Raw genomic sequence first — 72,089 nt, 5'->3', positions numbered from 1 at the left:
GAGCGTCCCGGTTGTGCAACGGCTGCCCCAGTCGGTGCGCGTGGTTCTCTTTGGTTCTCTTTGCGATTTTGGTAATTTTTTTTGTTCGTTTCTTTCCCTGACGCTTCGGAGGCCTGAGAGTAAATGTAGGGGCACCTGAAGATCTCCTGTGCAGCTTTCCCCGAGTAGCTTGTGGGCACATGCTAAGACTCGAGGATGGTACATTAAAATTAATTATTTTCGGTGTCAATCCCCTGCGCTTTGTGATGTCAATGCGGAGGTCTGCTTTTCGCAATGTTCTACGCTGTAATTCCAATTTTTGTGTCATCGCTTCCTTTCACTTCTGCACCTCTTATATTCCTGTGGAGTAGCAAGCCAAGCTCGCTGCCAGGCTGACTTCTCCTCATCATTAAACGCATTCCTCCCCTTCTATGAACACGCAAACATAAACAAAATGAAATTGAACTGAAATATAAGGCGCCCAATAAATGTAAATATTATTTGAAGACTCAAACAGAGAATTCCCAAGTCAGCGCCATATGGCGCAGGTACTGCTGCGCGTTCAAGTCGTAGGCACAAGACTCGCGTCACAAGAACGTCAATCTTACTCGGCAACATGTTGTTGAAGCCATAGTACGAACTGATAACTGAATGGGGTTTTGTGTTTTTCCGGTTCCTGTACGGCGCAACTCCCAGAAGCAGTACTCTACAAAGCGGGATTTTTGAGGGGAAGCAAAACTAACAGGGATAATCTCGTACGTGGAGGTGGGGAAATGTTTTCACCTCCTAAGTGCCTGCAAGAAAGAATCTATAAAAGCACAAACGACGGTTGCGACAGATATGTAACTCCTCCACCACCACCACTGCCTCATAGACTCGATGTGCTCCTTTGAAAGTCACTGCGCATTATAATGCTCGTGCAGTCTTTATTGGCAGCACCATTTCACTGAAACAAATACCCCTAGCATAATGCCCAGTTGACTGGAGCATTGTGTAAATTGGGGTTGTGTCTGGGGGCCGAAACCCTACGAAGATTTACCCTAAGGATTTCACAAAATTTTGTCTCCTGTGCTGATTGCAAGGCGACCAACGAAGGCATTCTGAGAGTGGACCCGGTAACTATTACTTTCCCCTCAAGTGAATGAAAGCCTAAACAACCCTGTCGACGTTCTGCGAAGTTCCAAACCAGAAACATTCCTTTAAACTGTTCTGACGTACAGACGCACACAAGCTGTAAAAACGAAGTAAGCTAGGATGCTGCAATTGGAACACTCATAGTTTTCTATCCCGACCGGTAACAGCACGTATACTAAAAGTGCAGGTTTATATAGCAACGTGTTTTAAAATATTAGGTGGCGCTAACATTGAATTTTTATGCTAGTTGCGAGGCTGTCTTTGATACTTTTTTTAATGATGTCCTTTTGGGCTTAGCGTACCTTCCGTGATTGATTGACCCAGTGGCTCAGTGGCTAAGGCGTGTCGCTGCTGAGAACGAGGACGCCGGTTTGATTTGGCCGTGGCAGCCACCTTTCTAATGGAGGCGAAAAGCAAAAACGCCTGTGTACGAAATTTCGGAGCACGGTAAAGGTCCCCAGGTGTTCAAAATTAATCCGGAGTCCTCCACTATGGCGCGCCTCATCGCCTGCTTTGCGTCCGTGCGTTAAACCTACAATCAATCAGTTATTGATTGGAAAATGCGAACAGGTGTTCTAAAACAAAAAAATTATAGGGTTTTATCCCACCGAAGCTACACCCGGGGTACGAGCGAGGCGCAGTGGAGAGCTCCGTACAAATATCGACCACCCGGAGATCCTCGAGGTGCACCGAAATCTCGGCACACGGGTGTTTGCGCTTTTCGCCCGCATCATAAGAGCAGCAGCCGCGGCCGAGATGAACCCCGCGCTCTTTGGCTCAGCAGTATACCGCCCTAGCTACTGAACCACCGCAGAGGGTTTACATTTTAAGTTAAGCTACAATTTGCCAGTGAATCCTGGTCTTAGTAGGACAAGGACATCAAATCTGGTTAGCAGGAGGTCCGCAGGAGGCGAGGGGCTGGATGTGTGGCGGGGCTAGAATTCTGAATGCCAGTAACTGACGTGCAGACTACTTGTTAGGGCATGGCATAAAGGGCAACTTGACGTGGATATAATCCAAAAACAGGCTGGATACAAGTACGTCACAGCCCCAGACTAAGTCACCAGTTCAACGCCAAATATAATGAGATGATCCGACTGGGGATTTATAACAAGCGCCGAGAGGCGAATGGTTTGCTGCGCGGCGAAGACATTCATTTGCAATCGCGAGGTACATATCCGCTAAAGAAGGCGCAAAAGCGGTGGCGTATTCTACACGTATGGGGAGTACACCGGCTTCTGAAGCCCGCATACCACAAAAGCGGTGGCTATGCACCATGTCACGTAAGCTTAGCAGGAAACAGTGTTTAGTATGCCCAGACTTTGACAGAACGCGAAATACATGTGAATCTCTGTCGGAAATTTTGGTTAGCTGCAGATGAAGAGGTGCGGATTGGCACTCAATAGTAGCTGCAGAAGAACAATTGTTTGCAGAAGCAGATCGCGGACCTCACGGAGCTCTGCTTGTGCATATAAACGTCTATTTGTCGCTATGCTCGTGCACGCAAGTGAGTCTGTCGCTATACTCCAAGATCACTGAAGGGTGCAGAGAGCGTTCGTTGCGCTGAATCCGGAGAAGACCCGCATAAACGCACTGCCTGATTGGTACAGCTGAATAGGGATTGCTGAAGCGAACTTTCGTAAATGGATACAAGTAACAGTAACCTGAGGGCTCTGAATTATGTGTTACCTGGCTGGAACAGTCACGGTGCCGCGGTGGTGTATTGGATAGATGGGGGGGGGGGGGGGTTGCTAATTCATTCAGGATGCACGCTGCAAGATTGATGACATCTGGATCTAGGGCTTATTTAGGGAGGCAGTATGGACGCCGGTGATGAACTAAGCATCCACAAGTTTTCAGATGTGACTCCTACTGAAGGATATAGGATGAGAGTGAGTTTGGGGTTGTGCTTTTAGTGTACTGAGGCACGTGGTGATTTAGGTTAAGGAGTGCTTACTCTACCTTCTGGAGAATGCAATTATTAACCAACCTTAATAAATTATTTGCGGGAAAAGAATTACCTAAACAAGGGTGCGGCTCATATTGGACGGCAAACAACCGGCTTTCAGAATATCATACAGGGGGCAATAAAGCAGTTGCATTGTAAAAACATCTGCCAATTTAAATTGGAAACGTGATTTCTTTCTCTGATTGTTAAAAATGTAAAATTCTTGTTCAATTCATTCATCATGGTGTACCATACCCCGGGATATATTACATTGCCTGAAATGAAAGGCACTGCTGCGGAGCAGCACGTCGGAATAGAATTATTTTCCGACGTTAAAAATGTACCCCTGCCACTCGGCGCCACGAAATATATGTTTAACTGAGCAACTTGGTCACTTACGGTTTATTTAGGTTAATTGTTTATTTTGAACATAGACACCAGAGTGGTTTTACTTATACGTAGCCCTCCACTACGGCACGCCTTCTTGCCACGCGCAGCTTCCAACATAAAACTCAAATTTGCTTTTGTTTTACAGCGATCAACTCGGCGGAAAAAAGAAGCTACTTCAGATTTATAACTGCGGGGTCTAACCTCGAGCTAAGTTCGAACACTCCCCTGTAAATAAAGATGTTCAATATAAACTAGCAGTCCAGACAATCGCAGAATGATTTGATGTAGGTATTTTAGGCTCTCTAACAAAAGGCTACAAATAAACCGAATACGTTCTATAACAAAATGGAAGATGTTTCCTTCTATACCTATTGCAATTGTGTACGCACAATGACGGATTTCCAAGTACGGTTTTTTACATAACACGGATTGGACGATTGACACAACAATCTATAAAACTGTATATTGAACCGTTCCAAAAAGTTTCCCTCTTGATGTAACAATGTGAGTGACACAACTGGTTGACACGACAGGTTTTTTAACGAAACATAATTTTCAATGCATGTTTTTTATTTCGATCGCAAAGTCAAGCAGCCATTTATTTTAGGGGCGAAGCTCCTCTTGCTCGGGGCCTGTCTCGTCCCTCCTTGCTGCTGTATCCGGCACATTAATGATGATTGTGGCAGGATCCGCCTAGGGATTGGCCAACCAAAGATTGGCCGAACAGGCCAAAACGTTCAATGCGTTCGTTGCTACCCAACAAGGAGGAGAGGAAGAAGAAGAGGTTGTCATTCGTCGCCTGCGAGCTCAAGACACATACCGGTGGTACGCGACACAAGACGGCCTGCAGAAGGCGACGGCCAAGGTGGCTAAAATGTCACACACTGAATTCACCAACTTACCCATGGAGATTCTCATCGTCCCAAATAAGCCCTACATAATCACCACAAACATCGACGTCGTCGACGGGCTTGTCAACGGAGCGGTGGTAAGCTTGACGTGTCGTGTCTTTATATGATGTGCGGGCGGATGTTTCACGGTTTTACCGATAAGCATTTTAGCGCCGCCCCTCTCATCATCATTCACTTCGTTGAGATGGCGGGATTTTTTAAATTAAACAACACTGCAGCTACCACATATGCATTGATATTTTGGCTCCAATATGACTAACCTTTTCTTTTTGCTGAACAATGTTGACGAATACGAACACTTTTTCCATATTTAGTGTTGGTTAAGGGTAATTTAATCATTTATTCAGAGTACCCCATAAGGCCCTCTAGGCGAAGGTATTACATAGGGGTGAAGGGGGCAAGACAACATCATACAACAATACGGACAAAAATACAAGACGCATTATAACCAGTAATTAGCTGTAACTAAGGGAAGAAACCATAAATACAACCTACAGCCATGCCGCGTTGAACGATCGTTAAACAATCAGATAAATTGTGAACATAGTGTGCAAGAACTCAAGAATTTGCTTGACACTTTTTCGACCATAATATTGGCTGAAAAAGAAAACAGTATAACGTAAAAACAAATAAAAGATAACATAACAAGTGGCAGCGTATCCACAAATGGCCAGCAGCAAGATCAAGAACAACGTATGCAAGCTACTAGTACAATTTATGCAGTAGGAAAAAGGAGAGGAAAAAAAATCTACTTAGTGACAGTAGTGTGCAAGAGCTGCAAAAATTTATTGGGATCTTTTTCGGTGGCAACATGTGCTGGCAAGTCATTCCACTCAACAACGGTGTCTTGAATGATTGTGCGAAAAGACGGGAATGATATTGTGGGCGCTGAACTTTGTTGAGGTGATCCCGCCGTGGAAGGAGAGCAGATAGGCTTTCAAAAAAACTTTCACGCAGTCATGGGTGATTATGAAGCTTCTGAAAAAGCGATAAACGCGCATGTTTCCGGCGAAGGGCCAAATCCACTAGTTGAGCACGGTTTTTCAAGTTAGTGACAGTGGAAAAGGAAGAATAATCAGAGCAAATAAACCGAGCAGCACAGTTTTGCACGGATTCAATATTTGATATGATGTAGGCTTGATGAGGGTTCAAAAAGCCGCTAGCATACTCTAATTTAGGGCGAATTAAAGTGAATAAAATAATCTTTCTCACTGTGATTGAGCGTGTTTTAAATTACGTTTTAGCAACCCAAGCGAACGGTGTGCCTATGCTCACTCCTCCTTTAAGTATTATGTTAGGCTTTTGGCCGGTGGCTATGCCGAGGAAACACAAACTGAGAGATTTTGGGGTGTTTGGGTTTCCCAAAAAGGCTACGGCCTTTAAGAACAATTAGTTTCCACTTTACAGCTGCTATAAATTTTACTCTAACTTTACTTAGCACCGCGCATTGGTAAGACATTGGCACCATGAGCTGAGAAAGAAAAGGTACTACAGCGTCTGTAGGATTCCACCAATAGATAAACAAAATAGAAGCTGATATCTATAGGCATAAATAGAACTGCCCGGCTTACTGACTGGCTCACTGACTGATTGACACATCAACGCCCAGCCAAAACTGCTAGACCTACAGTTTTGAAATTGCGGGAGTACATTGGTGTCATAGCGTAGAGGCTCACTAGAGCGCGATTTGTCAACATTGGGGAGGGGGCCGAGCCGTTCGAGCGTGTCTCACATGGGCTCTTTTAATTTTCTATGATCGTGGCGAAAAAAGCACAGACCCGTCCTGAACGGCTATTGCAACCAGTGTCGGAAGGTCATCGCCCTCCGTGGACACCAAACTTTCAGCAAGTAGACCATTACTTGGACTTTTACGATGGCCTCTTACCCGTCGTGCCGGCGAACCGGCTAACCCTAACTTTGCGTGTCAGAGAGCGCTGTCACGTGCGGCGCGAGCCCCCGCTCGGCCACTGAAAGCCCGCTTTGAAATATGAGTCGAAGTATGGACGTCGTAGAAGACGAGGGGGAGACGATCTCCCCGGAAGAATACTATGGGCCGGGGTGGATGGCAACCCACGAACGTCGAAGCAGGGTGACGCAGTGCCCTAGCCACTGCGAACGAGCCCAGTACCCAGGAGACGGGCGGAACCCGAAGACGCAAAGAGATGCAAGCCTACGGCGTATGCGATGGCCACCGAGACCGCGGCAGCCGCGGCTGCCGGAGGAAGACTACAAGGTCGTTCTCCCCCCGCGAGGCGGGCTCGACATGGCGCAGTTGCACGGCGCGTATATCAAGGACGGCGTTCTACGAGCCGGAACAGTAACAAAGGAAGAGGCAGAAGAAGATATCCTTTGACTAAACCAAAGACAGAATACCATGGTCACGAGCACCTAAAAAAGGAGAATGCCTTGCGCTACAGCCAGGTACAGGCGATTCAGCTTGTATCCCAGACCTACGGCACAGCCGCCTACATAACGGTGCTGGAAGACACCTCCAAAGGGGTCATTCACGGAATACCGGACTATGACACGTCCCAAGACATGGAAAAGAGCCTGGTGAATAGGCATAGGCAAAACCCAACGATCCTTCACGCAAGACGTATGGACCGGACTGACTCGGTGGTCATCGTGTTTGAAGGAAAGAAAGTGCCCCACTACGTCTTCTATCGGGGCGCCGAAAATCGCTGCCTCCTTCATCGTAAGAAATAGGAGACGTGCAACACCTGCGGACGCCTGGGTCATCACAGCGACGTCTGCCCCACACCGAACGACAGGAAGTGCCGCGGGTGCGGGATTCAAAACCCACCCGAAGATCATCCGTGCGAACCCAAGGGTTCCTTGTGCGGTAAGGGGCACCTCACGGGGGGACAAAAAGTGCCGCGAACGCTTCAAGACCCCGTACATCATAAAACAACGTCAGTGGGAACGCCAACAACAGGAAGAACGAAGAAGCGAGCGACAGGAAGATGGGCAGCAATCTACAGATTCAATTCAGAGAATCGACTGGGAAGACTAAAAGAAAGACGAGGGCTATCAAAACCCAATGACGAAGACATCCGGAGCCATTCCAACTCCTTTCCAAGACTCCCTTCAAGCGGAGAAGAACCAAGACACCGATCGAGATCCAAATCCAAGTCTCGACTGGACTCCAAGTCAAGATTGCAGACATGAAAGTCGCGATCCCGGTACAGATCTCGTTCGGGCTCAAGGAGAAGGAACGTAACCACCCACAGCCAGCAGAAGGGCCTGGTCAGAGACGAAGACAACAGATCAAAGGTGAGCTGGGCAGACGCGGTCTCCAGCACTGCTACATCGAGCATACACGGGTCCGCCCTAGAACAGGAGTTATCCAAGATTAGGCAACTTTTAGAGCAAGCTACTCGTGAAAGTACTAGGCAAAAAGAGGAAAATAAGAAACTCAAAGAAGAAATCCTAAAACCTAAACAGGCTGGGTCGCAGTCACCTCAGCAAGGTCTCTCTACAATTCCTCCTACAGGTAAGCAGGAAACGCGGCGCCACCTCAGAAAAGAAAAGCCGGTGAAACACCGGACATAGGAAGCGTAATCTCGGTGCAAATAGATAAAAAAAGTCGAAGGAATGTTCGCAGAACTGACTCAAACTATGCACCAACAATTCGCTAGCATACAGGCACAGCTAGCGGATATGAACACTAGAGTAACAATACTAGAGAATTCTCAAAGGGACACGAGAAGTTCTGGAATCGGTCCAATCAAAACGACAGCCAAACCGTACGACAGACCAGTAATGACGGAAATTAACAAAGTGCAGGAGAGCCAAATCACCAAACATGGCTCCACGTAACGAGTACAAAATTTGGCAATGAAATTGCCGAGGGTACCGCCGGAAACGGGGAAACCTACAGCAACTCGTAGACACCAAGGAGGCTCCAGACGTCATTGCCCTGCAGAAAATGGGGGGACCTGCTAAATTATCGTGATACAAATCTTGCTGTAATGCCTCTGACGATAAAACGCACGTCGTAACGCTTGTCAAAAGAAATCTAGCCGTGATCGAGCAGAACACTGTCGTAAAGAACGTCGATCACGTCCTAATCGAAATCGTTCCAACCAGAAAAAACGAAGGCAGCATATATATTCTTAACGTATACAATAGCCCCAAACAAAAATCTGGTTTCGGACCGCTCTTTCGCAAAACGTTAAGCATTGCCAACAAACAGGCGCTTATCGTGGTCGGGGACTTTAATGCGCCGCATCCCGCTTGGAGTTACAACAAGAAAACCATCAAAGGACGAAATCAATGGTTAAGCGCACAACAGGAAGGGCTGACCCTTGTGACGGACCCCGCATCTCCCACCAGATTGGGCAACAGTGTGTGTAATGACACCACACCCGACCTCACTTTCGCTAAAAATATTCCCGATCATACCTGGTCCAACACTCTAACAAATTTGGGCAGCCATCATTATATTGTAGCTGCGACTATCCGCACGGGTCTTTCCAAAAAGAAGGGCAGGGAAATCAGGATAGTAGACTGGGACTCCTTTCGCTAAATCAGAGAGCAAGACACACACGAAGAGATAGACGACATAGAATCGTGGGCCCCAAAACTTCACCAAAGCGTAGAAAAGGCCACAAAAACCATCCCAGAAGAAGCGGAACTCAAAATAGCGCAGAGCAGGCTCCTGCACATGTGGGAAGCAAAATCCAGTATACAGAAACGCCTTAGTTGGCGAAAACACAACCGAAATTTGCGGAGAAGACTAACCTTGCTCAATAGGGAAATAGGTGATTGCGCAAATAGGCTAACTAGACCAAACTGGGAAAATACGTGCAACTGCATGGAGATACAGATAGGGTCAGGTAAAACATGGAACCTCTTAAGATACCTACTCGATCCGGAAAGCAGTAAAACCATCCAAAGGCACAACCTGAGCAAAATCATTCATACCTATCCGGGTACCGGAAAAGACCTTCTCCGAGAAATACAAGAAATATATGTAGGCAACACCTCACCCAACGAGCATTTACATCCATATGCTGTGGAGGATAACCAATACTTAGATATGCCCATAACCGTTGCGGATGTACGAGCGGCGGTAGACAAGCTCCGCACTAAATCTGCACCCGGTCCAGATGGCATCACTAATAAAATCTTAAGAAATCCCGATGACAAATCCATAGAGGCTCTCACCATATACTTAAACGTATATTGGGAGAGGGGCAGCATTACACAACAGCGGAACACTGCACAAGTCGTAATGATACCGAAACCGGGTAAAAAGTTGCAATTGGAAAATCTAACACCAATCTCACTAACGTCGTGCGTGGGTAAGCTCATGGAGCATGTAGTCCTAACACGACTAAGAAACTTCATGGACGATAAAGGGTTATTCCCTCACACAATGATAGGGTTTAGACCTAAATTATCCACCCAGGACGTAAATTTAAAATTAAAGCATCAAGTAATTGACAAAGAATCCCAATCGACAGATATAAAAGCCATACTTGGCCTAGATCTCAAACAAGCTTTCGATAGCATCACGCACAAAGCCGTATTGGACAATTTACAAAATCAGGAGCCGGAAAACGAACGTATACATACATCAAAGACTTCCTCTCCGGCCGTTCATCGCAGATAACTATAGGCGGAGTCAAATCAGACACTATCAACCCCGGGAGCAGATGCACACCGCAAGGCTCAGTCGTCTCTCCATTCCTTTTCAATGTTGCAGTGATAGGATTACCCGCAGAACTCAACAAGCTAGATGGGCTGTGTCACAGTTTATACGCAGACGACGAAACTCTGTTGGTTACGGAAGGCAGCGATGGCCTAATTGAAGAAACGCTACAGACAGCCATTAATACAGTCGTACACTACATATCCGCCAGAGGTCTCAAATCTTCGCCACAAAAATCGGAACTGCTGCTCTATCAACCAACACGTAGAGGACGGAAATGCCCCACCGAAACCCCAAACATTAAATTAGTTGCGGACGGGAATCCGATTCCCGTAGCTAAAAGCATCAGAATCATCGGGCTCTGACTGCAGTCGAACGGGCACAATGGGGAAGTCATCAAGTTACTAGAGCAGAACGCCCATCAAACGATGAGACTCATCTCGAGGATCGCCAACCGGAATTACAGATTGAAGGAGGCAAACCTTATAAGATTAGTGCAGGCTTTCGTCTTCAGTCGGATAGTATACATTACTCCGTACCTCAACTTGCAAGTTGTCGAAAAGGCTAAAATCGAGCGTATCATTACAGGGGCATACAAGCAAGCCCTCGGGTTACCTACCTGTACGGCTGAGGAACGATTACTAGCTCTAGGAATTCCCAATACGCTGGAAGAGCTTATAGAAGCCCACACACTGGCACAATACGAAAGCCTTAAACACAGCCCAACTGGAAGACACAAACTCGACTCCCTCGGAATGAACTACGTGGAAACACAAGGCACCAAGTTATACATTTCTCAGAAAATACGCGAGCGTGCCAAAATACTTCCGTTGCCAATAAACATGCACCCGAAACACAACGAGGGAAGGCGGCAAGAGCGAGCCAAAGCCATTAAGAAAAGGTTTCAAAATTGCAGGGACGTGATCTACGTCGATGCGGCAGAATATGCCACGTGAGATGCCATGTCAATCACAGCAGTAGACGGCGAAGGTAAATTAACCTCTTGCGGAACGGTCGTAACCGCAAAATCCGAGACAGCCGAGGAATGCGTCATCGTACTTGCGTTAGCCTCCACGACAGCTAAATACATAATCAGTGACTCGAAAACGGCAGTTCGAAATTTTATTCAAGGGCGCATATCGCCGGAGTCACGACGCATTCTGCTAAATTTCCGAGTGGAAAGAAAAGTCCAAATTTTATGGGCACCTGCACACTCTTCCCTTCCAGGCAACGAGGCAGCTCACAACACGGCTCGAGGACTCGCATGCCGAGCCACCGAGCAGCCTCCGCTGAGGTCGGGAAGAGGCCGCATGGTCTCATACAGAGAAATTGCTAATCATTACAGATTCGAACGGGCCCGTTATCCTCCCGCTCATCCATCCCTGAACAAAAGGCTTTCGGTGGTATGGCGTCTGTTTCAAACGAATACGTATCCAAATCCCGTGGCATACAGTCCTTACTACCCTGGCCAATGTTCAGGCATGTGCGCGCCATGTAAGGACCGGGCGGACCTATCACATATACTATGGGCTTGTCCTCAGGCGACCCAAGAACGCCGTAAAATCGCGAATGACGAGCAGTGGGAGACCGTGCTGCTCAGCTCTGACCCAAAAGACCAACTCTTGGCCATCCAGTTGGCTGAAAACGGCGCGGGGGCCAAGGGCTGCTGGCCGCCGTTTAGGAAGGAGGACTCCTTACAAACAACTGGACAAAAATAAAGCTCTCTCTCTCTCTCTCTCTCTCTCTCTCTCTCTCTCTCTCTCTCTCTCTCTCTCTCTCTCTCTCTCTCTCTCTCTCTCTCTCTCAAAATTGGGCTCTTAACCGAGCGAAAGGCGGAAGTTGCGCTTTTGTGTATCCCTGATTATCTCGCTCACTCCTTCCCATACCGAAGCCCTTTTTGCTGATATATGTAGCCCTTAACACTATCGAAAAACTAGTTTTAAGATATGGCCCTAAACAACACTACTTCGCGATTCTGATTTCGCGATGAAATCGGTGTTTCTAAAGATCCCGCAATAAATATTTTACTGATGGTTTTTGCTAGTAAGATGTACTAATCAAATGCAGAAAACTAATTTTAAAGATTTCGTCCTGCGACGCCGGAAAAAAGGCGAAAAACGTTTTTTAAATGACACGTATGAGGACCCGCAAGGCCTTACAGGTGACGTCAACGCCTACACACTTCTGGTTAAAACAGCTTCAAAATGCATGAGCACATTTATATTAGGGTTTATGAGCATGAAATTACTGAAAAATAAATTACAGCACGGAGAGAGTGAAAAGCGGTGAAATATTTTTTCAGACATTCATTATTTTATTGGAGGGCGTTTTAGATATTCACCTGGTATTTATTGTTATCTGTAACGTACTCAAATATCTAAACACTGTTCTACAACATCTTTTAATAACACCCATGTAATAGGGACAATCAGGATTTAGGGGAAACTGATTGGCATGGCGGGGATGATTCAGTGATTTTGTTCCCGCTGTGAAGCCTCCACCTGGCGCGTCGTTTTTCCAGTGCGCAATGTTCGTTTTTTGTTGTTCTTCTCATCCCTGCTAGCCTTAATTATGCAGCCGATTGATGCATCCAATTTGTTTTTGCTTGCAAATGCTGCCCACACAGTTGTCGAAAAACCAATTTAAGGATTTTGTCTTAACACGGGTATAATGGGGCCAAAGGGAGTTTTTATATTACACCTTTCTGGACGTAGAATACAGTTATATTTCCCGATTTCGCATAGGGCTTGCCAGCTGTTGGGACTTTCTGCAACCATGTGCCTCCCGTAAGAGCCCGTGTTATTTCAGAAAACCATGACTCCCGAGTGTCGTTCATACATACTGAGATAACACTTCCCATGGGTAAGTACTCGTTTCATACAATTTGTTCTTGGTACAATTTGTTTCGGGAGGGTAACAATAAAGCACCAGATCCACGTGTTGCCCATTACCACGCGCCTCCTGTAAGAGGTTATGTATTGACAGCAGGCGATACTTCCCAATAGTGGGCAACTTCACGCGGACTGCCTAACTATGAAAAGTAAGAAATAACTGAAGAAGTTATACCTATTTGTGTCACATTTATAGTGAAACAAACGGCGATCGCCGGATAATACCGCTACAATCGAATAAATGCAATTTGTAGCTCACCAGTGCCAGGTGCTCTTCATATTTTCCACAGCTGTCGGTGAAGAAGGTAGCGAAGTCAATGTCCGGAATTATGGTGTCCTCGATGCAGGACTTCACAATGCAGTTTTGGACCACAACGGACATTGTGCTGTGACTAACCGAACCTTAACAAATTAGGAGCAACACCGCTGTTTTTAAAACACAAAACGACCGCAAACCCACTTGCTTGAACAAACAACCAGGTGTTTGTTTCTTGTACATCTATGAATCATCCCAGGGGAGAAAAAATATTGCCTTTCCTAATGACTTCACGAATGCTTTTGAAAGAGCTGCAGCGATGTTGGAAAACCGTCTGCCATCTTTCTTTCTAATGTGACCACGTGAGTTTACGGAAATGCGAATGAAAGGTAAATAGAAAGACTTGCGGCTAAATGTAGAGCAACTATTTTCTGCATTTTCCTACTCATCTCGGCTCCATCCAGTTGGCCTTCAAAGTATACATTTGCGCGATTTTCTACGGTGCTTGAAATCTGCCGCCGTGGACAGGAACGCTTGATCATGCTAGCAGCCATGAGAAGAACAAGCAAAAACGTAATATTGCGTCCTGGAAAAAAAGGAAGAGCCACCTGGAGGGTTCACAGCGGGAACGAAATCACTGAACCATCCCTGTCATGACAAATCACCTGCCCGTGTGAGGGGTATGTAGCCGCAGAGAAATATTTCCTATGTAGGTTGGCGCGCTTGTATTGGGGCAGGTGAACAAATTCATCTTCTGGCTAGACCACCTGGTGTTCAGCGGTGCTGCGCAGTTTTGAAAAAAGCAGCTGTGCATAGACGGGCTGCCGCTGTGAGCCCCATTCTCTCAAAAGTGTAATTTTCTGCAAAAATATCTACCGCCTAATTACGAATCAACCTTCGTGAATGTGTGACCAACGTACAGAATTTTCTCACTCCTACTAACCTTGACCAGCAGTGTCTATTCGCAGAAATACCTACAGAATTTTCCGAAAATAGTGAGTGACGTAACAGCACCGCTGTACGAAAATGGATATAAGACGTGTCGGGTGCTACCGCCCGCAATTTAGTATACAATGCGGAATTGAGAAGAGAGCACTTCTACGGCTACTTCGAGGAAGAGCCTCAGAACTGGATTCTTGAACCCAGGCGCAATCACAATGAGGCCACGCTAAGGACAAAGGCTTTGTTGACATTTTTTTATTCAAGATGGTTTAAGGCGGAGGAGTAGGAGCAATAAAAAATTTATTGTTGACAAAATTTTAATGAAGTTTTGAGGTGGTGGAGTCTTCAGTCCGGGATACCAGATGACCTGCAATAGTCCACTCGACCAAGCGAAGCATGGCTGTGGGGCATGAGCTGTACAGGGCGCGCCTCCAAAGCTTTGGAGAGTTGTAGAGATTCGGTGTGCAGAGGTGGTGTGCTACCCCTCCCCACGCCTATGTGGGAGGGGTAGCAAGGCAGAAGGGGTAGCTAAGGGAGGTTATTCGTGCGGCGTGGTGGCAGACCCTTCCAGGGTGGGGAATGGTGTTCGTTTGCAAGGCACGACAGTAGTGTGATGTGCCTGCGAGACAAGTGCGTGTCGGTGGGGTAAGGGATGGGGGTATCCGCAACATATGATCCGGAAAAAATGGTCTCTCACACTTTGGTCCCGGGCAATATGGTCCCCAGTTGAAACCCGGAAAATATTTTGCCAAGGGGAAACCCAGACGAAATCGTCCCAAGTCAGTTTGAAGTGTGCAAGGCGTTTCGCGGATGTTATAGCGGGTAATAAGTTCGCCCATGTTAGTTGACAACGCTTGCGGGAACGCTTGCGAGCTCTTCCCACAGTTCACCGATGTAGCTGTCTTGGTCCGGACTCGCGGAATGGGCGTGTTCCATCGTGACTCCCGCGCGTAGGAAACAGTTACAGAAAGTGTCGGGCATCACGCCGCTCCCTGCGAGGCGCAATGTCTCAGTCGCGGCTCTTGCTCGGTGGTCGCGGACATTCCACATCTCAATCGCCGCTTCGAGACCATGCATTTCGGCAGCCATTCTAGGCGCGCAGAGTTCGATATATCTGATGTGAACTTCGTTATAAGGAATATTTTCCCCATGTATTTCTGTACCTGAAATATTTTTGTTCTATATATAGCATAATTCGCTCTATCCGGGTTTGTTATAGCCGGGTTTGACTGTACTCTATTTCTATCGCCCACCTTATAAGTAATCGCAAAAGATATCGACGACTTTTTACGGAATCGAAGGATTGACTTGGGACGATTTTGTCCGGATGTCCAGTTCAGACGATATTGCATAGCACCTTTTTGTCCGTCACCATATCATCCAGCACCAAATTTTGCGTAACTATTTTGTGCGGGACCATATTTTCTGACACACGGGGGAAGGGTGCATCGGACCAGACGAAGATGTTGGGTGATTTCTGCACGTGTGAACAGAGCAGTAATTTTGCCCGGGGCGATGTTTTGTTTGCTCCTGATGTGGCGCGCCATTTCTCTCACGAGGCATTTCTGCCGTCTCGTTGAAGTACCTGCATGCGTTTGGCTGTCAGTCACTACGGTAGTAGCCGGGGTAGAGGACATGGCAGGGGCGATTGCCGCTTCTTCAACTTCAACTGGTGACATTGTTTTGACAGAGGCAGTGATAGCCTGTCCTTTGGTGTTGGCTTCTTTCGCTGCAAAAGATGTTCTCCCAAGAGATGTGCTCACTGGTGAAGCTATCCGAGTATTCCTCTTGTCCTGAAATTGGTAATAAAAGAAATAAACTATTTTTATGAGGAGCTTTTCACTGCTCAAGCATGCCTCACTCATTATTTCCCTGAAGTTGCCGCATCATGCCGTGTTAGATTCGCATGATTCGCGGCCATAAAATAAGGCTGATTGGCATGATTCGTGGCGATATAATAATAAGGCACTCCTAGTGCGGTGCACATTTCTGTTGCTGTTTCCCAGTTCTGCACGAATTGTCTATGTAACGTATCATATATGTGGATTTCCTTACCGATATGGCACCGTTACTAACCCCAGAAAGTCACTGGTCAAGTTCTTCACATAGAGAGCTGCTAAAAACGAAGCACCACGCACCGTAACACCCAACGTAGGCAACCAGCACCTAACACTTTTACCACTTTTACCCCGAGCCAGAAGGTTTGTCTCAGTATGGTGTGAGCGCCACGCCCCGTGAGAGATTGCCAAAGTCAAGGTGTCTTTGTTACTCTAGGGACACATTTACTTAACTGGAGGGATTCTTGAGCTCCGCAATCGCCGTTTTGATCGTGAACTCCAGTAATGCACATAAGGCTGAGGGGAAAAAACTGATGTCGCCCAATTGACGAAGCGTGTAACTTACTGAACAAAAATTTGCTTTGCTTGGGAGGCAGACGAATTGTCATACCTCAGCTCTTGCAACCTCTCTAGCCGTTTCCCACTCAGCCACAAAGGCCCTAACCAGAGAGCACGAGCACCGACTGCAGAGCGTGATCTATTCTTTCGGGGCAATATTTGAAGTACCATCAAAGGCCAGACGGGCAGAAGTCACTAATTACGTAATGTTTTTAATGAAGGCGAAACTAATTTGTCGTATTTCATACAGCAATTTGCCGCGAACCATGTATGTGTTTGTTTGTTAATAATTGTTTGTTTTTTCTGCCCCGCCACGGCCGGTTCTGTTATGTGTGTAAAGCGAAGCGCGTCTTGCATTCTTTATTTTTATGCCGCGCAGGCTATCTCGTTCAGATAAGCAGACTGTTTCGTCTTAACGTCACTAGCCCAGAATAATCTTCTCTGATCTACAATGATCTGGATGTAAATCCACTGTTCCAGAAACACTCGCGCCGAAAGATATAAGCCTGCAGAGCAGACGCCACGGCATTCCGATCGTCGACGCTCACCCGCACACGTCACTTTGTTGACTGCTGCTTCGCCGCCTGTGTATTTTTTGAGTTGTTAGGGTAGCACAAGCTCGCTCTAATAAACGTGTTTTCCTTCAAGACAACTGCGTCGTCTCTGGCGTCGTGACAATATCACCGAAAAACCCAGATGTAATTCGTTGCCACGTGAAAAAAATGGTGCACGAAGTTTGACAAGGCGGTAAGTGTATCCAGCTGAATTAGTTGCAAACAAACCACACTCTGTCTTTCCCGTCTTGTATTACTGAAAACTAAACAAAATCGCGAAGAAAGTTGTGTGTCTTTTGCCTAGAAGTAACGACTCATTGGATAGTTTTCATCCTGCCTCGTGCGTAGTCTCACGCAGCGGGTATTGGCAGATCGAAGTGGCTGAACCCGATCGGGAGAGAAAGCAAACGTTTTATTGCGCAAGGAATGTGGGAGGCGTCCGTAGTTCAGAAGGCCGACTATTTTGCGGGTATCAGGCGTCGGTGGTCCTCCTGGTGTATGCTGGTCGCTGATGTTCTATGTTATAGTCGTATTTCTCTACGTATGTGGTTTTAATGGCCCTGCTCTGAAGAGTTGCAACCGCATGTAGGGCCGTGTCTGTGGCATTATATACAGCAATATTGAAGAACTTTAAGAAATACACTTATATACCGCACTCACACTTGCACAAGAATCATGCCTGCACTTTCAATATATTTAAAGCATCGCAGCAAACCTGGGATCACAGCACTGAGCGACAAACAGTGTGCTAATTGCCCGAACCACTATGTCACTACATCGTCAAAATGACCCTCCGGGAGAATCATATATGAAAAAACACTTTCAGGACACCATTTTCCTTACGATGTTTGACTGTGTGCATTATGTTAGGATGCTTTATGTGGATTAGAGCTATTAGCTTGTAACCAAGCATAGCTTTTAACAACGCGTGTCTTTTAATGGGTTGTGTACTCCCAAATTTTCAAGAGCGACACATTTACAAAACTCTTGTGTGGATGTGTTCGGAAAGGGTTTATTTTCGAAGGTATGCTGGTGTTTTAAAATCACAACGTGGTATTTAAAGTAAGAACTCCTATCAGGACGGGAGAGTCATTTCTTAGGTGCCCCGAGCCTTTGCAGGTAAGCCTCCCTCACCACGCGGTGGAGTATTTTCCCGGTGCCAGTTTCCGGGATGCTATCGACGAACTCTACACCACCATGCAAGTGCTTGTGGAACGATAGCTTGCCTGAAAGAAAAGAGGAGGCAGAAAATGCCGAATATCACAAAGTATACTTGTTTAAAAAAAGACACAGGCATGGTGGAAATACTTCATTGGAAAGAGACGCATTTGGCTCGTAGAGAACATTACACTTTACTACAATATTTCCAGGTGCAAAAGCATCGGCAAAATATGCAGTGCTATCACCAAAAAATTGCGTTCATTTCCCTTTTAAAAGCACAAAGCATTTCTTTAAATTATGGATTTGTGCATTCGCAATGGTGTTAAAAATCACCGCTTAAAATTTTGTGTTATCCTAAGCGAGAAAACAAAAACAAAAATGATGAAAAACGGACTACGTTAGTTTTGCTTTCAAATTTTAAGCTCTTTCAGCTGCTGCTTTTGGTTTATCGAAACGCGACCGCTGGGAAATTCTTGCGCGCTACCATAAATCGCCGGATTCCTAACCTCCAGAGGAATCGATGGATACTGGATTCATTCACCCAGGACCAACGGTAGGCACAACTTGTCTTCTTACGCGACGTACCACGCCGACGTCGCCGCTCCTATCGAGGGAGGCCGCCATCGAGCCGCGACCACGCCAGCTGCACGTCTTTATTCTCTCCCGAATTAGCAAGTTGATAAGCTACATTTGCCAACGGACTCGCTGGCGCTGCGTAACCTAACTACCGACAATGCGGCTTAAACAGTAAGAGATCGTTCTATATGAAGAGCACCCATCAACAGTATCGCTCAAGCACGCCAGGACTTTCCGACTAACTACATGAAAATCCAATAACTCTGCGGCCACACCCTTCCACCACCCAAATCTTAGCTACAAGTCATCGCCCCGATTAAGCGACAGAAGCACGACAGCAAGCATTCGAACTCAACCAGTACCCGAACAGCACCCTTCATAAGCGCGCTTCATAACACCGCCGCTCTTTTAACCGAACTCCGATGGCATGCTTTTCCGAAAACTCGCTCAAGCCGTCACTCACCGCAGCCAGATCATCATCATCATCATCATCAACAACAACAACTCATAGCTTCGTTTTTCGGACTTAAAGCTCCGCCTTCACGCACAACACGTCTGTTGGCAGTACTCCCCCCGTTCGCAGAAAAGCCTACTGCCGTTCTCGTCGGCTCATTGAAAGGTGGTCAAGCGCGGAATTGCTCAAGGTGCCTTGCGGAATGCTCTCCAGAGAAGTTGCCACCACCTTGTTCCAGAGAGCTTCAAAGAGCAGGAATCGCGACTGAAGACGGCGGGCTTCCAAGACTGTGTTATCAAGAGCCTTTCCGGAATTGTTCTAAATGAAATCCGTGAGGGTAGGCCGGAGAAGAACACGAACAGAGAAAAGGAAGGAACGGCCATCATTCCATACCTGCATGGTGTTCCCACAAGCTGATGTAAACGGGAAGAGAGTGTGGCGCCAGAGTGGTGTTCTCAACCCCCAACAATCTTTCCCGGCTCTGCAGAAAGTGAACAGCGGTGACCAAAGTTTTGGTCGCTTGGTGGTTAGGCATACAAATGCCTACACGGGATGCAGGAAAGGTGTTGTGTACAACGTCCCTCTGACCTGCGACAAGTCGTACGTAGGGCAGACGGGGTGTTGTTATAATGACCGCCTGCGCGAGCATGCAAACTCGCTCAAGAAGTTTCAGGGGAGCAATCTGGCAATCCATTGCGGGAATTATAAATGCTCACCGAAGCTCGACCACACCTCGATAGTGAGCAGATACCCGGACCAGCGCTCACGTGAAATTTCGGAGGCGTTTACTGTCTACAAATGGGGGGACTCTTGTGTCAGCATGCCATAAATTGCTCTGCATGCTAAAGAGAATAACTATTTAGGTGGGGTGACTGTCGTGGGTGATACCACGGAACAGCAAACTTAGTTTTTCATGATGTAGTCATTCTTGTTTTCCAGATACATTGTATTTCCCTTTATATGTCTCTGTTTCTTTCATTGTACTTCAGTCGTCAGTCAGCTCCCGTCCCTGTCTGTAGTCACTCGTGTGCCATCCTTTGCGCTGTTTTAATTAATGAACAAAAGGAGTTTCGGCGCCCGCTTTCGTAAGTCACTAAGCAAACCTACGACATAGTCGCAACGCCACTTCCAGGCTTCCGTCCGGAAACACTCATACCTAACCAAATTCAAGCAATCATCGACCACAAACTCTGGTAAATGATCAAGGAAATTTTATAATCACATGCAGCAAACATTTTTCCCCTGAAAGGGCCTTGAAACTCTTACTGGTGGTGAAAGCAAACAAGAGCGCTCCATGAAGAATATATATGATAGCCTCCACACAGCCCTCGAACAGCAAAAGCACCACCCGTATCCTGACCGAGACCGGTGGGAGCACACTCAGTCTTTTCCATTGGAACTCCTGTTCATTCAGTAGAAAACAAAAGCCAACTAACCCTTCTCATTGAGCACGCACCTACCGCCGTAGTCGCACTTAGAGACACACCCCAACTCCTGGACCTCATCATTACACTGCACGTACACAGTATTCACAGCATCGCACCACTATATTCATTCTCAATGCACACCCTCCGCTGCCACGCAGGCTTCTTCATGCAACTTCCGATGCTTCTGTGGAACACACATCCACACAGCCCTCTTGGTCTAACAACTACATTATGAGAATGTACAACCCTCCCCATGTAAACATTCAAGGAATGGACGCACTGCTGCATGAGGCCGCACTGAAGGCAAAAGGTTCAGCCCTCTTTTGTCTTGGCGATTTTAAATCCCGATTTTCTGCATAGGGCTACAATGACGCATGAAAAGTCACCGCTCTACTCCGTGCAACGCAACATCATATTGCGAATTTGCAACAGCGTCAGCAGACGTACTATTCCCGACATCACTTTCACGAAGAGCAGTCACAATGTGCAGTGAAACTGCGTTACAAGAACACTAAGTAGTGAACACCATTGTATCAAAATCCCGTCATCCACTAACCATGAAGCAATTCACCGCAAGGAAAGCTTCTATTATAATGCATAATTATCTAAGTAGTGCGGCTTGGATCAAGTAGTATTGGACATTAAACAAGTGTGCACGGCCACGTTCTGTGTAACAAAGTAACCTTAGACTTTTTTGCCCGAACAATGATTCCTTGTTCCCGCCACGTTTAGTAGACGGTACTATAGAAAGATAAACATGGTTATGTAAGCGGAGTGGAGTAGGCATTCGTTAAATCCGTATACAGATTCGGTCCAAAGCTGCTATAGCTGATTTTACTGGCATAGCAGAAATGCCCCATACTGTAAAAATTCGGAGCTCGGCTTGACCCATCACAGAATAGGAGAATGCCCAGACCATCTTTCATGTCGGTGAAGAAAAAGCTTAGCTGCCTATAACTGCGTTTAGGTGAACACAATAAACGTCGTGCTTAGAAAGTACGAGAACACCAGTGCATCAATATGTTTATATACAGCCAATTATTGTGTTCCATGTTAAAGTTGGTGCCGGAATTTAAACTACGCTGATATTTCAAAACTAGTCGTTTTTAATGTTCATACATCAAGTCGTAATAATGGGCTAAGAATCGCATATGGCGCAGCAACAATGTTGATGACAATAGGGTTGTCCTCCTAGTAACACTTTGTTGTTGCCGAATAAACTTCAAATTCCAAGTCAAAGAAGACCGGGTCAGAAAAATAGGCAGGTGTGTACATTTGTGAAACAAATAGGCGTTAATGCAAAGGAAAGTTTGACATCCACCTAAATGCAGCCATACGGCTACAAAGGAAAGCTATACAGCTTTATCGGAAACTTCGCAGTTGAAGAAAAATTCGTCGTGGTCCAGGATTCGAACCCGGGACCACTGCTAAACCGGAGCAGTCGCTCTACCAACTGAGATAACCAGGAGGCTAGTCGTTAGTAGTGCGAATGTGAATTGTTCAACAACTCGAATTTGTAGCCGCATGGCTGCATTTAGGCGGATGTTAAATTTTTCTTTGCAGAAACTTACTCTATATTGGGTATTTCCCCTAAATCTGGTCGATTAAACAAGCGTTAAGCTTGTGATATGAAGCAAGGTGTCTGAAATGCAATACTAGTAAACGTAAAATTAATACTCATTACTTGCCACAGATATCAATCGTATCCGAATAACACTTATCTGTACTCCTCAATACTTTAGGCGGCGTGACGTAAAATTAGAGCTCAAATATGGGAAGGGCGAAATGCGGCCCTTACAGAGATGACAAGTGCGCGGCTACCAAACAGTCCCCCTGGTTTCCCTCGATCACTTTGGAACCTGTGCCATCCTGGTCGCTGAGGTTTCTGAACTGGATTCCCCACTTGCTGAAATTTAAACTAACCTCACAAAGTCCCTATACCGCGGAAATCAGGCAGCATGGGTTACGGATAAGAACTGGGGCAAAAGCTGATTGGAGTGTTTAATGTGCCGAAGGCAAATGCTATGATGCGCGCAGCAGTGGAGGGCTCTATACACGGGCATTTTCGCTTTTCGCCTCCATCAGGAAAGCAGACGCTACCTCTGGGATCACACCCGGGTCCTCTGGATCAGCAGCACAACGCCTTAGCCACTGCAAAATCGTTTTAGAGGGTTCTTTGCAGGGGGCCAGGAAGCCTTAGCTTAACCTCACCGTACCTGAACTAGCGCTTGGGCACCTGTACGGGTAAGTGATCAAGTCAGCGCATCATCGTTTACTGAACCGTCGCCAGAAGTAGAACACCAGAGCATCAGGGTATTTATATACAGGCAATTATTGTGTTCCATTTTAAAGTTGGCGCAGGAATTTAAACTACGCGGCTATTTCGAAACTTGCTGTTTACGTTGTTTCTATTGTTTAAGGCTTTCAGAAGCAGAATCGCCTTTCCGTATGGACTCACCAGACACAAGAGCCGCTAGCCTTGCCGCTTCGCCTTCCATCCAGGTTCGGTCGTCGCCGGACTGCAAGCACTGCTTCGGCACCACGAAAGCACGAGCGGCCTCTCGGAATACCGGATGAGGCACACCAACAACGATGACGTGTCTCACTGCTGGGTCCCCCGCCAAAATGTCCTCAATCTCCGCTGGTGCAACTTGCTGGTCCATGCACTTTATGAGGTCCTTCAGCCGCCCAGTTATGAAGAGAGTTACCTTCAGAATCGTAGAAGCCCATGTCTCCTGCGATTACAAAGTGAAACCACCGGGCTCAAGAACGAAAGGAAGTTGTTCTTTGCTGTGGTGTAGGTCAAATGATGAAATGTAGTTTGTACCGAAGATTCGACCTGTTGCTATACGTTTTGAGCAAACACATCGCATGTATGCGCAAGAAATAGTACAATGCTGCAACGACCGCAGCTGTTTTCGCAGAATAAACGGATTGCATCTTAAAATTCAAGTTTGTACTTGCAGTTTGTTGCAAGGTACATAATGAAAAAATTCAGGCAATAGAATCAGGCCATAATTAAGTAGTCTTGCTCGCCAGTTTTTTTTAATAATACAACCTGGGGCAGAGTTTCTAGAGCATCTCACAGTGTTTGACATGATGTACTTCTAGCTTTCACTGCTTCGCCCGGTGTTTCAGTCACGGTAACGTTACTAATATGAGCACCGATAAAATTACCAATGCTTATACATTTTTTTGTTCAAAGCACGAAAAATCAAGTCAGATCGAAGTGTCTGCTACCAGGCCGGTGATTCATTGGCGAGGATTTCATTTCAACATATACCCTCCTCAGCTGTGAAGTGACTTTAAACGACCCAACCTATCTCAAAAGTCATGCGCGTGGTGTTTGCGAGAACACCCCCCAGAGTTTATGGAAAATAAAATGCCCCACATTCGCACCGCAATCTATCCTGCAGAATTACTTCTGATGTAAGCGTGGCGATCTAAGTGTATTTCTAAGCAGAATGTTGCAGGGATGAATACATCCTTTGAAATATTTGCTTAATATTATTTCTAAGTATCAGTTGATTTTTACAATTCAATAATTCATTTTTATACTCGGAGTTTTCCCAATCTTGGTCGGACATTTATGAGTAGAGATGTACGGTTTTTTGTTAAATAAATTTGAGAGCATATCTGCTCCCTTTGTAGCAAATGTCGAAATACGATAATCGTTGGCCCCTCCTGCGACGTAACTGCCTCTCCTCTCTCCACGACAACCTTTCACACTGTCGTTTTCCTGACTCATTCCTTACAGATTTCCTTATTACTCCCACACAAAATTGGGGCTTTTGCCTAACCACTCAAGGTGTCAAAGACTCTTTAAACTGCGGATTCCAGCTGTATTAGCCGTGATTCACAGCCATGAGATAGTCCTCGACATACCTACAACTGGTAAGGTCAAGCGACTGATCTAGGGACATGTTCACACGCTTGTCAAAGGCACTCAAAAATACGCCAGGCGAAATGGGGGAACTGGGGGAACCAATGAAAAAGCAACTTTGTTGCATATTAAACTCTTCCTCAAATTAGAAAGCTTATAAAATCCTCTTCTTGGATTTCGAGCTTATGTACAGAGGAGGCACACATGCATGTTGGCAGTACAGTCTGAGAGCAAAAAAAAAACAGGTTGGCGGCCTCATATACGGTCAAATTAGGTTGGCGGCCTCATATACGGCCACCATGCCTATAGGGGAGCGAAGTGTTGTGGTGGTGGTTGCCGGAAGCTGGTATGCGTTGTGGCCATGCTTCGTGGACGACTGCGCCATTACGTTTGAGACCATCGTCTCCGGGTGTCAACGTCATGTGAACCGTAATCATTGCAGATTGAAGACTTTTTCCCAAACGTTTAGGCATTCTGCCTGCAGGCAAACGTGTCACGGCATTTTGAGAGCGAGTTCGATGTTTAGGCAGATATTTGGTTGTTCCGATAGGCGGATGGCCGATCTTTGCAGCGATCGCGAGAAGAAGAGGGAGGTTGACGGATGCCTCCTACGCTTCCCTCATGAAGGTGTTTGTTTCATTTTATGCAGTGTCGGTAAATATCTGGAATGGCAGGCTTCACAAAACCTGTCTCGTTATCAGTGCCTGCGTGTCTTGTTGTTTTTTCCTCTCTCTCCTAGCTTTTCAATTGGATAAGTGTTGTGCAATATCCAGCGAAATGGGTGAAGATTTTTCATTTTTTGCAGATTGCCTCTGCCGATTCTCTATTTGGCCATGCTGACGACTCTTGCGTCAATGTCCTGTCGGACAACATCCTGGCCAACTAAAGGTTGATTTTTAAAATAGCCCCGTGGCGCCAACCACCGTTTTCTGCAGAGAGCACAGGATCGCGAAAACTATTAGGTGCGGAGTACCTTGGGACCACACAATGTCCGTCCGCGCCCGTGCCCATAGAATTACAATCACAAAAAATCACACAGGCGCCGGCAGGATTCGAGCCTGTTTCTGGTAGACCAGACAGAGTTACTGTCAGTCGCCTTACCTATTTTGCTACGACCGTGAGTTACCACCAGGGAATCAAACGGCTTACTTCCTCGCCTGTAATGGGGTGGAGTACATTCAGACCTCCCAATGTCCGTCAACGTCCATCCGTGCGCACACCACCATCAATAGAAAATGAAGCAAAATTTGATTTGAGCCGTAAGTTGCAGTTTCATTTAGGGAATAATCAAGGTGCAACTCGCGCCTCAAGTCGAATAACGGTCGGGGCGCAAATGGCAGGTAACTCGGGGCGCAACTTAGATGTCATTTCGAGATCCCGTACTCCGGACCCTCGCCATCATCCAAGGAATGGAGATGCTGCCTTTTTATTGTAATTTACGAGTTGACTAATTAGACTCTATATGCCTGATTTAATTGTTTAGTATAGGCATTTTAGTTACTTTCTCGTCTTAGTCGAGGCCACGGAGCAAGAACAATATAGAAGAGCAAGCGAGGCTTCCTAACCCGGCCAGATAATGTCACAAGCGCTCGTCATACATTGAGCTAGCGGCATCTGCCACGGGTGAAGAAACTGTGGGGTTGCCGCTTTCGACATTGCACTGCACAGACATGGAAAGAAGTGGGGCCGTTATCATTTCCTCCATCAGTTGCCGCTACCCTATCCTTCATTGTCGCAGCGACGAAGCTTTGCAGTCCGCCTTGGTTATCATTGTGACATTATCGGGTCGCTCGCCCGCGCTTATCTCGATGGGCCGTTTCACCCCTTATATATTCTTGCTCCGTGGTCTGGGCCTTCCGTGGCTTTAGTGAGGCTGGAGAAACTTTTTTGCCCGCGGCTGTATTTACGTGAGATCATGTTGGCGCCGGCGTCAGTTTTGGTGCCAGGAATGCTTTGTGTTAATGACAAATGTTGCGGGAGCTGCTGGGCACAGTATCTTCCGAAGATGAGACTGCTGTTGTGAAGGCGCTTTACTCAGCGCGCTGCCAGTTCTGCGCAGAGCTGAGCGATGAAGCGATGCAGGGGATAGTGAGGTAGTTAACCATGTATATACAAATTCGACAAGAGTTTTGCATAGTTGGCTCACACAAAGACGAGAACACATCTCACTGGCATGTCTTCGTCGTTCGCGGTCCGTCGCTCGCGTCCTCCCGCTTCACGAGGCTCGGGCTTTTTATAGCCCCTGAAGCCCGTTTCGCCCGCAAGCAGTTGAAATTCCTCCAATCAGGACAATTCGCTCGACGCTGTACGATTTCGTCGAGTGGGCACGAAGGTGTTGCATCATCAGACAAGCCGCCAAAGAGGGGAAGGGAGAGGTTCCTCATCGTGCCCTTACGAGGCTCACGGCAGGACTGGGCACGCTTGCCGCAAGCCGTTGTACAGCAGAGAAATATTTAGCTCAGCCAATGAGCGCGGTGTGCGGCCTCACCAGCCAAGCAAACTTGTGCCCGGTGTTCTGGCGCCATGCTACCGATGGGGTGTAGGACAAATATTACTGCGGAGGCGCAGTGCCCGGTCAAATTGCGTATGTTTTCTTTCATGTCCGCTATAGTATTATTGTACTCTTCTCGCCATTTCAGTTGCCGCTCTACCGTATTCGAAGTTTCGCGCACCTACGTGTCTGGGTGCACCGGTATTAGTTTCGGTTGGGAGCGATGACGTACGTTTGGGGATGCTTAATGAGCACGGCTGATACTGGACGGCTAGCAGAAACGGGGAAATCGAAACATGACCCTAATAATGCTATTGCGTTAATAAAAAGTTGCGAGTTAGGCCCTGTCTCGTATGTGCCTTTTTCGTCCCTGTTTTCGTGAGGTGCAGTAATAGTCAAGCGTAACGTACAAACTCGCCCATATCAAGCCGTTTGTCACTTTACAAAATTACATTCGCCAGCACAAGTGCTTCGTCGCTTTAGCTGTGGGCACTGACGCGTCCAAGCAACTTGTCATTTATCAACGTCCACATCGCTCAATAAGAAAGAGACGAGGTCCCGGCTTCAGAAGACTACGACTAGCGGGTGTTGTATCCAGGCTAGCCAGTTGGCGGTATCGCTTGGTAACAATTTTTTATTATTATTATTTTTTTTTCCCGCGCCGATGCAACGCAGGCGATGAGGCGCGCCGTAGTAGAGGGCTCCGGATTAATTTTGACCACCTGGGGATCTTTATCGTGCGCCGAAATCTCGTACACACGGGCGTTTTTGCTTTTCGCCTCCATCAGAAAAGCGGCCGCTGCGGCCGGGAATCGAACCCGCGACCTCGTGCTCAGCAGCGCAACGCCTTAGCCACTGAGCCACCGCGGCGGGTGCTTGGTAGCAATGGTAAGGGCAACTATGTTCCGTGTTATGCCTACATTCCTCGGCGAGCGGCACGGAAACATCAATTGGCGCTTCAGCTTTAAACGTCAAGGTGCACTGAAGCAACCAATAAAAGGAAAGCCTCCTAAATGGGACCGATGGCGTCCCGTCAGAAAAGTAATGCATTTTACCATAGGCACAGTTGGTAGAACGAAAAGCTCCGATAAGACTTCTGGACACATGGCGCGAGCGTAAAACTGAGCTTCGAGTGGGTCAAAATGGTTACTTGAAAATCGCGAAAAAGGAACTGTCCTAGATAAGACAATACACGCATCGATAATTTAGAACGAGTAAAATCATATACCTCGTACACCACGTAACGGCATACATGTAGATCGTCTGTAGATTCGTATACTTACTGTGCGAAGAATGCCCGCATGGGTTTGTTTTTGTTTGCGGTTTGGTTCTTTTAAGGGTTTACGATCGATTGGAAGGTTGGACGCGAAGTTTGGACGCACTTTCTGCGAATCTTCGTCGCACTTTGAGCGATGGTTGGGGGGACGCTTGATGCAATTTTGATGTGAGAAAGCTTTCTTTCCTAAGTATCTTTAGGAAGGGGTGGTAGCCTTTTTCGCAACCACTCAAAGTAAGGGCATTCTCGGGTACACCGGGCACCACGGCACCCTTTGAGGCAGGACCAAGCCCCAGGAACAGTACGCTCCAGCGACCCTTCTCCCTTCGTCCTATTCCTTTCAATTTCGCTATGCCTCTTTAGTTCGCGGTCAGCAACTAGGCGCGTACCCACAGAGCTCCGGTTCAGGATTACTGGCTAATTTGAAGGTAACCGCTAAGTTGCTTACATGTCGGTCGCGCAAATTACTATATAAATATATATGTTAGTAAAGAAATGTCACTTCTTCATGTTGAGGAAGCAGGATGAAAGGAAAATATTCGCCATCGCACACGCTGCTGCACCCGCATCAGTCGATCTCAGCCACTTAGAGCACCTCATACGTGGCATTGGCGAACGCCTCGACGAACGCCTTAATAACCTGGAGCAGATGCTACACTTGCTGGAGGAAACTAACAAGTCCAAAAAAGCACTCAAGAAGCCCATGAGGCGGCATTTACCCCCCCGAACTGGGCGACACATCATCGACCCTCCAATCTGACCATGACGTAACCGAAAAGGCAAGCCCCCATCCACGCTCACCCTGTGGCAATGGAACTGTCCGTCCTACCGCAACAAGCAGTCTACAGTTTCCCACTACACGCAAACGCACAAACCCGACGTCGTCGCATTGCAAAAAACCGATTCTGACACTGTCACTCTACGCGGCTACAACACACGTCACCGGCCGTATCTACCGCACCGCTATCCTGGTGCAGTCAACCCAAACGGCCCAATACTACACTTTGCCGGCTGAGATCGACTATGCACCTGTAGAAAATATTCCACGCAAGAAAATTCAAGCCAGTCTATTTGTACTTAACATATACAGCCCACCAAGCAAACTTCTTACCGGCATCGATAAACTCCTTAAAATCGTCCGGCAGCGCATGCGCGGACAAAACTTAATCGCCCTTGGTGACTTCAATGCCTACTACGGGGTGTGGATACCTAAAAAATACCAAGAATGGCAAAACACTATATGATGTAATACTTCAGAACCTTCTGCATTTGTGCAACATTCCAGATCTCCCCACAAGAATTGGCAACAGCATCTCCCGAGACACCACCCCTGATCTCACCTTCACATATAATATCAAGAGTGCCACGTGGACGCGACTTGACGAAACACTCGGCAGCGAACCCCATATGACAAAACTGGACATTTCGCACACAAAACACGCTAATCAACGCATCGGCACCGCCAGACTCACTAATTGGAAAGACTTTCGAGACGACACCCCTGCGGACTCCATCACTAATCTAGATCACTGGGTCCAACGGTTCTTGCCTGACACGGCAAGAAAGCACGCAAAGGAAATTGCCAAAACCCAAGAAACTCCAGCCACAGACGCACACCTGCTCCATATTTGGGATGCCCGACAAGGGCTGCGTAGAAGGTGGAAAAGAAACAGAACAAATAGGAAACTTCGCAGCCGCATCGCTCAAACCACAGCAGAGGCAGATGCGTACGCTAAACAACTTAGCCAACAAAACTGGGCTGAGTTCTTCAACCAACTTCAAGGCACACTCGGCACCCGCCTCACCAGGAACTTACTGAGATCATTATTAGGCAGCTTGTAATCCAAATCCACCACCCAACACCATCTGAAGCGTCTGATACCTAATTACCAGGGTAGAGAATCAGACTAATTGCGAGAGCTTTAGCAACCGCTTCTAGCACCCGTTTCCGCTAGTACTCTGACACTTCCGTCATACACGGGTAAACGCAATCCAGACATGGACGAACCTTTTACTATGGCGGAAATCGGAGCAGCCGTTCACTATCAAACCCACGACACAACCCCAGGAAAAGACCGGATACCCGACAAGCCCCTCCGCAACCATGATTACGTTGCCCTTGAAAAGCTTTTGGAATTTTTAAACTCCCATTGGCAGGCTTGAACCCTCCCCCAGAGTGGAAGCACGCCAAAATCACCCTCATACCCAAGCCCAACAAACCGCTCATTACAAAGAACCTCAGCCCCATCTCTCTCACTTCGTGTGTCGAAAAACTGTTTGAGCACATGGTGCCCAACAGACTATCACCCCCCATCGAAGAGAACGGGTACTTCCCACGTACAATGTACGTATTTCGCCCCCACTTATCGGCCCAGGACATCCTACTTCAAATTAAAGACGAAGTTCTGGACACCCAGAACAATCAGAGCAAAAAATCAATCTAGCCCTAGACATCAAAGGGGCATTTGATAACGTAACACATCATGCTATCTTCCAAGGTCGTGCCTTTACCAACTGTGGCGAGCGTACACTTTCCGACATCGCTTGCTTTCTTAACAACCGCACGGCAACCACAGTCAGTGGGAATCTCCGTTCCGACGTATTCGCAGTGGCGTCCAAGGGAACCCTACAAGGATCCGTCATTCCATCATTGCTGTTAAGCTTAGCTATGAAACATTTGCAGCCGTTCCTCGCAGCAATCCCCAATTTACGCCATGCACTTTACGCGTACGATCTCATCTTGTGGGTCCCCACCGGCTGCACCGGCGCCCAACAAGATGCACTTCAGGAAGCAATACACGTCACTCAAACATACCTCCGAGCTCGTGGACTGGAATGCGCCCCAGAGATGTCCGCCCTCCTCACGCTCTGTGCCCGCACTTACAAAAAACGAACAGACGCAATCCCCGATCCGGAATTAACGATCAACAACCCGGCACTACCCACAGACCCCCACCTCCGCATACTCGGTCTCAACATACCCAAAAATGGAAGCGGCTCTCAAACCTTACCTGCATTAAAACGCCCCCTCACACAACTGACGCACCTCGTGCGACGCATCGCCCACCGCCGCTACGGCCTTCAGGAGAAGGACACTCGGAAAATAACGCAAGCAATACTGATAAGTCGTCTGAATTACGGCACATCATACCAGGCTCTCAAATTCGTCGAAAAAGAAAAACTCAATACTTTTATCCGCCAAGCCTACAAACTCGCTTTTGACGTAGCCCCGTCAACATCCACACGCAAGTTGCTCCAACTAGGGGTACACCACATTTTGGAAGAATTGCACGAGGCTCATCGGTGTTCTCAAATCACCCGTCTCAAGCTGACCCCAACCGGACGAAACACCTTTACACGCCTCGGCTCGGATACCCAGTACCGCCCAAAGAAGACCAGCCCCAACGTGTCCCCCTCCACATCCGTCAACACATTCGTGTAGCTCCCGTGTCGCGGAACATGCACCCCCTTTACAACAAAGCACGGCGGAAAGCAAGGGTCGATGCAGTTACGAAAAAGCACGCAGGAAACCCTACAACACGCTATACAGACGCCGCACGCTACACCGGCAAACCCGCCCCCACAGTCATAGTTATAGAACACCAAAGAGCCGAGGTCACAGCCGCCACTATATCGACCACCTCTACAAACGCTAATGAGGAAATCGCCATCGCCCTAGCAGCCACAACAAATACCGAATACGTTACAGTCATTACGGACTCGTAAGTAGCATGCCGCAACTACCAGCTCGGCCGCATATCATCCATCGCCCTCAATATCCTGAATGCGATCCCGCAGCTTCCCCACATTCATATCGTTTGGGCCCCTGGACACGAGTCTCTCGACGTAAATGAGGCGCCGCACGCCGCTGCCCGAGTACACACCCTCCGGGCCATTTCCAAAGAGAGCCAAGACACGGAGAAGGCCCCCTACACACTGAATGGCTACGCGGACATTCTCGCTCAATTCAGACTCACCCGCCGCGGTGGCTCAGTGGCTAAGGCGTTGCGCTGCTGAGCACGAGGTCGCGGGTTCGATTCCCGGCCGTGGCGGTCGCTTTTATGATGGAGGCGAAAAGCAAAAATGCCTGTGTATTCGAGATTTCGGCGCACATTAAAGACCCCCAGGTGGTCAAAATTAATCAGGAGCCCTCCACTACGGCGCGCCTCATCGTCTGCGTTGCGTCGGCGCGTTAAACCCTACAATCAATCAATCAAATCAATCAATTCAGACTCGAGCGTCAGCGGTTCCCTCCACCCAACTCCAACCTTTCCTGAGCCGAAGAGACCGCACTCCGCCGGCTACAGACCAATTCCTACCCGCACTGTACCCTCCTCCACCATATCTACCCCAACCAATATCATAGTACCTGCCACTTTTGCCCCCAGCCTGGCACCCTGTACCGTTTGGTCTGGGAGTGCCAACAATCCCCATCCCTCACACCCAATCCCCGTCCTACGTACGAGCAGTGGGTGGACCGGCGGTCCAGCTCAGATCTCTCGACCCAGCGCATGCTGATAGAGAGGGCCCGAGCAGCCAGCAAGGAACAGGGAACCCCCGAGTAGCGGACGCCCCCCTTCTTTACCCCCCCCCCCCCGGTGGTGCTCTCACCATCCTGCACCATTAACTCCAAATTAATGTTGTTTATTCTCTCTCTCTGGAGAAGGCTGTGTCACGGCGTTGCCAATGTTTTGGCTTCACTACATTGCAATGTTTTGCGAAGAATACTCGTTTTTGTCACAGCAAGCCTTTTTGAAACGTGGCCAACGAAATCCGTCCGCTACCATGTCCAAAGTTTTTTTTTATATTATGCCTGTGTGTACATTCACATTGAGATAGATAATACACGGCTCCGATAACTAGTTCAAAGGGAGGTAAGAGAGGCGATAGTTTTTATTGATGTTGGAATCGGTGATTCGCCGCAAAACAGAGCGGGAGGCGGGCACCAGGCAGCCTATAGCACATAAATAAACCTCCAGCTTCAAGAGGAAAGTTTAATTTCAGGGGGTTTTGCATGGCCGAGTTACACTTGGGGCTTGAGGCGTGTCGACGTGGAGAGATCCAGATTCATATTGATTATTCGAGGATTAGTAGGGGCTCCGAAATCTTGACACACGGGGTCTTTAGTTTTTATGTGTATTAATAAAAATACCCCCGGGGCCTAGTCCAAACCCGCGTCCCTTGGTTCCATTGACCAAAGCCTCGGCCACTAAGCAAATGTAGTCGGCACCTCTACCTTCAGTTTTAACCTCTAGGTTTATGTCAGTCTTGTACCTTGTCTTCCTCTCCCGCCCCCCCCCCCCCCCGCGCTTTGCGAGGTGACGGAGACAAAATTCTTTCGTGCAGTAAAAATGACAATGTTCGCATAGAAATACGTGTCAGACTTTTACTCATGAAGAACAACGGAAATATATTTCTTGTGTAAAATGAAGCCCTAATATTCTTCAAAATGTCATACGCGAATGCTCTTCCTTCATTAGCAAGGGAAATAGAACTTGATGGGGCTAGAGAACCTCAACATATATTGTGGGCGCACTAAATTACACAGATATGCCAGCCTTTGAAACTGTCAAGAGGTAAGCACACATCTGACGCATGAACTAGAGACATGTAAGCTTAGACATGTAAGAACCTCAGCAAATATTGTTTTAACACACAAATATCGTTTCCGACTGCGCGCAATAAATTACACGGATATGCCAGACTCTTAATTGTCAAGACGTAATCACACATCCGACGCATGAACTGGAGACATGTGAGCTGACATGTAAGAACCTCACAAAATATTGTTTTAACACACAAATGTCGTTTCCGACTGGGCGCAATAAATTGCACGGATATGCCAGACTCTTAAATTGTCATGAGGTAATCACACATCCGACGCATCAACTGGAGACATGTGAGCTTAGACATGTGAGAACTTCAGCAAATATCGTTTTAACACACATAATGTCGTTTACGACTGGGCGCACTAAATTACACGGATATGCCATACTGAAATTGTCAAGAGGTAATCACACATCGTACTCATGAACTGGAGACATGTAAGCTTAGACATGTGAGAACCTCAGCAAATATCGTTTTAACACACATAATGTCGTTTACGACTGGGCGCACTAAATTACACGGATATGCCATACTGAAATTGTCAAGAGGTAATCACACACGTCTGGCGCACGAACTGGAGACATGGGTGCTTAGACATATGAGAAAAATCATCTTCGAGGAAACGGTAATGCAGAAGTATTGACAGACAATATACGCATAAATGGCGATAGTTCATACTTGCCAAAGCAGTAGTCAATAAATATAAATATTTTTCCAACAGGAACAACTTTTTTGATATTTTATAGTAAAGCTTCAGGATTCATGTTCGAAATATAAATAGGAATATTTTGTAGAAGAGCAATAGAAATCGCATATCAGTTACTAAACATGAAGATGTGCCTGTACACGGAAAGGTTTTAGACAAAATTTGGAATAAAAAAGTTTTGAAAGTGCGGATGAAAGAACACGGGGAGCTTGCTTCTCGGTTTCAGTTCGCAGCCAGAAGCGTAAAACCAAAGTAGTTTTCGGCGTAAAAGGCTATCTGGCAGGTGACTCAGTGTCACCATGCAGAAAAAACTTTCATGTAGGACATCAGTGGAGCAGTTGGAGTGGCTGCTGCCGGGACCAACAAAAAAAGGTAGCGAGAGCATCACACAGGGACCGTAAAATTACAAATGGGAAGGCGACTTGTTTTTTTACCGACCCGTCTTCGCACTGATTTACCTTCTTTAGGCTGTAAAAAACTAGCTACACGTAATACGTTAGCAGTAAAAAACATAAACCGCAATAGCACGCAAATGCGCCTGGGCAGAATAGGGCCTGAAAGGAAGTTATTTAGGGATGCGATGATATTGTTAACCGCAAACAAACACTTAGGCCTACAGCATTTGTTAAATGACCATTTCGCAAAAGATTTCCCATAGGAGGACAAGCTGCCGAAGGAGGGTAGTGTTTGCAGGGTAAAACGTACGCCGCAGATGATGCGCACCAACCCTAGTATTCTGAATCCCTGCTTCACTCGAGCCTGCAGCCGAGGAGGTCTTTGTAAGCGATTTTTGCGTGTAAAAGCACTGCGGTATCTTCCACTCAGTCGAGTGAAGGGAGCACATGGAGTATAGTATACACTGCGAATACGGGCATGAGTCGTTCATGGTGAAGTCGAGAAGAAAACGTTGTCAGGCGGTAGAAAGAAATTCCCTGCACCTTGGGCGGCATCACGTCGGCTGCCTACTCTATGTAGCTCCGTTTCTCAGTTAACTTACAAGCCCCTGCTGGTCCATGGGTTTTCGCTAATCAGAATGCATTCGTCACCCTAGATAACGTCAAATCTGTGGGAGCCAAAATGTATCCTGCCATACACGCAAAATTAAGGGTGGCAATATTCAACAAAAGCTTTACATTACAGCCCAAGCGAGAGAGGCATAAGGTCTAGAGAGCAAAAATTATAGACACCTGTAGAAAAAAGTGGCTACCATCAATACAATGCACTACATGATACCATCTCAGTGCAAAGGCGCGCACGTAGGAATACTGCAGTAGTGGGCAAGCGGAACAGACCAAGGGTTCAGGAAGATGTCTTTTAGTGCAGGCAGCCGGTTTTACATTGTGCTTCAGATATCCGCCGATGCGTTGAGAAGTAATTTTTGACAAAATGACTCTTGATTTCGACAACATAATAGAAGAAGCGCCGTTGTCATTCACCCATTCACATGCTTTGGTTGGAGGCATACAGAACTCTTGTATATTAACTAACATTATAGAATAAGGTACCATTATTTGCCAACCAGATTTCTCTCGCTAGACAAATCACCATTTTTGAGACCGTTGCATTAGCCCTGGAATCGCAAGTATAAATTGTGCGGTGACCTTCGTCGAAACAATTTCTCGGGAGGGGTCGAAACTCTCACGGTTCAGTTACAAAGTCCGAAAATGGGAACGTTCGAGTTGGAATGCCTGCACGACTTTATTTCTGCAAGAACAACAGAAGTTCTACAAAATTTGTTAAAATGAATGTCACAGCTTTGAAACGAGAGAAGACACGTGATGGCCCAGAATAAGTGGGAAGCGCACTGTTGTCGGTAGCCCAACTTGTTCAACAAAGTGTAGTTATAGGGCCATGCGACACATCGCATCATGCCCTTCTATTAGGTTGCGCGCTGGAAGTCTTAAGCCGGAAATTACAGCGCACTACGTCAGCAAGTGACACAATGACTAAATTTCAATAACAGTGCATGACACGCTGACGGCTGTGCACATGCTCCGTGATGGGCATGCCTAGGCCTGGATGCCCTGAACGCCGCAGGCTGTCTGGCCTGCCTCAGCATGTTATGCCAGGTGTCAGGGTGCGCTCCTGTCAGGGATGCCATTCCATGCTCGAATGAAGCTGCAAGATCGGGATGGAGGCAGTTGGCTATTCTATAGCTGAGGCAACAAGCGGCCGGGTGAAGGACAGAAAGTATAGGTGGCGCGCAGTTGGGGGCCAATGATGGGGCGGAGGGTGCTGTAGAGATGTGTATTTGTCTGTAGTCTTCGTAGGGTGGTGGTTTGATCTTTGGATACCTTTGGGTGCTTTTGCTGGGTATTTTCTTCGGCCGAAAAACGAATGGACAAGAATGCCAGCATGGTTGATCAGTGGCTCGGTCTTGGGGGCACCAAGTTAGGTGGTTTCTTCTTCGCTAATGACCCGGTGTGAATGCACGCAAGCAACCGTACAAGCCACCTCATTACGATGGTAGGATTTATGTGCGAATATTCGCAGGAGGTATACTTGGTGAACCCGTGAGATAAACTATGTGACGCAAATCGCTGCTTAAGAGAAGCATTCGTGTAGTAATTACGGCAGGCTGCCGCTGCGTCTCTGAGCGATCGTACGGTAGAAAACACCGCCGGTGTTCCCGTCACTGTCGCAGCTTTAAATTACACAGGGTAAACATTGACTAAGTCCACATTAATTTATAGCCTTCAATCGCATCTTATTCTTTTTCCTCCACTTCGACAACAACGGGAAACAAAGTACCAAGACAATCGCCATAATTGAAATATGTGGACGATGAAAAAATATATTTTTGATGTGTTCCCTACGTTCATGTGTCCATTACCAATATGCTCTTAAGAAGGGCCATGGAAACAAAATATAAGTTTGGGTTATTAAAAGAATGGTTTGTGCGGTTCACAGTGATACTATTTTTATTGTGAACTTCTAACAAACAGCACAAATACTAAGTAAAACATAGAAAGTTGCGACTGGGGAGCCACTCTCTGGCGACGCCACTATGAATAAATGACACCACAGAATCTTGTTCGAAAGTTACAGCTCCTGGCCAAAGTCACCGAAGATGAATATGGCTGGGCGTTTGGTTTTCGGTCTCTACTTTTGCTTGGTAGGTTCACTTGCATGTTAACGGGAAGGTAACGCACCCATGGTCATCTCTTTAGTGTTGGCCTTTATTGCGTCTCACCTGCACGTAATGCACCCATCTAGCATAGACCATGGATAGTTTTAGCATATATGCACTTGCTCGGTTAGAAAACGCTGTTTTTGTGGCTTGACCAGAGCTGAGTGTGATACCAAACCTTGCTGTTTTTAAACAAACCTAGTTGTGGTTTGGCTTCACGCTCCTTTTTAAAGCACACGGTGATTTTCTGTCTCCACGCTTTTATGCGTGCGCTTGATCGTGGAATAATCCTGCCTAGCTTGTTACATACACGCCACTGGCGAATGCACTTAAGGGCTTTATTGGAATGGGCAAGAAGATTGCATTTAAAGACTTTTACTGCAGACTTGCATTATTTTATTGCACGCCTTCACACCTTTGCTCTAAATCATGAGGAGCGTACAGCAATGGCTTCCTAATAACTTAACACCATTGTAAGCTTTCAAGGTTGCTATACGTGAACCTAAAGGTTTAGCAGGAGGAGTACCGTACTTGGTAATGCGTGCCTGTTGAGCACACCGCAAACTTCCTGAGAGACAAAATATGGAACAGCGCACAAAATATTGCGGATGCCCTGGCCAAGTTTCTCTCTTTCTCTTTGGTAGACATTCTTATCCTTGAAAGCACAGCTGAAGATCGGTTGCTCTGTGTTTTAAACATTTTATAATTTAGACAATACGAGAAGAGATCGAAACAAATGAAACCAACCTGTGAGCAGGAATCCTTGGTGCATAGTTGCCCTAGTTTCTTTTGGTCTTTGGTGGTACCCCTTGAATACCATGGCACCCTTGATGCATATCTCTCCCTCGTAATACGGTCCGAGAATTTCACGTGTCTCTGTGTCGACAACCTACACAGTAAACAAAAAATGGCACCCAAGTAATTGATTGTTCCTCTTCACCGTCAAAACAGGCTGCAAAGATTCGTAGGAGAAACCTGCTGTAATGTTCAAGATTGAGATTTAGATATCAAAATTTTTTGATCAGTGCTTAATAAAACAAGTTTATTCAAAAGTAATAAACTTGGAGCCAACTCAAAATCAGATATTCCTTGTCTACGGTAGCTAGGTTGCAGCCAGTATTATGAGCAATTATACCATTTTTAACGCTTCCGCCACCATTGAGTGTTAAGAAAAAATCTTTCTTGATCTTCGACATATTTTTACATTTGTTAATCAGATGTTTTTCGTACCACAAAATTTATACATTTAAAATGAGCCATACTCAGAACTTCATCTTTCATTCAAGCATAAGACAGCGTCGGAGAGCAACTTGCAGTAAAGTTATCTTTCCGTTTGAGCACCGATTTTCGCGCAAAGGTACGTCCCATACCTATCAGTGAGGTGCGTATAGTGCGTACAAGGCGTCGGAGCCTTTTGTAACAAGTTCGTATGTTTATAAATGAATTATACAGGTTTTAGGGAAAATTACATTCTGAAAAACAGTTGCTAGACTAGATAAAGCAATTGTAGCCCAACAACAGCAATAGCTCGATAGGATTGTTTTTGTAGCCCAGAAAGAGTATTTCCGAAAGCAGTGATTTCAACTTTGCCAGTACCCCGAAAATGATGTATTTACACAACCGATATCAATCCTTTCCGTGTGAAAGCCACTTCTGCAATAGGAGTAGGTTATCACAATACCGATACGCGATTTAGATAATTCATTTAGAACCATATGAGGGTATCGATCAATAAATGTGGAATTTTGTCTCTCTTTTGCACAATTAGTACATAAACTATCACCACTCGAAGAATGCGATATCTGAAAAATAAAATTGCTGATTCGGTGCCGTTTTTGTGGTAGGGCATGTATTGCTCCTAATAAAAAGTAACCGAACTTTGCCAAAAAGCGGCGAAGTTTTAGCGGGAAGTCTCTCGGGTATTTTATATTATGCTTTGTTGTTCCTCTATCCACAGATGACAAAAAACTCCTATTCATTTATCTTAGGGAACATCCTGCAAAAACGTTATTCAATAAAATTTATTTTTAATTCAAAGTGGTCATGAAAGCAATCGTAAATAACATGGATATTTTGATATACCTGGTGGTGAGAAGCAAGACCATTTAAACACGTAAGCAAAGAACAGCATTTAGGAATTATTTATTGTTCTGGCGTGTTTTATGTGAACTTTTTATTTCCATAAGCTTAGAAATCCCACATGCATAGTTGGAACAATACATTCTATACGCTAATTTTTCTTTCCTTCTATTAGATATGATTTTTATTGGCGTATTTAGGAGAGCTTTCCCTCCTCTATATCCTTCGTGATGAGAAGGCATACAAAACCTTTCGACGGCTTTCACGAATATACGCTATATCAACAATAAGAACTGCGTTCCAAAAAACAATTTTTTTTTTGCGTACACTTCCTAATATTTATTTTATTTCGTATTGCATTGCACGTCTGATGGAATTGTCACGAGCACTTAGGAAAAAATAAGGAATATGATTCGTCACACTTAACATCTTAAAAATACAATTGTGGTTGCACCCTGTTACGAGCTGTCCCCGCCTTATTACACTAGCTAGTACCTAGTAGCCCGTAACATCGAACCCAGGTTGCATGCATGGAAGTCGCATAGTTTCTCACATAACTTTTGAAAACCTAATGCGTCCAAAATATTGCAAACCGCCGACGTGCAACATTACCCACACTTCCTACAAAAGTTTAGAGTATTTATGTTGGGGAATAACCGGGTTGTTTTCGGCGCCTGAAAAGATTTTTGAATAGGCCAAAGAGTGTTGATGGCTGCGGGAACGAATTATGCAACGTACTTACCTTCAGAATCGGGGGTAGAACAGAAAGAGCCCACGATATTTTATGTGAACTATTTTCTGCCGTACCGCTAGCAATAGATGGCCGCAACACAACGCAGCAGCAAGTCCGCCTTTAACGGGAACAATTTACACGGCGGTTGTCCCCGCAGTTCGCGTAGCCTGCAATTTACACTCAGAATGCCCTAAAGAGTGTGCCTAAACCAAACTGTCGTAATACTAGCCATGCATTTCTTATTACCTATACCAATGCACCACTAGTTTATATTGTGACATCTTTCCTCCTTAGCATACATTTGGTACACACATTGTTGATTTATCTTGTTATGTCAGGGCTATTTTATTGGTAGGAATAATGGAGAACATTATGCAGTGAGAAGAAGAGAACAGGCAAAGGCGTTTTCATAAACAAAGCACATTTTCTTCTCGGATATTTATTGGCTGCCGAAACAACTATTTGCCTTGCTTCTTCTTTGTACTATTCAGCTATATTTACCTTTTTACGTAACTTTCTCTAAAACTTGACTGGTCACAAATATTCCCCGCTGTTATCCTGATGTCTAGTCTCTTCAGCCTGACAAGAACAGAGACAAGTAGAGGAGAAAATAAGTACCTTCATTTGCATAAAAGCCACTGGTTTTCCAATTTTTCGGAAGTCTTCGAGTGTTGGTGGTGCTATACATATGCCACCCAGCGTCTCGGAAAGTCCGTATCCTGCAAAAATACATAAATGCTGCTCAGGTTCCCGGTGAAGAATGGCCTATGTCACAAAATGTCATGAGGACGGAGGAACGGAAGCTTACTAGGCTTTTCTTAGGTCAAACTAATCTTGTCTTCATTGTGCTGCTTGCTTTCATAACGATGTTTTGTATGCTTGCTGCTTTATTCTTGCTTTCAAAGTTTAAGCTTTTATGCCGTTTTAAAATGTGCTTCGAAATATTCATTACAGTAAAATGTTTTTTTTCTTTTCTTTGTTATATTCTCAGGTTTTTACCTCCCCATGGTGAATCACTGTGTGTCACAATAAATAGCTGACCCTAATAAATGACCGGAAACGCGATCACGGTGATGTGGCAGTATGAAGATTTCAACGAGCTTGTTTCCATGAAGCGCTGTCGTGAATGCATGGTGCGTTCAAACGTTTTCGTGAAACGCAGATGACGCGAGGTTTTATGCAGTCCGCCAAACTTGAACGTGGAATGTAATATAATATCTAGACAGAAAATTGGCCATGTCAGTAGGAGACAGCCGTCTGCAATACGTTTTGCCACCTCCTAGTCAATCTTAGTAGTAGTAAAATAAAAATGCACATGCACCAAAAATGGCTGTATTCTGTGTACAATTTTTAGGCTGGATCGTTTCATCCGTGTATGACGGGATAATTGGAGGTTAATGGGAGAGAACTGTGCCCTGCAGTGGGCTTAGATAGGCTGCTGCTGATGATGCTGATAAGGACAGAATGCAGTATGGCGAGGTTTTGCAGAGAGTTGAACTAATTCGCCTAATTCATTTGGGAAGATCTGCCGGTGAACTGAGACTGTCTGAGAAATAATGGTTGTGGTCTACACAACATAGATAACCCACAGCTGTCCCTCAACAAAACCAGGTTGATTTGGAAATGAACCATGCAGGTTAGAATTCCCCCCTTTTGGCTTTATTAAGACATGCAACAAATAGTCGCTTTCAATTCAGCCGAAAAAAGTAAATTGCCCTGCTATATTAGTGCTTCCAAACATCCTCGAAGTTGTTTACAAAACGTAGAATAGATATAAATTCTTCTTTTTACTTTATTCGTTTATTTCTTGAGAACACGAAATAATACAAGAGTAATCCTCTTGAGCTTCGTTCCGCTCACTGCTGTTAGCTCTGCCTAGTGTTATGTCAAAGCGCTAGTGGACGGAATTTAAGCAGAACCTCAACTTGTCTAAAAGTACGTTGAAGGGTTACTTATTGTTACGGGACTCACGTGAGCAACGCCTCACAGCACCTGACCCCAGAACACGGACGACGATGACAAAGTGCCTGGCGCGCACCTTGTGCGCTCTTTTATCCGTTCAGTCAGAACTAACCCTGATCTTTGTGTTTGGGCACTTAAAGGTTGACGAAGACATTTGCTAGACATCCGACCTAGAAGGAGAATTTCTCACGGTGCCAGAAGCTTTAGCGCGCCAGCATAAGAATGCAGGCATCAAGTTGAACCAGAGCTTTAGGATGAATGTTTCTACATGGAGCAATATATCACGTCTCTTCCTAAAGATTTGCAATTGCAAGTCTCACTTTTAATATGCTACAGCTAATGCTCGACAGTTGCTCATGTCATGGTTGCTCTCGAACGGTTGTTGCAACATGCACCGGTAGAAACGTTGTGTATTTCGTTCTTAGGGCACATCATGCCGAATGCTTAATACAGGCTTTTAAACGGAAACATTGAACTAAATCGCAACATCACACCCGACCGCTGTTTCTTGGTTAGCAGGGAAGATTGAATTTGATGGGTCTAGTGGTACCTCAGGAAATATCGTTTTAACGCACTAGCATTCTTTCCTAGACACCTCAGCAATCATGTGGACATGCTGGCTCCTTTGATATTGTGAACAGGTTACCAAACGTCTGATGCTAAGAATTGCAGTAATCGTTTACACATGTACACACTCAACTTCGAAAAAACCTTAAAGCACTGCAGTTGAAACAAAATATGCCGACAGATTCCATGAGCTTATACCTTGCCAAGGCAGTTGTCGATAAAAATAAAATTTGTCCACAGAAGGCACTTTTCTTACGTTTGTTAGTGAAGTTTCAGTATTCACTATATGTATTCAAATAGATGTGTGATTTAGAGGAACAATGAAAATCGCAGAGCAGTTACTGTTGACTACTAGTACCTGCTATATTGAAAGCTCTTACTGGTAATACTGTGCGACGAAGTTTTAATAAATCCGGCTGAAACAGCACCGGGAGCTCGCTTCTCGCTTTGTGTTGGTGGTAGACTGCGTGAACCCAAAATAGTTTTCACCGTAAAAACGCATTTCACAGATGTTTCGGTGTCACCACGAGACAAAACTTAGGTGTAGGTAGTTCAGTTGATAAAGAAACAAATCGCCAAACAAAAATGTGCAAGGGCCAAAAAAATCACAAAAACATCACCAAGACCACGACAGTGAACATACAAACAAGAACGCGGTTTTTGCCTAAGTAGCGTTGTCCAACCTGGTAGGTTGGTAATCAAAAACATATTGACTGTGCCAGTCCGCACATACACCCGGAGAAACTACAGCCCCACCGAGGAACGTAATTGAGGACATGCGATGAGATTTTTCAGCGCCAACCAATATTTTTGATCACGGCATTTGCTTAATGATCATTTCTCGGAAAAAAACTCCTAGAAGATAAAGGCGGCTGTTCTAAGCGTAATGTTTTGTGTATAATAATTACACCCAAGTTGTTGCACCCTAACCCTCGTATTCGGAATGCCCTCCTCTACTGAAGCCTGCAGTCGAGGAGATTCTTGGAAGCTATTTTTCCATGTAAAAGCAATGCGGTATCCTAAGATCAGTCGAGTGGAGGGAGCACATGAAGGAGGGAGCACTCAGACTACAGCGATAAAGGTCGTCCGTGGTACAGTTGAGACAAAATAATGTGACGTAGCAGCGCGAAATTCGTCATGCATGGGGTGGCGCTATTGCGGCTGCGAGTTGTACTATGTGCATTACACAGGTCACTTACAAACGCCTGCTGGTACATCGGAGGTCGCTAATCTTGGTTTATTCGGGACCGTGGATAACATCAAATCTGTGGCAGCTAGAACGCATGCGCCAGTACCACCCAAAATAATACCAGCAAGATGTAACAAAAGCCTTACATAATACTACAAGGAACGCAGCCATAAGTTCTAGAAGGCGAAAGTTATGTATACCTTTACAAAATTTGACTAAGATCGATGCAACCTGCTACCTGACAATTTGTCAGTGTAACGGTCCGCGCGAAGAATTCTGCAGAACGGATGAAGCTGAAAACATGAGGGTAAAGACAAAAGAATACAAACAATAAATTTTAGTTTTGGCGGCAGCTTGACACTATGCTTCCGATATTTGCAAATACGTTGACACTTAATTTCTTAAGAAATAACTCCGCGTGTAGGGCACGCAGTGGAAGAAGCGCAGCTGATCTTTCACCCATGCTTATTTGAAACACGCATTCGTCGTACGTTGGTTAGGGGCGTTCGTAGGTGTTTTGGCTTCATTATTGGCTACTATGATCGCACAAAATACCGTTTATTGGAAACAATTTTCTCCCGCTAAAGCATCAGCGCCGCACAGACAGTTGCATGTTGACAGCACACAAATCAAAATTATAATTTAAACTCAAGAAAAACAAGTACGATACCGCGTGTGACACCACCCAGGCCAAGCTTTTCGGAGATGGTCTTCATAACTGAAGCCGGAGCTGTCCCCCCTCCGATAATCACTTTTTTCAGGCTCTTTAAATTGCCGTGTTGAAGAAGCGGATGTTGCGCCACCTGCACAGCTGTCGCTGGGTGAAGTATGGTTGATGTAGCCTGTTTTAAACGAAACAATGCGTTGGAAGTTATTAGCACACCAGACGGCCCATTATCGGATATCACTTACACAACAAGAAACATAGTTATTATAACGAATGTTTTCAGTACTATAACAACGCGAAACCTGCCGAATGACCAAATTCCCCGCATTTCGTCAGTAACTACAGAGAAAGTACCCCTTGGAAGGCTCTAAAGTTCCTAACTGGGTCATAACTGCCACAAAACAGTAATGAAGCAAAACTGGAGTATAAAACAATTTTTATACTCCTTTTGTTGTTGCAATAGAAAGGCGTTCGAACGGTGCCGGTTTTTATGTGTTAAATTGTGGGGCCCTACCAGTTTCGGGAGTTATAGCCAACCCAATATACAGAAGACGTTGTGCACGCAATAATTTGTAATCTTCAAGTATATTCAAACACGAAACAGCTTTGCGTAATATGCATATGATAATTTGTGAATAGGTATTGATGCATCAGTAGGAAAGCTTTTCGATGTTCTAACAGCCTTTTTTGGCTAAATGCGCCGTTTCTCATGAAGAGTATCATCCGTATTCTTCTTAAATGTAACGGCTATCGCCGAGTTGCTCCGCAATTGGTAAAAGTACACTGAAAGATATAAATCAACAATTCATGAAAAACCCCGCGTTGGTCTTGTTCTCTGTATCAGTTTGCGGCTCCTAGACCACCCGTCTTTGAAGACCGCTATAGCGTGAGACTTTCTATAGCACACGCTTTAACTAGTGCGGAGAAAAAGTATTCAGGTACGCCAGTGTGCGGTGAGTTGCGCACATACCAGTACATGTACAATAATTAGGCAGCGCAACAATGCAGACGAGCGAATTAGCAGGCCCGGAGCTAAACCCGCCACAGCCGTGCAGACTCCCAATACAACGCGACAGTAGGAAGCCGCGACGCAAATCGAAGGCATACGAAAGCGTAAGTCAGAATGAACCATGAAGAAAAATGTGTCAAGGAGCAAATGAATGAAGCCATTCGAGAAGGCAGGGCAGAACCAAAGCGTCGCAGGCGTTTCATTCCGTAGTAAGGCTTTTACTTTTGCTATCACAGGAAAAAGCCTAGTGGTTCGCACACTTTAACCCCGTGACTGTTTAAGAGTGAGTTCTATCCGCATCAGAGTCGGTCAAATCTCGGCGCCGCAGAGTGCACAGAAGGAAAATGCCTGGCCAGAAGTTTGCGGGAAAGTGCCCATGAGGCATGGAGTCGACAAAGAGGTGTGGGGAGAGAAAGAAACGCTTCAAGTGACCGGTATCGAACCTCGATCCCTCGCTTTATGAAATGGGAGTCTATCCAATTGCGATATCATCGCATTCGGGCCGCTCAGCATTTCCTTTGGGTTCGTAGCGTGGGTGCTGTCCTCGGACTTTGTAACTTTGGATTTTGGACTTAACGGGGATGAATTGCGGATTTTGATTTGACTCAGTTTGCACGGAGGAAGCTGCGTCTAGTGATGGCCTAAGCCTTGACGTGCAGGTGTTCTCCTAGTTGAAAAAGACGGCATGGGCATGTTGGCATCAGTGTTCGATATACCGATAAGACCGGCAGACTTAAGAAAAGCAAAGTTAAAGATGGTGAATACCACCAGGTCCGCTGTTTCCCATGTACTCACATATCAATTGAAAAGTTGGCCGCATATTTTAAACAGTGTCGGACGTTTTTTTCGCATTAATTTAATTTTCACAAAGATGTTCAGTGCTAAGTTTCAACACGTGCATTAGATTGTGCTAAAGCGGTACGTTTTACGAATAAGTGCCAGCCAATGCATCAAGGTTTACCTGCTTAAGCGGTTTTTTAAAGCGAAACTTTTTATGCCCCACTTGTGCCATGGATCGTAACACAAAAACGCACTGTAAGAAATCCAACTTTAGGGAATGGGTTTCCACAAGAGCACATGATGATTGTGAGACGCACAGTGCCTCAAGAAACAAACGCTTCCAGTGATCGAAATCGTACCTCGGCCCCGCACGTTATGAAGCCGACGTATATCCGACTGGGCCATTCCGCAAAAGTGGAATCAGTTTCGATTTTACACTATGAATTTGAATCAAGTTGCACAGAAGAATCTGCGTTTCAACCATCGTTCTCTTAAATAAGAGGATCTGGTTTTCTTAGGACAAACCAACCGAGTCAACTTTCATGCGTAATAATGGTTGAAGTGTAGCACAATCACTGGAAAAAAGCAACTCGCCGTACTGAAAAAAGTCGGAGTTGCTAGTGAAATAAATACTTCGATAAGGGTCGCCTCCATTTTAACGAAAATGTAGACACAGTAGAACCTTGTTGATACGTTTTAAAAGAAAAAAAAAACGGGATAGAGAAACGTACTACCTATGAAGGCGTATGATCCACCGCGGTAAACAAAAGCAATCGAGAGACGAGCATGGGTACTTAATGGCCTGTGTCACTTGTACATGTCTGTCAACGTCTGCTGGCGCATGCTGGGGCCCTTTGAGAGCAAGAGTTCTTTCCCTAAACATTGGGAATTTTTGTCCGCACTGCCATCGTCCTGCGGGCGAAGGTTACTCAGCACCGCTTCCAAGCCGACTATGGCGTGAGTATATATGGCAGGCCCAGACGCTATCTCTGCCTCCCCATCGTCGCCGCCATCTTTCTAGTAGTCTTCGGCCAGCGCAGGTATGATGGCTAGAAGGGGAGGTGGCAGCTTTGGCCGCCAAGGAGTGTAGCAAGCGATCATGCCAGCAGCGGCGGCGCTGCTGTCGTCACTTAGATGGGTCTCGCGCCTGAGGGCTGAGCGGCTGTGCATACGGTATGGGGGTACGATGGGTCTCGCGACGGGCAACTGCACGTACAATACATGCACCCGAGATTTATTTGCGTGACATTTGAACAGCGCTTAATTGCGCGACACCTGCTCATCGCATATCCTAACGAGCTAAAATGCTGAAAAACAAAAACTGTTTATTCGATATCTGTCTCATCCGATCAACGTATACCTGGCGATGAATGGCGCATTCTGTTGAAATTAACGACTCGCTGTCGAGCTCAATTGTAATGAACACACATTTTTTTTGCAGCCTGCTAGCGAACGCGCACAATATCGAGACTTAGTCAGCTTTCCGTTGCTCCTAAACAGAAACTACGCATATTTCTCGGCAGCAGTGACAAGTAAACAGTCACGTATGAGCTAGCTGCTACTGTAGCATAGGGACTTTGAAACTGTGATTCACGACGCCGGTTAGGAGGGTTTGATTTAGCTTATGCCTATGCTGCAAGTCCCATTTTGCGTCTCTCTCTCTCTCAAACACACACACACACACACACACACACACACACACCCACACACCCACCCACACACACACACACACACACACACACACACACACACACACACACATGCATGCACGCACGCACGCGCGCACGCACGCACACACACACACGCACGCGCGCACGCACGCGCGTACGCAGACGCGCGCGCACACGCACACGCACACAAAAAATTCTGGAGAGCATCAGGTGTTTGATATTTGTGCGCTAAATTTGAGACACATAGGCGAAATATTTACACAACTATCAGACGTAAAACGCTGCTTTGTTTTTATCAGTACGGGCGAACTAGCCTGGCTAGACGGAGTTCGGGATACATTTTCGAGCAGAAAATAGACAAGGCCGTTGCAAAAGCAATAACGAGCATTTATTTGCGCGGTGCGTCACCCACTTATGAAGGCAGCAATTGACTGTCAACAAAGCAGCATAGCTGGGCAGATGAAAATGGATTTCAATGGATATTTGAACGTCATCGACATACATCAAGCAGGACATGGTTGGCGGCAGTGCCTTTCGGAGAGAGTTCATCTTAACTATAAACAAGGTGCAGCTCAATACGCCACCTTGAGGCACGCCATTCTCCTGCACGTGAACGTTTGAGAGTGCCGTACCGACTCTGACACGAAATGTTCGTTCAGACAGGTAACTGGAAAGAGTGTTCACCATGTTACCTGTTACACCATAGGATTTTAGGTCTGCAAGAATGCCATAACGCCATGCCGTATCATAAGCTTTCTCAAAATCAAAAAATACGGTCATGCAGTACTGTTTGTGTGTAAAGGCATCCTTAATGTACGATTCCAGTGCAACTAATTGATCGTTTGTGGATCGCCCTGCCCGGAAGCCTGCCTGGCAGCTCTCGAGAAGACCATTGTACTCAAGAAAGTAGATGAGCCTCCGGTTAATCATCTTCTCGAAGAGCTTGCACAGGCAGCTTGGCAGGGCAATAGGTCTATAGCTTGCGGGAGAAGAAGGGTCCTTCCCTTCTTTTAGAAAAGCCACAACTATGGCCTCCCTCCAAAGCCTTGGAAAGTTCCCCGATAGCCAAATTTGGTTGTATAGGTGCAGGAGTGTCTCAAGGGTGTCTGCGTGTAGGTGTTGAATCATAGTGTATGTAATGTTGTCTGCGCCTGGAGCAGAAGGTTTACAAGTGGCAAGAGCAATCTTCAGCTCATGGAGTGTAAATTCACAGTTGTATCCAGACTTTGACTTGTTCTTGTCGCGTATAGGCTTCTTTTCGGTAGATGTTTTGTGTTGCATAAAAGTATTTGTATAGTGCGCAGAACTAGACACGTGTTGGAAGTGTTGTGCAAGTGTGTTAGCCTGATCTTCCAGAGTGTCCCCTGTCGTGCTAACCAGGGGCAGGCTATGTGTGTGTTGTCCTTTTAGTTTACGTATTCGGGTTCATACCTTGTGGGTGTCCGTGTATGAATTTATGGATGTGAGAAAGACACGCCAGCTCTCCCTTTTTGCCTCACGGCGCACACGCTTACCTAATGCCTTCGCTCTTTTGAAAGAAATAATGTTAAAACTGGTGGGGTGTCTACGGAGAATGCCCCACGCCTCGTTCTGGGCCTCCCGGGCGCGCTTGCAGTCGTAATTCCACCAGGGCCTCCTCGGGTTGCGCGGGGCCCCAGAGGACTGGGGTATTGACTTTTTGGCGGCGGCGAGAATGTGCTCCGTGACGAGCTGGGTTGCCTTTTCTACAGGTAAGTGTGTTATGTCTGTGTAGTGTAGTTGAGATGTCTCTGTGAATGTGTTCCAATTTGCTCTTGCTTCTATAAACTTGCAATGGGAAGGGGAGCTGCTAGGGCCTTTATATATGTATGTTAGTGAGGTAGGGAAGTGGTCACTACCATATGTGTTAGTGCCAACATCCCACTCAAGTGATGGAAAGAGTACTGCAGAGCCAATGGCCAAGGCGAGTTGTGAATAAGTGTTGTGTGCTATATTATGTAATGTAGGCTTGTTTTTGTTAAATAGGCATGCTCCTGAAGATATTACAAATTTTTCTATTAGGCGACCTCCGTTATCTGTGCGGTGAGAGCCCCAAAGAGTGTTGGGTGAATTGAGGTCACCTATAAGAATGAAAGGTTTCTGGTAGCTGATCTACGAGGCCCTCGAAATCGGAGCTTGAAATCAGGAAATCAGGAGGGATGTAGATGGAGCACACTGTTATTAGCCGATTGAAAATTAAGGTTCTAATAGCAATAGCCTCAAGGACATTCTGTAATTGGATAGGGTGGCATGCCAATGATTTTCGGGCAATGATGGCCACACCACCTGAAGATGTACCACCACCAGCCCTGTCCTTCCTAAATACCATGTAACTATTCAAGACATTTGTATGTTTGGAGTTTAAATGTGTTTCTTGTAGACACATCACACTTGGCTGATTGGAATGCAATATTTCGTAGACATCATCAAGATTGTTAAGGAGGCGGTCTACAGTTCCACTGGATGATATTTTCTGTTCCCATTATGTACCTTTAAGAGCTACTGGAATGTGTGTGTGGGTTCATGTTTTGTCTATCGGGGCTTGTATTCTTGGAGCGGGTTTCTTTGGCTTTTCTGTTGGTTTGGACGCCGCAGCCCGTTCCTTGCGGAGCGATGCAGACAGGAACGGTACGACGTCCATTTCCTCATCACATGTTCGGGGGGTGTCCGGCGGACCGTGCCCCTTGGACTTGGCACCCTTACGGGTGCCTTTGGTTCCAGCCGCAAGCGCCGCGGGCGGGGCAGGCGGCGGGGCTAGGATGGGCGCTTCTGTGGGCCCTACCGTGTCCATCTCCTCCGTGCCCTCAGGGGTCCCTAGGGCCGGTGGAGAGGACACAGTGAGAGCGGCAGAGCTCCCAGCGGCGATCGCACTCGCCACATTCGCTGGAGTGGCCACACTGGGCGATTCCGGACTACTCTGGACTACCGAAGGCAGTCCGGCAAGAGACGGAGCCCCCGGAGCCTCTACAGGTGTTGTAGCGGCAGCAGGTGGCTGCTCAGCTGGGGGTTGGAACAGCAACACGTCAGCAAGAAGGCTGCACTGTGTGGCCGTGCTGACCGAACACCACTTCAACCCCCCGCGGGCGGCGTCTGCGTGCGATGTGGCCGAAAGCAGCTTGTGCTTTTGGCGCGCTTCTGGATAGGTGATGTTTTCATTTACTTTTATGTGGACTATTTCCTTTTCGGCCTTGAATTGTGTACACGCACGCGAATAAGCAGCGTGCGGTCCGCTGCAATTCGGGCACTTCTGAGTGGTTCTTTCACAAGCTTCTGAGGAGTGACCTGTCTCAGCACAGTTGGCACATGTCAACTTCCCTCTGCATGATTGTGTTCCATGGCCGTATCGTTGGCACTTAAAGCAGCGCCTCGGATTTGGGACATACCGTCGTACGTTGCAGCTAAGAAAACCCACTTTGACCTTTTCTGGAGGCGTTGTGCGATCAAACGTTAGGATTATATGCTTTGTCGGAATTTCTTGGTTTGCTCTCCAAATTACGATTCGTTTTACTGCAGTTACATGTTGAAGTTGGAGCGCCTCAAGAAGATCTGCTTCCGTCTCAGACTCTAGTCCTTTCTCTGACATGACTCCTTGCGAGGAGTTGAGGGTCCGGTGTTGTGTCACAGTGACAGTCAAGTTGGCCAACGTCGTCTGTTTCAGTAGGTTCTCACTCTAATTTTTCTTTTTACTTCGACCAGTACATCACCTGATGCGAGTTTCTTAGCATCGTAGTCTGAACCAACAACAGACTCAATGCACTTTGCCAACAGAATGACAGACTTCTTTGCAACAGGAGGGGTTTCTGCAGAGTGAATGGCAAGACATTTGTGGAAATGTTCTGGTTTACCTTTAGCTAGTACTTCGGTGCGGCCCCTTTTAGGGGGCCGATCATTGGATTGGGGGGATAAAGAAAAAGCCATGCGATATTGAAAAAAGCAGGGGACGGGGGTACTTCCTTCGCTCGGTGTACACTGATGCCGAGAGAGGTCCCGGAGCTCCCTCCCTGGTAAACAGACAGATAGCCCATCCGCTGGAGCTTGACCTGGGCTCCGACGGCCACCGTTTGTGGTTTCTGCCCTTCACCTTACAACTCGTAGCCACGGTAGATTACAGCAAGAGTATGGGGGCTCGGGGTCCGGGGTGTCGCCAACACCGTCACCAAGATTACTCAAGGTGCCCCGTGCGGGGCAACAACAGCGTTTACAGAATGCGCAGCTCGAAAAGCAGGCAAAGCACCATGGAAAGGGTATCACGCAAACGCCTGCCACTGAACGACTGCTGTTTTCGCCGACAACACGCCGAAGAGCTTTGCAACAGGTATCTAAGACGCGACGCGCGCGCCCCCTGTCGCTGGCATAAATGACTGCTACACTCTAATGCATGCGCTTGCCGCCGCGAAAATCCCACCTCCCCTTCTAGCCACCATAGCGCAGGCGCTGCTTCATGGCGTGATTACAAGGTTAGTGTTTCGCACGTTGGCACGTCGTTATACGAGCGTTAAGGCTGCCGCGTTATCAATGTCTCCGGAAAGCCCAGCAGTACGGCGACGCGGGAAACGCAGCCTTGTAAGGAATTAGAAAAGATAGAAAAGAACGCGATGCTAAACATGCTGAGAAAAACCACTACAAAAAATTTAAAGGCATACTGTACATGCGCCTGACCAACAAGAAATTAATTCGAGTATGTGACGAAAGAACCTTCATTAGGCCAAACCACAAGGCGTGCTGTGAGAGGCTGCAGCCATTGCCCGAGCTGCTACGGTGAAGACAGCTGTTAATGCGTAACCACATGCCACGTCAGCAAAACAAAGCCGGCGGTGACGTTTCAGCATGACCAGGCGATTTATCAACTGGAGTACGCTGCCGTAGTAGCAACGCGTTACATACCTGTCAAAAACGATAGTACATTGTAGCTTTAGGAAGGAAGTTTCAGCAAAAGCCCGCAACAGCGTGATAAGGCTATTGTATGCTTTCCCGAAAGGATTCCATAAAATGTTGATTTATCGATGTGCAGGCACAGCAGCTAACAGCACCTGCCACGAGGCGGAGTGGTTCAAAACACACACACTCGACCATTCGTCAATACCGGCTACAAAACGTAGGTCCCAAAATATCTTACGTGCGTGCCGTAAGATATTTGTGGGAGATGTTGCATTCTATTTTTAAACGTTTACGACGAAGCTCTTCGTGTCAACAACGCCCCGCTATCAAAGAAGCACCCCCACCGCGGCTTTGTGAAAGTTTTATCATATATGGGCACACGCCAACGCCAGAGATATTTCATTTCGGCTCTGTAGCGCTACGTGATAAAAGTTTCACAAGAAAACTGGGCAGGATATCTGCATGCCTCGCTGCAAACAAAGTCTGAAAACGCTACACTAGGCCACCCTTGCCACGTGACCCCTCCCCCACTCTAACCTGTCCCTCTTCCATCCTTGTTCTCCCCATTGTTCTCCCCATGACTCCAGTGGAGGTTTTTAACAACCAAATATATTTCACCACACCCGAACAGGTATCGAGTCGTTTTGTGCCACTGCGGGTGTATTTTTCTTCTACTTTTGTTGCATCTACTGGGAGCAGCATGAGGCTAAATCAATATTTTCGTTCGTTCTTATATCTGTCCTATTCGTGGCGCTATTTTTACTGCGTAGATTCTCAATCGTAACAATTAATGCAACTTGTATTCTTAAATAATGAACCTTAATATCACTGGCACTGGACATACATACGCGTGATTCTTTATTGGCACTGCATAACATGCGCTGCCCGCAGCCATGCCAGCACTCTTAGTAGTTTAGAGAGGTGTTCCACACACAAACGTCGTGTTCAAGAATTTTTCAAGAGTGTAATTTTTTGGGCTACAATAAAGTGCAAATTTTGATGAGCCTCCCAGTCGTTCTGTATATCGGAATAAATTTCAGTACAGTCAGCCACGCAGCCAAAAAGAAACATCGCTTGAACACTAAGTATAGGAAAGTCGAAACGTTAGAAACTACTAAAACTTCGGTCAAGGTTTATATTTGTCCACATGATCCAGCGCAACAAAAACCTAAGACGTATTTCAGGTGAAATGTAAGTACTTATCTTGAAGTTCCGGCATTTATTTCTTTACTATTATTCGTTTACTTGGTTTTTAAGAATACAAGAAAAAAATGAAGGAATCTAACACTAATCCGTAAGACTTGAAGGAAGCGAAGCTGCAGGCAACCTTCACGACCATCACGAAGGTTTAAACCCACGATTGCAGCCAATTTGCTTCTTTCTCGCAGCCGCAGCGACCTTTACTTCATAATTGCTGCTGCAAGTGTGAGCTTCTTTCATTTTTGAGAAGCGTTCATCATTGGACATAACCTTGGAAGGGCGTAAGGTAAAACTTGTCTTTCTTGTTCCGAGCAAGTTGGGCGACCATTAGGCGAGCGCTCGAGTTTCTGTTTTTTTTCCAATCTTAGCCAATCACCCGAAATGATAGGCTTCGCGTTACAAACGTGCCCCGGGGAAGCTGGGAGGTCACCGCGAGGCAAGCACCCGTAAGCGCTCAGCATATTTTTGGTTTTCTTGGTCGCCGCAATCTTGGCCAGTCTCCCTAAGGGGGTATGCGTGACTCATTGCGTCATTGATTGACCAGTCCCCCACTGAGAGAATGTCCTACTTTGGGGTTACGCACCACTTTTCTAGAATACCCACAGCAACTCTCGGGTGTGCAGCCCGTAGGCCTTACGTTCGGGTTTTGGCTGTACGGCGTGATCCAGTACTGGCTGCTTAGCGTTCACTTAGCAATGTTCTGGGTGGGTGCTGGTTGTAGGTGTTTAACCCCAAGATGTGATGTTTGGACTTACGTACTAAATCTCAAAATGACAGGTTAGGCCTGACGTCATGGGGCTAACAGCCGTACGGCACGCAGAGCAACGCAACTCTTTTCGTGAAGAATTGGTTGGTTACTATGTGAGTTTTACAAAACCGCTCCGACGATGCCTTCGACCGTGATGTTGCCTTTTTTTGTAATAGCAAAGAGAGCGTTTGTAATTTTCGACAACTGTAAACCGTAAAAAAATGTCGTGTACCTAATCGACTGCGTATTTTCCGAGGCTATGTCCCGCTCCTTGTACGAAGTGGGCCCTGAACACGATGTTCTACGGACAGCAAGGAGAGTGCCAGTGCCAGAAACTGTAAAAGCTTTCATTTTTGAGCTACATTCTTGAACATTACGCAAGAATACTGCGATATGACGGGCAGCGCAGCTAACCTAAGAAGATGGGTCGGACAATGGCACGGTGACTGGCTGGAAACTCCACATACCTACAACAGAATTTCATGGTCAACAGGGCCGGCAACTTATCCCGGAGTACCCTCGGTGAGGTATCGATATATTTCAAAGTATTCGGCAGAAAGAGCTCAGACGAATGCGCGTGCAGACCGCACAGTGCGAGGGTCGCAGCCTGTCTCTTCGCCCTCGCAACAGTTTGCAATATATTCCTTGCCTCAAAACATTGGCATATCACGCAAGCCCTCTCTTGTTCTAGACTAAAGGCGCAGAAGTTTTACCTCATTTTTGTGCTCTTTGTAGGGCAGTGAACTTATGAGTGGGCGAGTAGGAGCAACTTGTTAAAAAAAAGTTTAACGGGGAAGCCTGTCACTCCCACACATTTTTGTAAGACAACTTAGTTCCCCCCCCCCCCCTTTTTTTGTTTTTAAGGGATCAGGTTTACCCGTTTATTCCCACCTGCTTGCAGCATACGGTTGGATGTGCTTTGCCGAACGTTGTAGTGACGTCAGCGGACGCTACACGCTTTTTTTGTTTGTCTTTTTGTTAGAGAAGTGGATTTTTTGTCGCTTTTGAATGAAGCCTTTTTCTCAAGAATTTTCCTCAACAGTAAACAGTAAAAAAATGTCGTGTACCTTATCGACTGCGTATTTCGTGAGGCTATGTCCCGATCCGCGTATAAAGTGGGCCCTGAAAGCGATGTTCTACGGACAGTGAGGAGAGTGACAGTGCCAGCCAGTGTAAAAACCTTCTTTTTCGAACTACATTCTTATACTCTTCCAATAAAAACGTAGATGTTAGAGAAGGGTTCATTTTTGCCGTGTGATTCAGAATGTTCCCTGTATAAAAAGCCTGAAAATCTCGAACACGTCTTCGTCGACCGATGGGACTCCACATTTCGGGGGGGGGGGGGGGGAGGGGGAGGATGAGGGGGGTTCGTTCCTTGAAACTTACCGCGAAAAAAGACCACCAGTTACGGCACGCAGACTTCGCTTCCTGGACGTAAACCTGGCTGTTCTATCATACAATTTCCGTTGTTTTTTGGGCTTACACAGACTATGGAAGATCAGAATACTATATGTTATAATGCAGATGCCAATCGACAGTCTGTAGGCAACGTGTTTGCAGAACGCCTGTGTAAGCTCCGCGAGGTGTTTTTGAAACTGGAGAACAAAGACGAAGGAATCTTTGTTATGAATGAACTCGCTGTATTAGGAGTTCACTAAACGTAGCCACCAGAAAAAGCTTGATTGCTTTTTATGTCGGCCTTTTCCCCGCGCTGCCCCTTTCAGGATGATTTTGTTGTACATGTGTTGTGGCCAAAATGGCAATAAGAAAAAAAATGCCGAAATGGAGTAGTGGGAATGACGCCGGCTTCATAACGAGAGGGACCCGAGTGCGATTCCACAAACCTGAAGCGTTTTTAAAGGAAAGATTTCTACAGCCGCGTTTACATTAATGCGACAAGTGGCGCATCGCATCGCATCGCATCAATTTTCTAGCGCATCGCATCCATGTAAACGGGGCTAATGCGCTAGGAAAGCGCGTCGCATTAATGCGTCAGGCAGGGGTGGATTGAGACGTGTAAGTCGACTTTCGAAGTGCATGTAAACGCGAGCGCATCGCATTAGGAATTATGTCGACAAGAAACGTAAGCCCTGCAAACGCAGCTTTGCATTTAAAAACGTCTAAATCGAGTGTAAGACGCCATAAAATGCGAGTCGTGAAAAAAGAACAAGAACCAGCCGTGCCGGCAGCTTTGGATGCGCCAGAAACGCTGCTTTAATTACCTTCGATGTGCGACACCGTATGGCGCCACCATCGCACCAGGGGTAGTGCGGTACATGTAAACGCTAGCGCATCGCATTATTCGTGATGCGCTAGGAAATGTGACGCGCTGTTATCGCATTCTGTCGCATTCATGTAAACGCGGCTTACGTCTACCAGGTAACGGTGCTTTCGTGGCGTGCGGGACAAGAAACTCCCAACGCGGCTGGGGAGGCGGAGGGCGCTGTTCACTCACGGGCAGTGTAGATGGGGCGGTGATAGGGTGGTATTACACAGCCTACCTCGTGCTCAAGGATGTGGGCGCGTGGGCGGGACCCTTCCGTCGGCTACGTCGTCTGCCTTAGCGACGGTATTGGTCCTAACGACGGAACGTGCACAAGGAAAACTGAACCGAGTCTCCAAGGATAACCACGCATAAGTTTAGCCGAACCAAGAATAAGCTCGGTGGGGCCTCGATCATTGCTGCTCGTCCAGCTCTGCGCCCAAAGTGCGACGCTGCCTCAACTTTTACGAATGTCGGGAACGACACACCAGTAGAAATTACATAAAACTTCTTCGAAACTGCCGTTTCAAAATATATTTCGCTAAGCGGCAATGCTTTAGATAAGCACACTCCCTGCGCGTAGGCAGCCAAACATACCCGCACAATTGTCGCTTAAAATACCGGATCCTTCCACTAATGTTAAAATACAAGGGCTAATTTTGCTTTAACTCAATGACGGCTGGTCCTGCCTGCAAGAAAATTTTGAAGAAGTCAGAATATCAACTTTTTCCTCCCCTGAAGCAAGGCCCCGACACCACAATATAACAATTACGCGAAACCGTAGCGATTAATAAAGTCGTCTGAGTAATTTGTGAATTCTTTGCTCACAGGTTATCTCTTGCAGCCCACGAATTCAGCCTTGTGTTTCTAAGTTTCGGAAAACATGTCAGTGTTCCATTTTTATAACGCTAATGTAGAAGGAACTGGCATTGAGAGGTTGGTCGAAATAATTACGCTTTTTTTTAAATCTACACTTACGTGGTATGTTCGGGCAGCCGAAAGCAACGTTGAAATGTCAGTGGAGCGGACGAGTATCACTGGACAGCCCTGGTTTAAGTAAGCGAAGAGCAACCATAACCCACTGACGTGCATGATGGGTACTGACTGGAGAAAGAAATCTTCCTTGTTGAACACGGAAGGGTCATTGTACCTGCACAGTGCACAAGAACAAAATTTTAACTGCATCACTCCTGTAAGAAAGCCATGTTCTTTGCATAGAAGACCCCCATAGAAAGGTTGGTTCTCGTCAGTTATTGTGTGGAAAGACCTTGCGCATCGAGATTGTATAAAAGGAGGTACAGAAGTAAAGACAGGAAAAAGAAGCAGCAGCATCTTGGAGTGGCGGCCATCCGTCTCTCTTCTCTTAACTAGGCCCTTTTGTAAGATTTCGTCCCGCGATCCCGGGCAGGAATGACTGGACTCTCTACGCACGCAAAGGCAGGGTCATTTCTTTTGTGCACTCCGCCACTTCACCCTGCGAGTGGGGGAGGAATATTCTGAAACGTAGGGCCCTCAACCTCACGGGCGAAGATAAGGAACGTTGCAACAATGGGATCAAAACTGCCTGATCGATTGCTGTATATTAAGAGGATGCTGAACGAGGCTAGTTCTATATTCGACAGCGGAGAGGTGGACACGGTAAAATTATTGGAAATTCTGGGCGCTGGACAGGGAGAGGGATTAGAAGCCGCCAAGTCACCAGCCAACGCCCTGGGATGCGTAACTTCGGCTTGAAGCTTTGTACACGGACTAAAAGAGGAACCGGAAGAAAAACATTTTTCAGATCACGCATACGGATTGCAAACTTGAACGGGAAGCGCTGGAAACGGCAGAAACCGCTGTTCCCTGTCGGAAGGCAGTGCTGCGTCGTGTATCGAGAAATCGTCCCGGCGTGGCCGTAGCCGGCGATAGCAGCTGCAAGGTCGCGGCAAACGCCCAAAACGAGGTGGTGGCCACGTCCACTCTGAATAACGGATAATTGTTCGAAGTGACCACTGGGGAATCAGCGAACCAATCTGCGTGAGACACCATTTCAGAATACAGGCAGTCCTCGTAGGCCCTCTAGAAAGATAATTTTCACCCGCGACGACCTAACCCGCTTAAAAAGCTTGATCCCGGTTCGGCTGAAGACAGCAAATTAAACAGCTCTACTGATCTTTCGACCACATCCCTAAATAAGCGAGTTGATCCCCAGACAGTTCTCAATCAATTTGCCAACGAGTGAGAGCAGGAGACCGAGCACGTCTCTAAACGTTGAGGATGGATAAAAAAGGCAGAGATTCCAGTGAAGGTTTTGATATTCCAGGCTCACCGGTGACAACCTCACTTGATCCCAGTTATAGTGTAAGCTGCATGGTGTAACTAGGTGGTTTAGAAAATTCTGTATTTCTTTGGTCGTTATCCATTGAATGGCAAAAAGAAGACTCTCAAGCATATGAGGTGCCATCTGCTACCGTCCAGTGGCTGCAGAGAGACCGTAGGCAGGATGACACGTTCGGGTTTGAAAAGTGATCTGACACGAAACTATTACTGAGGTACCGCAAAGAGTGCCTTCACGCGAGAAGCGAAAGGAATGAATAATATTCAAAAACACCACTTCATCATGCACGCACAACATAAACAAAGGCTGCTGTACCCTGTCACGAAAAATATTAAATGCTGCCTCTACCCCAAGTACACGACAGACTGTGGAAGGAGCATTTCAAGGACTCAAAACTGTTCATGCACACAAATTGGTCACAGTATGACAATAGGATAAGAAGGCAGCTATAACGTCAGTCAAGATTTTCTTCGGCAAGGACGATGTGACGGAAACGGATATACGTGATCGGTCCTCTAACAGACAGAGGGTCTGGACACTGCATTTATAGAAGATGAGACCTTTATCTTCCAAGTGGGTATGATGCAGAAAACGAAGTTGTGGGGCCGGCCGGCATTTGCCAGAGGGGATGATGTAGGAGAACCGGTTGTGAAATAAATAAAGGAAAGAAAAGCAGCAGCATCTCGGAACGGCTGCGTGATGTCTTTCCTCTGTGCCCTAGAGTATTGTTTACAGAGATAACGTTGCGTAAATGTGTAAATCTCCACGCTCATCTTGCACACATTAGCACTGGGGTACGTTTATACATCATGATTTGTCGTGAACCCGCACGAGATTATTTTTTCAGTGCATTTTTCGGATCGCTTAGAAAGTGCGGTACGGCGCTCATCAGTACTTCGTAACTAGCGAGGTTTGTGGTTTTGTGAAACAACTAATTGTAGTGCGTCTGTCGAGCGTTCACTTTTGATTTACAGTGGATCTGCTTCGAGCCAAGAAGTCGGGCGTTAGGGGAACTAAAATTATTTTAGACCTATCCATTTCTCGAACTAAATGCGCACTTTCACCATGATATAAGAACACTCCTTTCTGGTCTTGTGATGCATGGATCGCAATCGAGGTCTGTTTTAGCCATAATTTAACTACCTTGTTCTCTACTAAAATGTGAATCACCCAAAGATTTGTCTGAAGGAGAAATACAAGGTTATGATAGAGACGTCCGGTTTTAAGGCGGTTTGATATAAAAAAGAACTTTTTGTCCTCCCACATGGGCGGAAAAATTACAGCCTTTGTCTTCAGAGAAAGATGCTTGAGTGAAACCTGAAACCTGAGTGACAGTCAAAATCCCAAATCCAAACTGTTTTAGCGGTGTCGGTAATGGCCTAGTTGGCTAGATGTCGGCTTCATAACGCGAGATGCCCACGTTCTGTCCTGACCACGAAAATAGCTTTTTTAGGTTCTTGTTGTGCCATTGGGGAAAGCCATCATCATCATAGACCCTCCCGTTATGTAAAGTTGGCTTTGCAGCCGTGCGTGTTCACCTAAAGTCGCCGCCATTGATGCAAACCCAGCTTCACTTTCAATTGGAGTAAGTATTGTAGGGTAAAGGTATTGACTGAAGGTGTTTGACTGTGCTCATTTGCAGGTTTCAGGCTGTCGAATCTGCCAGTCGTGAGTTAATATGGTTTGGGGAACGGGTAAAAAAGCATCGAAGCGTGAGTATTTTAACCTGCTTTACCTCCATCGTCCCCTCTACCGCAGGTGTTTGGCGCTCTTTCAGAAATAAATGTTCCTTCATACATCACGAGGACGCCTAAATTGGTGCTGCGGCCGTAAAAACAGTGATGTTTTCATTTTTGTCTTCACCTCAAAAAACCATCTGGTTTCGCGTGATTCAAAGTACTGTAGTGGGGTTTATTTAGACAGCCAAGGAACCGTGGAGACCAAGCTACGGAGGCCGAAGCAGCAGCCGAATCAGCAGCCGAAGAAGCAGGGCAGCCAGAACTGAACACGATCACTCTGTGCATGCTGCGCGCTTGATGTGTGGAGATTGTCCGTGGGAATTGTCCTGCTTCAGCTTGGATTTCGGCCTGAGCTTTAATTCCTTGACCCGGACTTCTCTTCTTCTTTACAATCACCCCCCGGCGACAAGGAGCCATCCTGGTGACTTCATGGCGAGGGAGAGACGATGGGCTCGTGGTAGGGCTTCAAACGGTTGGCGGGGACAGTCTCGCGGCCACGGCGACAAAGATCTTCAGATGGTGTCAGCGGCTGGACGACGTAGTTAACAGGTGATGCGCGCTCTATGATGCGATACGGGCCATGATATTTGGCGAGGCACTTAGAAGACAGGCCAGGTGTTGTGAGCGGTATCCATAACCACACAAGAGATCCGGGGGGGGGGGGAAGAAGGCGGAGATGACCCACCGAGGTCGTGTTGGTACTTTTGGCGACCTTGTTCACTGGACGTGAAGGAACGAGCTAACTGGCGACATTCTTCAGCGTGTCGCGCTATCTCGTTGACGGGCTTGCCTTCCGATGCATCGGGCCTGCGTGGGAGGATGGCGTCCATAGTGGATGAGGGCTCGCGTCCGTAAAGAAAGAAAAAAGGAGAAAACCCGGTGGTGGTTTGCGTTGCGGTATTATACGCGAAAGTAACGAATGGAGGCACCACGGCCCAGTTAGAGTGGTCCTATGCTATGTACATGGAAAGCATTTCACCAAGCCTGCGATTGAATTGTTCCGTCAAACCATTTGTGTGCGGGTGGTAGGCAGTACACCTCTGGTGAACAATCTTGCATTCACTGAGGAGAGCTTCCAGAACTACGGACAGAAAGACTCGTCCTTTGTCGCTGAGAAGCTCCTTGGGGGAACCATGACGTAGGATGAGTTGATGAAGAATGAACAGGGCGACGTCGCGTGCCTTAGCGCTGGGAAGCGCAGACGTTTCCGCGTAGCGCGTAAGATGGTCTACGGCGACAATAATCCACCTGTTCCCAGAAGGCGTGAATGGTAAGGGTCCGTAAAGGTCACTTGCAACCCGGCCAAAGGGGCGCGAAGGGCACGGCAGAGGTTTCAAGTCTGCTTCAGGCTTTGGATGGGGTAGCTTGCGTCGTTGCCAGGCCTTACAGCCACGGATGAAATTGCGCACAAAACTGCACATTCCCTTCCAGTAACACCGCTGACGAAGCTTAGCGTAAGTTTTCAAGACGCCAGCGTGGGCGGATTGGGGGTCAGCGTGGAAATCTGCACATATTTCGGCTAGTAGATGGCGTGGTATTACGAGCAGCGATTTACTTCCGTTGGGCATATCGTTGCGACGGTATAGAAGACCCTCCCGCACAGTGAAATGAGCTGCTTGCCGTCGTAGTGCTCGAGGTTGGGAGGTGGCCGTCGGGGCGGTCAGGTACGTTTTAATAGAAGAGACCCAAGGGTCTTGTTGCTGGTGAAGGGTCAGGTCAGTAAGCGTGAGCGCAGAGACGATGGACTCTGGTGAATCGGGGCACGTCATCGAATCTGGCAGAGGCGAGCGAGAGAGGGCATCGGCGTCAGAGTGTTTGCGCCCTGATCCGTAAACGACGCGAATGTCGTATTTTTGAATACGTACGGCCCAACGTACAAGCCATCCCGTGGGGTTTTTGAGAGACGACAACTAACATAGGGCGTGGTGGTCGGTGACAACGTCGAATGTGCGGCCATATAAGTAAGGTCCGAACTTTCCCAAGGCCCAAACAATCGCCAAGCACTCTTTTTCCGTTACGGAATAATTAGACTCCGCTTTCGTGAGGGTCCGGCTGGCATACGCAACGACGTATTCCGTGTAAGAAGACTTTCGCTATGCGAGAACAGTACCGAGGCCGACACCACTGGCGTCCATGTGCACTTCGGTTGGGGCGTGGGGTCGTAGTTGCGCAAAATGGGTGGTGATATCAGCAAGCGCCGTAAAGTAGAAAAAGCCTCGTCACACTCTGGCGACCACGAAGTTATTCCGCTGTCGCTGCCTAGTACTCTTGTTAAGGGTGCTATGATGGAAGCTAAATTTCGGAAAAAATGGCGGAAATAGGAGCAGAGGCCAATGAAGCTGAGGAGGGCCTTGAGTGACGTCGGCTTGGGAAACTCCGCGACTGCCTGCAGCTTGTTCGAATCAGGTAGAACACCCTCCTTGGACACCACATGGCCTAAGATTGTCAATTTGCGGGCCCCAAGCGACGCTTTAAGTTTAGCTGTAGTCCAGCGGCCGTCAGGCAGGTCAGAATTTGTTTGAGCCGGATGAGGTGTTTTTCGAAATCTGGAGAAAACACGACAACATCGTCTAAACAACAGAAACACGTGTTCTACTTGAGACCTCTTAAGATGTTGTCCATCATCCGTTCAAATGTTGCGGGCGCGCTGCAAAGGCAAAATGACATTAAACTCATATAACCCGCCGGGAGTAACAAGGGCTGTTTTCGGTCGGTCAGATTCGGCCATCAGAACCTGCCAATAGCCGGACCGCAAATCTAATAAAGAGAAAAATTCCGCACCGTGCAAGCAGTCAAGGGCACCGCCAATGCGGGGCAATGGGTAGACATCTTTGTGGGTCACCTTGTTAAGCCTCCGATAGTCAACGCAAAAACGTACGGAGCCGACTTTTTTAGTGACGAGCACTACCGGCGATGACCATGGGCTTTGCGACGGTCGGATGACACCTCGCCGAAGCATGTCTTCCACTTGCTCACCAATGATGCGGCGTTCAGATGGTGATACTCGATATGGACGCTGGCGCAAAGGTGGCTGAGCGCCAGTGTCGATGTAATGGGCAGCAGTTTACGTACGGCCCAATGCCGTTTGGTTCGAGTCAAAGGAATATTGGAAGGCGCTTAGCAGTGCGGCCAATTGTGTGCGCTGCGTTAAGGTCAAGCTGCTGTCCAATGAAGAGGCGAAAGATGTACTTTAGTATTAGTCGAAGTAGAGAATGGAGGCTATGGGTTCAATATTACCGAGGGATTCGCCACGCAGCCAACTGAAAGGGCAGGGGGTCGGATTCGTAATCCACATTGACGTGCAGCCAGACTGGAGCTCCAAAACGGCCAAAGGAAAGGGTAGGTTTTCCGGCGGAGGAATACTTCGGAAGGAGTAAACAGAACCGTGTCATCGGAGGCAGAGTAGCCAGACAGAGGTACAAGAATAGCGCTGTACGGCGGGATATGAGCGTCTTCGGAGATGATGATTTCGTCGCTGGAAGAGGACGAACCGGAAACATCGCCCAAAGTCTCATAATATTTAGCAGATAACTCGACCTCAGCACGGACACAATCGATGATCGCGTGACGGCGAGACAGGAAATCCCAGCCCAGGATAAAGTCGTGGGAACACGAGGCCAGGACGACGAGCTCAATGGGGTAAATGGCATCTTGAATAACTACACGCTCTGTACACGTCGCAAAAGGTTCCACTTGTTCAGCGCTTGCGGTAACATCAGGGGTGTGGTAAATTTTTTCAATGAGGGACAAAGTTTTTAAGTTATCACAGAAATAGCGGCTCCTGTATCTGCGAGGGCGACTCTGCGTATACCGTCAATTGTTACGTCGATGACATTTCTTGGGGGCGATCGAGGTCTTGTGCATTTCGATGGGTGCGCAGTTCGTGCCTCGTGAACGGCGCACGTTAGTTTCCCTCTTGAACATCTTCGCGGCGGTGACGCACGGGCGACAGTGAGCGGCGGCGTGGTGACTGTGAACGGCGGCTGGCGTCAACGGCACGAGTGGGCGGAAACTGAACAGGAGTTGGACCAGGATGTGCGACACGACGAAGCGGCGGCGGCTCATAGATCGACATGGGATAGGGTGAATAGGCAGCGGCACGAAGTGCGTCGGGAGGAGATAGTGGCATACGGCGGCAATAACGTGCAACATGACTCCGTATGCGGCAGGCGAAGCAGATAGGCCGGTTGTCAGGTGTTCGCCAAGGAGTGGCGACTGGCGGCGTCATCTGAGAAGAGAGCGGCGATAACGTTGGCCCCACACGACGAATTGCGGAGAACTGGCGTGGAGTTGGCGCCGCTAATTGAGCGTAAGTGAGTGGTGCGGCGTCTTGAGCAGAAAGTTCAGCTGTGGGGAGCGCTTCGGCGATTTGCTCTTTAATAAGAGTTTGAAGAGCAGGAGCTAGAGATGATGACGTCTCCTGAACGTGAGGCACGCAAGAAATTTGGCGCGCGACCTCTTCGCGAAGAAAATCTTGTATTTTTGCCCAAATGGAAGGGATTTCCGAAGGGAGAGCGAGGCCCGACACGGTATTCACTGGTCCAAAAGATTGACGGGCAACGACCCGGTGCTGCGCAGTTCGCCGTAGCTCTGGCATAGACTTATAACTTGACTCACCGTGGTCGGATCTTTCGCAATGAGCATCTGAAAAGCACCGTCGTCGATGCCTTTCAAGATGTGCCGGATCTTCTCGGCGCCCGTCATTGCGGGGTCGACCCGCCAACACCAGTCCACGACGTCTTCGATGTAGCTGGTGAAAGTTTCTCCCACCTGCTGAGCTCGTGCGCGAAGGCGTTGTTCGGTGAGAATTTTACGCATGGCAGGGCGATCAAAAGCTTCTAAAAAGCTCGTTTTGAAGTCCGTCCAGGTATGAATGCCGGTCTTGGTGGTGTTGTACTACAGCTGTGCTATCTTCTCGAGGGAAAAACTCACGTCGTTGAGTTTCATCGGGTCGTCCCATCTGTTGTAGTTGCTGACGCGCTCGTATGACGAAAGCCAATCGTCAGCGTCATAGTTGCCAATGCCGGTGGACTTGGCAGGATCCCGCCCCCGGAGCGAGTCAGAGCAGATCACAGGCGAGGGCGTCGGCTGCGATTCAGTGCCGTTGTCGTTACCGGGCATGGTTGAGAGTCAGAGTCAGTGTTTATTTCAACATTGGATATGCTGATATACTAAGGGCACAGGCAAAAAGCCAACTTGGGCTTGACGGGGCCTGTGTCCCTTATTCAGTTGAAACAGGGTTGCAATGGACATTCATGCTCAGTAGACATACAATTTGGCAGATTAATGCAAAGAAGATAAAAGGGAACTTTTTTTACAACAGCAGTTTTATGGTACAAATTGCCATAACTGTACACAACGGAAACAGGCACAAGTACGTTCGGAGAAAAAACAATTTTCTGGCACACTTAGTCATATTTCATACATTGAACTAAAAACATAATGAGTTCGAGATAAAAAACAATTAAAAGCACTTTAAAAGCAATTTCCTGGCATGCTTAGACCTATACAATCTATTAAACCAAACCAAACAAGCATAGGTACATTCCAATAAAACAGCGAGTGACAGGGTAACGCAAAGTCGAACAAAATTTCTCAATGTCTCCAGCAATAACAGTAATCATCATCACAATAAACAGGACTATACAAGCCCGAAAGGAATTCCATCGGTAGGGTATATTTAAGCATTTGTCGACCGTAGTTGGTGCGTGTGTAGGGAATACTCAATGTGTGCGTGCAGCAAGTATCGTAGGCGCGAGGACGGTTTGTTGATCCAGCGAGCTGCGTTAAGTATAGGTCGTTGTTTTTGATATATAGTTTGTATCGCGTGAGCAATACTAAATTGTACAAGTCATGCATATGAATCATGTTTATTTTCTGAAAAATGGGGCCTGTGTGCTCATCATATGCTACATTTTCAATTGCTCTAGCGGCCTTTTTTGAAGTCTATGGATCTTATTCAGATTTGTAACGGTTGTGGTGCCCCATACAAGAAAACAATACCGTAATGTTGAGCAGAAAAGAGAATTATATAGTAGTAATTTTATATTTTGGGGTATCAAGAAACGTAAGCGGCACAACACGCCAACACTACGAGATAGTTTTGAATTGATGGCGTCAACATGAGCATTCCAGAACATGCGTTCGTGAAAGACAACCCCAAGATTTTTTACCGTTTTAACAAGCTCCACATTACATGCCCCAATTGTTAAACGAAGCTCCAAGTCAATTGTTTTGTTTCTGGGTCGAAATAACACTGCTTTCGTTTTAGAAACGTTTACGCTTAAGGAATTGCTTATACTCCACGTATTTAAATGCTTTAGACTGGTGTTCGCCTTAATTTCAAGTTCATTGTAATGAACCAACGTCCGATGCCTACGACGCCATGTTTATTCTCTCGCCGAACGTGCCCCACGCCGCTTCTTCCTCTTCTTCCAATCGGCGGCCGTCCTCTTTGGTTTAGCGGGGAATTGGCCGCTGGCCTGGGTTTCAGCTTTTGCTTCGCAGTCCTTTACTCCTTCACACTCGGCCACACTGCGATGAGGCGCTCCGACGAACTGTTTGGGTTTGCTCGTGTCTCTAGCGCGAAGGTCGGCATACCAACGGCGGAAGAGACGGCTGTACGTCTGTGCTCTGTGGAACTGTCTCTCGTGTCGCTTCGTGTCTTCCCTTTGAACCGAAACGATTGCTTTGCCTTTAACGGAGTCTTCATGAACCATTGCTGAGGAATTACTCCAGGTGTCGTTCTCCATCGTCTTCTCGCGTTCTGGTCGACACAAGATACGCTTCCTAGGGTAATTCGGATTACGCGTCGCGGAGAACGTAAGATTGTCTTTCGGCTTCATTTCGGGGGATTGTGGACATGATTCCCCGCCTTCTGTGACCTTCGGTGTCGTCTGGATGGTCACCTCCTCTTCTTCCAGCGACTTCAGTTCTGGACTGGTCTCTTCGTCGTTCCAGCTCTGGGAAACTTCGAGCTCGTTTGCTTCTTTGCCTTCCAGATGGCAGAGGTGAAGTGGCGGAGGTGACTGGCCCTCCGTCGGCGACAACCTCTCCGAAACTTTGGGAGCCGAAGGTGGCTCATCTTCAGGGGAGGCCTCCATCGGCACGCAGCAAAACCGCCGGCTGGTTATGGGCTTGGTGCGGATACTTTGGTCGCGGGGCCCCTTCCTCAGTCACAGTTGGGGTCGTCTTGCTGGTTGTCTCCTCCTCCTTCACAGCCATGCCACTTAGTTCAGGACCAGGGCTCGGAGCCTCCGCAGGGGTATGTAGCGATGCCTCAAGGGGATGTTCCTGTGCCTGCCGGATTGCACTCTGCTGCAGTTCTACGGCCAGGTCGATAAAATCTTGCAGGCTCACATCTGGTGGCTGCAATGTGAGGATTGCAGCTTGGGCAGGGTCAGCAAGGCCATCTATGACGTACTGCCTCGCTGCCGGAGACAGCCAAGGGAGGCCGCAGTCTACGAGCAGGCGGAGCTTGTCATAGATGTAGACCTTGATGTTTTCCCCGCGGCCTTGGTAGCGGCCCCGCATCTGCATGTAACGGGTGTCATAGCTACCTGAGAAGTTACCAAACGCAGCGATCAACGCCCCGCTCCAGCTTGCCCAGGTCGAATGCGTGTGTCCGTCGTACAGATGCCACGCCCGAGCAGCGTCGCGCAGGCGTTCTTCGCTGATTGCCCGCTTGAAGTTCTCAGGCCACGCATGGCAGGCGGCAAGGGTGTCAATGAGCTGCACCCAGCGAACAGCGTCGTCCTGGAATCCATGAAACGCCGGCACGTTCGCGAGGGCAGGCGATGAAAACGCGCTGCCATGGACCGCGTATTCAGGGGCAGGCACGACGTCGGCAAGCCGCCGGCACACCTCTGTCAGGGCCTGGGCAGCCCAAGAAGGGTAGCCGCCACGCGCAGCACTGGTCGCCATCGGGAAAGGTCGGTCACTCTCGGTGGAGAATCCAAAGTGCAGAAATCACGCGCGAACGGCGGACGCAGCGCCGAGTCAAGAAGACGTCGGCCGCTTGGGAATGTCGCGCCCACGGCTGGCTCGCCTGGGGGGCTGTCCTTGCGTTCGGCGCTCGTGCTGGGACCGCGGCCCCACCGATGAACTCGGGCAGCAGTGCTGGAAGGCGTACCAGGCCTTGGCCGCTGCTGAGGGGCGCGCGCGTCCCTGCGGCTGGATCGCCGCGAGGGAGAGCAGGTCCGGAGGCTGGGTCGCCTCGGGGATTGAAGGCGTGTCGGCTGCGCCACTTGTAAGGAACCAACGTCCGATGCCTACGACGCCATGTTTATTCTCTCGCCGAACGTGACCCACGCCGCTTCTTCCTCTTCTTCCAATCTGCGGCCGTCCTCTTTGGTTTAGCGGGGAATTGGCCGCTGGCCTGGGTTTCAGCTTTTGCTTCGCAGTCCTTCACTCCTTCACATTCATGTAATGTTGGTTCGTGGAAATATAGACTGGTGTCGTCCGCATATACAATTATTTTACAGCCTTTGTCAATGTTTACGATATCAATTATATATAAATTAAATAGCAGTGGTCCGAGGATGCTCCCTTTTGGTACACCACCTAGCAAAGTCTTAAAAGTTGATCTATAGTTGTTTATGATTACTTGCTGTTTCCGTTCACACAAATAACTCTTTATAAGGGAAAGAAACGTACCTCGAAAACCATAATTGTCAAGTTTTAGGAAAAGAGTTTTGTGATTCAGTCGATCGAATGCTTTCGAGTAATCAATGAATACTCCCAAAGTATAAGTTCCTTTCTCGAAAGATTCTAGTATTATCTCCTTCTGTAATAATAATGCTGTTTCAGTAGATCGATTTTTCATAAACCAGAATTGGAAAGGGGTAATGATCGTATGTTTTGGATCGTATGGTGTTGGAAGCCGCCGATTTCGAAGTTCCAGGGTGATGGCAGCTGAGCTCGAACCCGCACACTCCACCAAAATGTAGTGGGGTTTATTTAGACAGCCAAGGAACCGAGGGGACCAAGCGACGGAGGCCGAAGAAGCTCGAGCAGCCGAAGAAGCAGGGCAGCCAGAACTAAACACGATCACGCTGCGCATGCTGCGCGCCTAATGCGTGGGGATTGTCCGTGGGGATTGTCCTGCTTCAGCTTGGATTTTGGCCTGAAGTTTAATCTCCTGTCCCGGACCTCTCTTCTTCGTTTCAGTACATTGAATTCTGATAAGATTTCCTGAAGGTAGCCGGTTTAAATAGTTCCCTCTGTACGAGGACCATAAATTGGGAATGGTTTCATTTCGCAGAATAGCGGTAGCCTTCGTCTCACAACGCAGATGCCAAGATTCACGAAACGGCCACAGTAGCATTTTTTTCCTTTCCTATCCGCTTTGTTGCCCTTTATAGTAAGTGATAGTACTGAACGGCACAAGGTTATGTCTAGCAGCATGGCGTGGCTTTAGCCGATTGTTGTCAGCTTTATCACCGAGCCCTTATTGTAGAGGTCTGGCTGTCCATTTTTCTGTACAATGGTAAAAAGAGTTCCACGATATTCCGTGAAACCCGGTACTGATATTCCGTGCCCCGAAGTAGGTCGCCCCTATAGAGTGAGTGTGCTCTGAACCCAGGAGGGCTGCCCTGCTGGGTTGCATATTATACTGCACGTTGTTCCGCGTTTGTGTTCGGCTTGGCTCTTGCTCCAACCTACAATCATTTGGTCACTTTTGCTTGCCTGACTGTGTTTCGCTTTCTTAGGAATTTTCAGCAATAGGTTTACAAAAAGTTAGCAAACTGTTGCTCAAGTAGTGTTTTCTAGCAACCACGGTGCTCAGAGTTGACTGAAAAAACAGACAATTGGATACTGAAGCACTAAAAAAACCTTTACGCTTTTTGGTGCTTCGTACCGTAAGTTATTCCTCCCTTTCATTACACGTAACTTGCCAGGCCACTTTTATGCACTAATGGGGAGGTCATTCTGAGAAAAAATAAACACTTTGGTGAAGTATGACAAAATGAAAAGGCAGTGTAGCTTGTTTGCCGTCATTCACATTCTCAGGCCTTTAAAACATCTTGTCGAGCATTGTTGAAAGCCGTCATTAAGTTCAATCGTGAAGGTTGCCACTCTCATAAACCTAAATGACCACTGAAAACACAATTTGGTTCTAATCAGCTGTAATTGCGTTCTCACCACCAGTGAAACTCCTGGCAGTGAAATGGGGACCACGAGCCGCGGGAAAGATGTAAATAAACGGGTTTCAAGTCGTCAGCTAGCCCCAAGAAATTGTGGTTCTGGTGCTGGAGTTGCCGCAAACATTATCTCATTTGGGGCATCCTTAATTCTGAAGGCAAATATCCGTCTCGAAGCACCGACATCCCGCGAGTAATACGCGCTTGCCAGAATTAAACCCTTGCCGGGACGCATGCTTGCTCCTATTTTACTGATTTAAACGTTTTGTTCGGCAGAAGAAATCGGTCGTGGCTGCAACGTTCCTCAGGGCCAGGTCACGCGTTAAAGTGCTTCATGGATAAATGGCTGCAATAAAT

The 72,089-nt window shown here is 47.1% G+C and overlaps 1 pseudogene across 1 annotated transcript; it reads right to left on the bottom strand.

Annotated features, from left to right (window-relative positions):
* Nucleotides 1-18,095: 18,095 nt before the first annotated feature.
* LOC144175639 (luciferin 4-monooxygenase-like) lies at nucleotides 18,096-66,711 on the bottom strand (annotated as a pseudogene). The gene is made up of 10 exons (XR_013323665.1): nucleotides 66,523-66,711; nucleotides 66,208-66,363; nucleotides 65,534-65,573; nucleotides 63,211-63,364; nucleotides 58,510-58,681; nucleotides 44,969-45,140; nucleotides 41,199-41,299; nucleotides 38,516-38,657; nucleotides 23,134-23,410; nucleotides 18,096-18,283 (listed from the first exon to the last, which is right to left on the bottom strand). The product of XR_013323665.1 is annotated as a luciferin 4-monooxygenase-like (transcript).
* Nucleotides 66,712-72,089: the final 5,378 nt, after the last annotated feature.

This window comes from Haemaphysalis longicornis, unplaced genomic scaffold (genome assembly GCF_048455015.1).
Source record: "Haemaphysalis longicornis isolate Haplotype H1 unplaced genomic scaffold, Haemaphysalis longicornis Haplotype H1 scaffold_3, whole genome shotgun sequence".
Classification (NCBI taxonomy): Eukaryota; Metazoa; Arthropoda; class Arachnida; order Ixodida; family Ixodidae; genus Haemaphysalis; species Haemaphysalis longicornis.
This window is presented reverse-complemented; position numbering and strand designations above follow the sequence as displayed.